Source organism: Homo sapiens, chromosome X (genome assembly GCF_000001405.40).
Source record: "Homo sapiens chromosome X, GRCh38.p14 Primary Assembly".
Lineage (NCBI taxonomy): Eukaryota > Metazoa > Chordata > Mammalia > Primates > Hominidae > Homo > Homo sapiens.
In genome coordinates, this window is record NC_000023.11 from 104,024,399 (window position 1) to 104,093,795 (window position 69,397).

A 69,397-nucleotide genomic window follows, 5' to 3' on the forward strand; every position below is an offset into this window, starting at 1 on the left:
AAGAGAAAAAGAAACTCACGACAAGAATGCAAACACAAATTTCCTCCTCCGTCTTCAAGGACGAACACCCAGAAAGACACTTTTTTTGGCTGGGTCCCTTAGCACACGGGGAACCAATGGCTGTGGCTCAGTGGCTGCGTCCCTCCAGTGATACAGTGTGGAGTGGGATTTCAGCTCCTCTCATTGGACGCTCCCATCTTCTCAGTGATGTACAGTTGAAGGTCACGAAGTTTTATTTTTATTTTTTAACAAAAGATTATAACTTGGAAAACAGTTGACCCAGATGAATCCAAATGAGTTGGAATAGTATCTTTAGCTGGGATATTTGAAAGGGGTGTATTTTATTTAAAAAAATTTTGATCTCGGTATTTCTACAATACGTTTGAATCCTCAGTCATGTATTTCAATGGGAATTCCTTCGTACGGGTCATGTTGATAAAACTTAATGAGGGTATCCTTGATGTGCTACTACTATTTTTCTTGGTATGATGCTTATAATTTGTTATTTATATGATGCACGCCAATTCCTTTAGTTCCTTCTTTCAGTAAAACACACCATTAGATCACCGATGCTCACTTATTGCCCTTTACCCGCTTTCAGCCACAGAGATGAATAATTAGATGTATTCATTTTCCATTCCAGTCTTCAATATCAAGACCCATTTCTCCTCTCCCTTGCCTATAATTTGTCTATGTCAGTCACCCTTACACTCCCAGTCAGCATTACACAGCCGGGTTATGGTGCATTTTTAACATTATTTCACTAACGCTCCTGTATACTTTCTGAATTTACAAATGCAACACACAACAAGAAAATCCTAATCATTCAATGTATACAAAAATGACTATTCACGACACTAAGTGCTTAGGAACAGTATGCAAGAATTAACATTCTTTGGTAGAACATTTTTATGTCCTATGGAAAACTTCTGGCAAGTTCATGCAGCACCAATGAGGCTGATAGAAATAAAGTGACTGAAGAGGAATACAGTGTTTTTCAAACAACTCCGCAGTTATTTTTTTATCCCCACAAAGGCAAACAGCTCTGAAAAGAGGCTTCAGCTTTCATAATCTTGTTAGGGATGTGTAAGACAGTCTCAAAGCACCACACAGGGATATTTATTGCAGTTAATTTTGTGATAGATTTTTTTCAGTCACTTTTGGAAGCAAACTTTTTTATTCTTTTTGAAATACTTTTACGAGATTTTCTTCAAATTCAAAAATAAGTACTAATCCTGATAAGGTGGGTCAATGGCCCAAAATCCTTAGTTTGTCTATTTGAAGGAGAGGTGTGGAGGTATTATGGCCCAGCACAGTTAGTCAGCATTGGGCCTAAGATGAAAAACAGATTTCTCCATGACCTCCTTGATCAGCCATCAGCCCCCTCTTTCCACGTGCACTATTCAGGGAAGCTCTCTGGAGCATCTTGCGTTGACCAAGATTGCCTTCTTTCTCTTGAGCACTTGCGTTTCTGCCACAGGTGAAATCCTCTGTGGTTGGTCTCTCCTGCGAGGGTTTTATCGAGTTATTATGGGCTGCAGAAGGATTTTGTTTTTATAGATTATCCAGGGTTCGTTTTATCATTTGCTTGAATTGACATCCTAATCAGGTGTTGGCATCCTACTCCAAAGGGGAATTTACAACATATTTTGAAAGTACTAATAACAGCAATACAACAGAAAAATACGGGGCTTTAAAGCAACTCCACATACATCTCCAAGGATTGAAATCCCAGAATATGTTCTCTCTCCACAGAAGTGAGTGCTAGATATAAATAATACTTTTTAAAAAGTAACTGGAAAGTCACAACTGTTTTGAACCTCAGCAATATAGATATAGAAAAACAAACACACACCCATTGGGCCAAGAAGACAACACGATGTAAGTTATATTGCATTAACATTCACATTAATATTAACATTGACATCCCAGGAGGAGAAAGGAGGGATCATCTTAGTCCTGTTAGTGCCTCATCTTTTTCTTAGTTATATTGCAAGGAGCAAGAGACATGCCCCACTACCAGCTACAGATTTATATCTCCAAATCACCACATTTGAAAGCAAGTGAGCAAAAATTCCCAGAGCAAGCAAAAATCATTCTCTGCTCCTCTTCCATGTAATAGGGCAACACCAAGGAACGCACATAGTGTTTCAGTCCCAGTCATCTTCCACGCTTGTGCCAATGGCTGTGGCTCATGGGCTGCAGGTTCCTCTGTGGTGAAATGAGTGGAGACTGGGGCTTGGCATTCTCTTTGGACGCTCCCATCATCCAATGATGCACAATTGCAACTGATAAAAGTTTGTGTTTTTAAAAAACAGGAGCTTATGGACAAGAAAGGAATAGAATTGGATAAGTCTGAAGCAATCAGAACAGTAATTTCAGTGCTCAAGGACCTGGAATAGTGAGATGCTTCCTGAAAATTCTACTTGGCGATGTCTATTTCCTGTACTCTCTTTGGGTCCAAATTTTTTTTTCTTTTTTTTTTTATTATACTTTAAGTTTTAGGGTACATGTGCACATTGTGCAGGTTAGTTACATATGTATACATGTGCCATGCTGGTGCGCTGCACCCATTAACTCATCATCTAGCCTTAGGTATATCTCCCAATGCTATCCCTCCCCGCTCCCCCCACCCCACCACAGTCCCCAGAGTGTGATATTCCCCTTCATGTGTCCATGTGATCTCATTGTTCAATTCCCACCTATGAGTGAGAATATGCGGTGTTTGGTTTTTTGTTCTTGCGATAGTTTACTGAGAATGATGATTTCCAATTTCATCCATGTCCCTACAAAGGACATGAACTCATCATTTTTTATGGCTGCATAGTATTCCATGGTGTATATGTGCCACATTTTCTTAATCCAGTCTATCATTGTTGGACATTTGGGTTGATTCCAAGTCTTTGCTATTGTGAATAATGCCACAATAAACATACGTGTGCATGTGTCTTTATAGCAGCATGATTTATAGTCATTTGAGTATATACTCAGTAATGGGATGGCTGGGTCAAATGGTATTTCTAGTTCTAGATCCCTGAGGAATCGCCACACTGACTTCCACAATGGTTGAACTAGTTTACAGTCCCACCAACAGTGTAAAAGTGTTCCTATTTCTCCACATCCTCTCCAGCACCTGTTGTTTCCTGACTTTTTAATGATTGCCATTCTAACTGGTGTGAGATGATATCTCATAGTGGTTTTGATTTGCATTTCTCTGATGGCCAGTGACGATGAGCATTTTTTCATGTGTTTTTTGGCTGCATAAATGTCTTCTTTTGAGAAGTGTCTGTTCATGTCCTTCGCCCACTTTTTGATGGGGTTGTTTGTTTTTTTCTTGTAAATTTGTTTGAGTTCATTGTAGATTCTGGATATTAGCCCTTTGTCAGATGAGTAGGTTGCGAAAATTTTCTCCCATTTTGTAGGTTGCCTGTTCACTCTGATGGTAGTTTCTTTTGCTGTGCAGAAGCTCTTTAGTTTAATTAGATCCCATTTGTCAATTTTGGCTTATGTTGCCATTGCTTTTGGTGTTTTGGACATGAAGTCCTTGCCCATGCCTATGTCCTGAATGGTAATGCCTAGGTTTTCTTCTAGGGTTTTTATGGTTTTAGGTCTAACTTTTAAATCTTTAATCCATCTTGAATTGATTTTTGTATAAGGTGTAAGGAAGGGATCCAGTTTCAGCTTTCTACATATGGCTAGCCAGTTTTCCCAGCACCATTTATTAAATAGGGAATCCTTTCCCCATTGCTTGTTTTTCTCAGGTTTGTCAAAGATCAGATAGTTGTAGATATGCGGCGTTATTTCTGAGGGCTGTGTTCTGTTCCATTGATCTATATCTCTGTTTTGGTACCAGTACCATGCTGTTTTGGTTACTGTAGCTTTGTAGTATAGTTTGAAGTCAGGTAGTGTGATGCCTCCAGCTTTGTTCTTTTGGCTTAGGATTGACTTGGCAATGCAGGCTCTTTTTTGGTTCCATATGAACTTTAAAGTAGTTTTTTCCAGTTCTGTGAAGAAAGTCATTGGTAGCTTGATGGGGATGGCATTGAATCTGTAAATTACCTTGGGCAGTATGGCCATTTTCACGATATTGATTCTTCCTACCCATGAGCATGGAATGTTCTTCCATTTGTTTGTATCCTCTTTTATTTCCTTGAGCAGTGGTTTGTAGTTCTCCTTCAAGAGGTCCTTCACATCCCTTGTAAGTTGGATTCCTAGGTATTTTATTCTCTTTGAAGCAATTGTGAATGGGAGTTCACTCATGATTTGGCTCTCTGTTTGTCTGTTGTTGGTGTATAAGAATGCTTGTGATTTTTGTACATTGATTTTGTATCCTGAGACTTTGCTGAAGTTGCTTATCAGCTTAAGGAGATTTTGGGCTGAGATGATGGGGTTTTCTAGATAAACAATCATGTCGTCTGCAAACAGGGACAATTTGACTTCCTCTTTTCCTAATTGAATACCCTTTATTTCCTTCTCCTGCCTGATTGCCCTGGCCAGAACTTCCAACACTATGTTGAATAGGAGCGGTGAGAGAGGGCATCCCTGTCTTGTGCCAGTTTTCAAAGGGAATGCTTCCAGTTTTTGCCCATTCAGTATGATATTGGCTGTGGGTTTGTCATAGATAGCTCTTATTATTTTGAAATACGTCCCTTCAATACCTAATTTATTGAGAGTTTTTAGCATGAAGGGTTGTTGAATTTTGTCAAAGGCTTTTTCTGCATCTATTGAGATAATCATATGGTTTTTGTCTTTGGCTCTGTTTATATGCTGGATTACATTTATTGATTTGCGTATATTGAACCAGCCTTGCATCCCAGGGATGAAGCCCACTTGATCATGGTGGATAAGCTTTTTGATGTGCTGCTGGATTCGGTTTGCCAGTATTTTATTGAGGATTTTTGCATCAATGTTCATCAAGGATATTGGTCTAAAATTCTCTTTTTTGGTTGTGTCTCTGCCCAGCTTTGGTATCAGGATGATGCTGGCCTCATAAAATGAGTTAGGGAGGATTCTCTCTTTTTCTATTGATTGAAATAGTTTCAGAAGGAATGGTACCAGTTCCTCCTTGTACCTCTGGTAGAATTCGGCTGTGAATCCATCTGGTCCTGGACTCTTTTTGGTTGGTAAACTATTGATTATTGCCCCAATTTCAGCTCCTGTTATTGGTCTATTCAGAGATTCAACTTCTTCCTGGTTTAGTCTTGGGAGAGTGTATGTGTCGAGGAATGTATCCATTTCTTCTAGATTTTCTAGTTTATTTGCATAGAGGTGTTTGTAGTATTCTCTGATGGTAGTTTGTATTTCTGTGGGATCAGTGGTGATATCCCCTTTATCATTTTTTATTGTGTCTATTTGATTCTTCTCTCTTTTTTTCTTTATTAGTCTTGCTAGCGGTCTATCAATTTTGTTGATCCTTTCAAAAAACCAGCTCCTGGATTCATTGATTTTTTGAAGGGTTTTTTGTGTCTCTATTTCCTTCAGTTCTGCTCTGATTTTAGTTATTTCTTGCCTTCTGCTAGCTTTTGAATGTGTTTGCTCTTGCTTTTCTAGTTCTTTTAATTGTGATGTTAGGGTGTCAATTTTGGATCTTTCCTGCTTTCTCTTGTGGGCATTTAGTGCTATAAATTTCCCTCTACACACTGCTTTGAATGTGTCCCAGAGATTCTGGTATGTTGTGTCTTTGTTCTCGTTGGTTTCAAAGAACATCTTTATTTCTGCCTTCATTTCATTATGTACCCAGTAGTCATTCAGGAGCAGGTTGTTCAGTTTCCATGTAGTTGAGCGGCTTTGAGTGAGATTCTTAATCCTGAATTCTAGTTTGATTGCACTGTGGTCTGAGAGATAGTTTGTTATAATTTCTGTTCTTTTACATTTGCTGAGGAGAGCTTTACTTCCAACTATGTGGTCAATTTTGGAATAGGTGTGGTGTGGTGCTGAAAAAAATGTATATTCTGTTGATTTGGGGTGGAGAGTTCTGTAGATGTCTATTAGGTCCGCTTGGTACAGAGCTGAGTTCAATTCCTGGGTATCCTTGTTGACTTTCTGTCTCGTTGATCTGTCTAATGTTGACAGTGGGGTGTTAAAGTCTCCCATTATTAATGTGTGGGAGTCTAAGTCTCTTTGTAGGTCACTCAGGACTTGCTTTATGAATCTGGGTGCTCCTGTATTGGGTGCATATATATTTAGGATGGTTAGCTCCTCTTGTTGAATTGATCCCTTTACCATTATGTAATGGCCTTCTTTGTCTCTTTTGATCTTTGTTGGTTTAAAGTCTGTTTTATCAGAGACTAGGATTGCAACCCCTGCCTTTTTTTGTTTTCCATTTGCTTGGTAGATCTTCCTCCATCCTTTTATTTTGAGCCTATGTGTGTCTCTGCACGTGAGATGGGTTTCCTGAATACAGCACACTGATGGGTCTTAACTCTTTATCCAACTTGCCAGTCTGTGTCTTTTAATTGGAGCATTTAGTCCATTTACATTTAAAGTTAATATTGTTATGTGTGAATTTGATCCTGTCATTATGATGTTAGCTGGTGATTTTGCTTGTTAGTTGATGCAGTTTCTTCCTAGTCTCGATGGTCTTTACATTTTGGCGTGATTTTGCAGCGGCTGGTACCGGTTGTTCCTTTCCATGTTTAGCGCTTCCTTCAGGACCTCTTTTAGGGCAGGCCTGGTGGTGACAAAATCTCTCAGCATTTGCTTGTCTGTAAAGTATTTTATTTCTCCTTCACTTATGAAGCTTAGTTTGTCTGGATATGAAATTCTGGGTTGAAAATTCTTTTCTTTAAGAATGTTGAATATTGGCCCCCACTCTCTTCTGGCTTGTAGGGTTTCTGCCGAGAGATCCGCTGTTAGTCTGATGGGCTTCCCTTTGAGGGTAACCCGACCTTTCTCTCTGGCTACCCTTAACATTTTTTCCTTCATTTCCACTTTGGTGAATCTGACAATTATGTGTCTTGGAGTTCCTCTTCTCGAGGAGTATCTTTGTGGCGTTCTCTGTATTTCCTGAATCTGAACGTTGGCCTGCCTTGCTAGATTGGGGAAGTTCTCCTGGATAATATCCTGCAGAGTGTTTTCCAACTTGGTTCCATTCTCCGCATCACTTTCAGGTACACCAATCAGACGTAGATTTGGTCTTTTCACATAGTCCCATATTTCTTGGAGGCTTTGCTTATTTCTTTTTATTCTTTTTTCTCTAACCTTCCCTTCTCGCTTCATTTCATTCATTTCATCTTCCATTGCTGATACCCTTTCTTCCAGTTGATCGCATCGGCTCCTGAGGCTTCTGCATTCTTCACGTAGTTCTCGAGCCTTGGTTTTCAGCTCCATCAGCTCCTTTAAGCACTTCTCTGTATTGCTTATTCTAGTTATACATTCTTCTAAATTTTTTTCAAAGTTTTCAACTTCTTTGCCTTTGGTTTGAATGTCCTCCCGTAGCTCAGAGTAATTTGATTGTCTGAAGCCTTCTTCTCTCAGCTCGTCAAAGTCATTCTCCGTCCAGCTTTGTTCCGTTGCTGGTGAGGAACTGCGTTCCTTTGGAGGAGGAGAGGCGCTCTGCGTTTTAGAGTTTCCAGTTTTTCTGTTCTGTTTTTTCCCCATCTTTGTGGTTTTACCTACTTTTGGTCTTTGATGATGGTGATGTACAGATGGGTTTTCGGTGTGGATGTCCTTTCTGTTTGTTAGTTTTCCTTCTAACAGACAGGACCCTCAGCTGCAGGTCTGTTGGAATACCCTGCCGTGTGAGGTGTCAGTGTGCCCCTGCTGGGGGGTGCCTCCCAGTTAGGCTGCTCGGGGGTCAGGGGTCAGGGACCCACTTGAGGAGGCAGTCTGCCCGGTCTCAGATCTCCAGCTGCGTGCTGGGAGAACCACTGCTCTCTTCAAAGCTGTTAGACAGGGACATTTAAGTCTGCAGAGGTTACTGCTGTCTTTTTGTTTGTCTGTGCCCTGCCCCCAGAGGTGGAGCCTACAGAGGCAGGCAGGCCTCCTTGAGCTGTGGTGGGCTCCACCCAGTTCGAGCTTGCCGGCTGCTTTGTTTACCTAAGCAAGCCTGGGCAATGGCGGGCGCCCCTCCCCCAGCCTCGCTGCCGCCTTGCAGTTTGATCTCAGACTGCTGTGCTAGCAATCAGCGAGACTCCGTGGGCGTAGGACCCTCCGAGCCAGGTGTGGGATATAGTCTCGTGGTGCGCCGTTTTTTAAGCCGGTCTGAAAAGCGCAATATTCGGGTGGGAGTGACCCGATTTTCCAGGTGCGTCCGTCACCCCTTTCTTTGACTCGGAAAGGGAACTCCCTGACCCCTTGTGCTTCCCAGGTGAGGCAATGCCTCGCCCTGCTTCGGCTCGCGCATGGTGCGCGCACCCACTGACCTGCGCCCACTGTCTGGCACTCCCTAGTGAGATGAACCCCGTACCTCAGATGGAAATGCAGAAATCACCCGTCTTCTGCGTCGCTCACGCTGGGAGCTGTAGACCGGAGCTGTTCCTATTCGGCCATCTTGGCTCCTCCTCTCTTTGGGTCCAAATTTGTGTATTGAAAAGAATTCCGTATATGAGATGTGTTCGAAAAATGGGATTAAATAGGTAAGATGTTTATATCAAGAATTTCATTTTATATGTTGCCAAATCAAACATAACAGACGTGGACTATTCCACCAAATTCTCTAGGGAGAATAAGAGTGAAAATATTAAGGGACTTTGCTACAAAAATAACGTTGATCTGACAAATCCTTAAAAAGGGAGACCTGTGAATCGAACTGACAGATATGACCGTGTAACGAAGTGATTACCTGCAAAATTATCAAATGAAATCAATTATTTCCCGTGGAACAAACTGCACCACAGATACAGATTGAAGCAGAGTTGACAATGTTTAGTTCTTGGGGAAAGAATGTGTGAAAAATCGGTGGGATGCCACAGGTCACGTGCCCCTTACTTAAATCGCAAGGATGCCACCCTTGCGCACATGATGCATAATTATAATAGGTAGTTCTTTCTTGTTTCATTGATTGTTCAATGTCTTCGTAGTCTTCACCGCATCCGTTTCGTAAGTCATTGTTTTTCATTCACCCTTATTTGTCAGTGTATTGCATTACTATTCCCTGTTGGCACCTCCAATTGTGCTCTTTTGGTCAGTTTACATCTCTTTACATGACATTCTTCAGAAATTTCTTTAACAAGGTTTCTGTTGGTGTCAACACTAAGAGTTTTCAATTTCTCTCCCGTATCATTGTTTCTGGGTTAGGTTCTGCAGGAAGCTGACACCGTGATGGAGTTTAGTGTGCAGGACACTTATCCTGGATCGGCAGCTGAGGAAGGGGCAGGAAGGAGGCAGGAGTGGGCAGAGGAAGAAGTTCATGCTTACTTCAGGCCAAACAAAAGCCTCTTGTGATACCTAAAGAAGCTCTGAAGGTAAAACGGCCCATCATAGTTATTCAGCTTTGGGAATAGTTAGCTAGATCTTTATACCCCTTCCTGGATTTGTCCTTGCATGTGGTCCACCTCGGGAAGGGCATGAGCTAGAGCAAGGCAGCTCAGATAGTGTCCTCAGGGACAAGTGGCTGTTGACTGGCACCTGCCTGCACTCCCAGCCTCACAAACATCAAATCCGTCCTTGACAGGGATTCTGGGTGGTTCTCCTGCATGTCTATCACAGCCTCCTTATTATTTCATGATACTTTAGCTAGGAATGCAACTCTAGGTTGACAGTATTTTCTCTCAGACTTTGCTTTTGGCTTCCGTTCATTGACAGACAGAGGTCTGCTGACAAACTCTTCATTATTCCCCGGAAGGCAATGCGTTTTTTCTCAGCTATTATGATCTCTATGTTTTCACTTTTCTGTAGCTTTAGTATGGTGTGTACAAGTGTGTTTCCTGAATCGCAAATCATGTGTTTCCTTTATTCTGGAAAATTACCAGCCATTTCTCTCTGAATATTATTTTCGCAAAATTCACTCTTATTTCCATTTCTGTAATGCCCATATGATGTTCATCCTACCTTCTTTGACCACACCTTTAGTCTCCTTGCCTCTCTTTAATCTTTTCTTTCTTCGTTCCCTGTATGCAGTATCGTGTATAATTATTTTTATCTACCTTGTGATTCACTAAATCTCTATTCCACTATCTCTAAACTGGTGTTTAAAATGCTTTCATCTTTTCTTCCCGGGGTTACTATGTTTGTTTCTTTTCTTTTCTTTTTATTTTACTTTAAGATCTGGGATACACGTGCTGTACGTGCAGGTTTGTTACATAGGTACACATGTGCCATGGTGATTTGCTGCACCTCTCAACCCGTCATCTAGGTTTTAAGCCCCGCATGCATTAGGTATTTGTCCTGATGCTCTCCCTCCCCTTGTCCCCCAGCCCTGACAGGCCCCAGCATGTGATGTTGCCCTCCCTGTGTCCATGTGTTCTCATTGTTCGACTCCCACTTATGAGTGAGAACATACAGTGTTTGGTTTTCTCTTCCTGTGTTAGTTTGTGGAGAATGATGGCTTCCAGCTTCATCCATGTCCCTGCAGAGGACATGAACTCATTCTTTTTTTATGGCTGCATAGTATTCCATGGTGTATATGTGCCACTTTTCTTTGTCCAGTCTATCATTGATGGGCATTTGGGTTGGTTCCAAGTCTGTGCTATTGTACATAATGCTGCAATAAACATACGTGTGCTTGTGTCTTCATAATAGAATAATTTATACGCCTTTGTGTGTATACCCAGTAATGGGATTGCTGGACCAAATGGAATTTCCGGTTCTAGATCCTTGAGGACTCCCCACACTGTCTTCCACAATGGTTGCACTAATTTACACTCCCACCAAGAGTGTAAAAGTGTTCCTATTTCTCCACAGCCTCGCCAGCATATGTAGTTTCTTGACTTTTTACTGATCGCCATTCTAAGTGGCACGAGATGGTATCTCATTGTGGTTTTGATTTGCATTTCTCTAACGACCAGTGATGATGAGCTTTTTTTCATGTTTGTTGGCCACATGAATGTCTTCTTCTGAGAAGTATCTGCTCATATCCTTTGCCCACATTTGATGGGGTTGTTTGTTTTTTCTTGTAAATTTCTTTAAGTTTCTTTTAGATTCTGGGTATCAGACCTTTGTCAGATGGACAGATTGCAAAAATTTTCTCCCATTCCGTATGTTGCCTGTTCACTCTGATGATATCTTCTTTTTCTGAGCAGAAGCTTAAATGTGTAGAAATTTGTTTGATTATTCCCTCGGTAATATTCTACCTGTTTTATCTTGGGCAAGTGACACTCTTACGTGGTTCAGTTTCTTTATCCATAAGCATGGAGATAATAACACTACTTCACGGAGATCTTGTGAAAGGTAATTGAAGCAATTACCTGTAAAGCACTTAGAAAAATGCCTGGCACAGTCACCATTCAGTCAGTGGTGCCTCTTTTTATTACTATAGCAATGCCTGGCTTAATTGACACCAACCCATATGAGTATCAGCTATATGGGTGGTAATGAAAGGGAGTGCAATTAACTGGCAAGGTCAGAAGTAGGGTAAGTTCATTCACTCTTCTGGTTAGCACGTGCCACCTGGACTCTACCAATGTTCAAGGGATTGTTATTTTCAGTGATAATAATTTTAATTAAGTCATCAACTTTACCATTGAACTGAATACGTTGTTGTCCCCAGTCATATCAAATGATGAAGAAACATCTCTTAAGATCCAGGAAAAACTACTGACTTAACAGTGTAGTCACTAATCAAAGGCAAAGGTATTGATTAATGGAATCACGAAAACGTCTCATATTTAAGTGGATATTTTACATGTGGGAAAAACACACAGATCTCTGCAGCAATGTTTTGGTGCAGAAAGCTTGTATTAGGGGATTTCCAGACAAATAAAACCAATAGGATATTTATCCATCTATCTGTCGAGAGAGATTTATTGTAAGAAACTGATTCATGTGATTATGGAGGCTGGCAAGTCCTAAATCTGCAGGGTGGGCTGGCAGCCTAGAGTCCCAGGTACAAGCTGAGGTGACAGTTTAAGTCTAAAGACCATGAGGCTGAAGACCCATGGGAGAGCCGATGTTGCAGTTCAAGTGTGAAGGCTGTCTGTTGCAGAATTTACTCTTGCTTGGGGGAAGTCAGTCTTTTTGGTCTATTCAGGCCAATATGGAGGGCAGTCTGTTGTACTCAGATCCATTGATTTCAATGTTAATCTTACCGAAAAGGACATTCACACAAACATTGAGAATAAAATTTGACCACATATCTAGGTACTGTAACCCAACCAAGCCGAGTTACCTAGATCTCTATCTTTGCTTATTTGGGAAAAAAATCTCCCCCTGGTTGGAAAGACAAGACGAGACAAGACATGAAATTGGCCATCACAGAGCTAAATGTTGATCATCGGGTAATGACTGTATAACCCTAACCTGAAAATTTTCCCCACTCACTGCTTCCCACCCTGTCTCTCACCAATCTGCAACAGACTAAACACATGCTCCCCAACTTACAATGGAGTTAAGTCCAGTTAAACCTATCACAAAGGTAAATAATTTTAAGTTGAACCATGCTAAGTTGGAGTCCATCTGCATTGGACACAATTGTGCAACATGGAATGGCTATGCATTTGTTTCAGACAGCTATTGAAACACACAATTGAGCTCAGGCATGGTTGAATTTGCTAACTGCTGCTTGAAGAAACTCCCGTGGCTGCACGAGAAAATCAGGTTTCTTGTATACATTTGCAGGAAGGCTAACTTGATGCTTTTGCTTTTACACCTCTGAATTTATCACGTTGCCTTCAGGGAAAGATCAAACTACGTAAAGACTTGTTGTGAAGGGGAGGCTCACCTCAGACTGTCTACCTACGTATTCATGCGTTGAAGGTGCCATCACCGCAGTATGAGAGAGGATGGCAGGAGACAACGTTCAAGTGCTTGGGTTCTGGACTCAGACTGACGTGGATTTGAATTTCTGCTCTTCCATTTATCAGCTGTGTGATCACTGGACACGTTTGTTAGTTACTGTGTTTCTTGTCTGCCAAAAAGTTGAGGCTAAAATATCTACACCATAAAGAGTTATTGGGAGGAGTCAATGTGATATGCAGATCATGGAGGAAACAAAATCTGACATTCTCATGGGTTTAACACGGGGACTCAGACAGCTTTGTAGAGAAATAATTCCTTTTAAGTGCAGAACAGGAAAGGGGACTGTACCCAAGAGGTCCCGATGGGTCGTGTGGACTAGCCACAGAATTCAGCAATGGTCTCATAGGTTGTCATGGGCCAGTCTCTTATCTAACATAGGTTCATTTATTTATCTGTTCATTCAACAAAGATCTGAGATCTACTACACTCACAACTTCCTGCATGTTCTAGTTACATTGGGAAGTACAGATTTGTAAATTTGGACATGTTTCAGAGTGAAAGGGGATGCTGTTAAGAATTACTAAGGGACAACAGGTGAAATCAGGACACATGGTCACTATACTAGGGAAAATGTCTGGGATAAGGAAAAAGAGGAAATAGCCACCCTTTACAGCTTCTTCTGTGCCCCCACTCACTTCCACACTCCTTCCCCCTTATTGCAGAGTGACAGTCTAATGAAAGGGGAAGACTATTATATTGCATCAAGAATCAGGGCCAATCATATTTTGGAGAAAGCTTTGTACTGAAGTAAGTGTTTTTATTGTCTCAAATTACCATAGTGGGTTAATTTTGTCAGACACATGTGCCTGAAAGTGAAAAAGCCCCACAACAATCAAATTGAAAAAAAAAGGAGAGTCGTCCTAGTTTTTTTAATTGGTCACTATCATTTTATTAAACTTGTGGACAAATGTAAACCTAAAAGAGCCAGTCTTTCCAGATGGATCCCAGTGACTGAGCCTAAATCTAAACTAGAGCCAAGCAAGCTGCCACGTGCAGACTAGAGCTCACACATGTACTAGGAATTCCCCAAAAGCCCATACCTCTATCTAACTCTGCAACTTTCAGAGGTCACCTGAACCAACCAGCCAGAGCTCACCTGCCCCTGCCAATCAGGGCTCAGTCGTGTTGACCAATCAGAGATCAACTGAGTCAACCAATCAGAACTAATTTTGAATCCTTTATTTGCATGAATGGACTGTACTGAGAACCTCGATGGGAACTTTCTCTATAAAAGCCATATCCTCTTTTAGTTCTCTGGAACTTCGCCTTTGTTTTACACTGAAGTCTGCCCCTCCCTGGTGTGCAAGCTGTTCACAGGAATAGTCTCTTTCCTCCAAATTCCTTTTCAGAGAACTTGCCTTCATAATATGATGCCAGAGGTAGGAGACATGCTTACTCACAGCTTTGGATTCAAATCTTTAATTCACCACAATTACAATAAAACGAAAAATCAAACAAAGAAATAAAAAGTGGACAAAAACCTCAAACTAATTTTCTCCTCAATTTACAAGGCTGAACAGCTAGGAGGGCATTTATTGGTTCAGGACTGGTCACCTGCTCACATTCTGAGCCAGTGGCTCAGGCCCAGGGCTGAAGACACTTCATTAGTTGAGCCAGTGGAGAGTGGGGTTTGGGTGCTCTCATTGGATACTTCCATCGTAAGTGATGCATACTCACAGGACATTAAGCTTTGCATTAAAAAAGATTGTAGACTGGGAAACAATAGAATTAGACAAATGTGAATGAGTTAGAGTCCTTACTTTATTTTCTCGGAAGCTTGAAAGGGGTGCTGTTCATTGAATTTTTGATTTAGCTATTTCTGCACTGTGGGTTTTTGTTATGTATTTAAATGAATTGTATAATAGAGGTAATGTTGAAAAAAGATTATATGAGGTCTGCTTGTTCCATTAGTAATGTTTGCCCCGTTTGATGCTTCTAAATTGTTATTTACAGCAGTAAACTGTTTCCCTTTGTGTGTGTGTGTGTGTGTGTGTGTGTGTGTGTAATGTGATTTAATTTATAATATTTCAGGTATGAGTTTTGTAACCAAGTTTATAAATGTTCTCAGATTTTTGTAGTGTGCATCCTTCAATGGGTATCAACATCATGTTTTATTTTCTTGAAATAAGTTTTCTCTGCCAGGCACAATAGCTCATGCCTGTAATCCCAGCAGCTTGGGAGGCCAAGGCAGGAGAATCACTGGAGTCCAGGAGTTGGGACCAGCCTGAGGAAACATAAAGAAACCATGTTTCTCACACACACACACATACACACACACAAAATACAAAACTTAGCCAGGTGTGGTGGTACGCGCCTCTACTCCCAGCTACTTGGGAGGCTGAAGAGGGAGCATCACTTGAAACCAGGAGGCAGGGGTTGCAGTGAGCTGAGACCGCACCACTGCACTGCAGGTGTGCCACAGAGCAAGACTCTGTGTACCTTTGTCTGAGGTAGGCAACCCGGCCACTTAGGCGGGCAGACGCCCTCTGTGATTGGCTGACATGATTCCAAGCAACAGGATCATCCGATCACCTTCAATGGAGGGAAGATTGCTGAGAGGCGCCCTTGGTGACACTTCATCCAATCAGATGTCGAGTTGGAATGTGACGTAGAGCCATGCGACCATACCAAAGTGCCCCCCACTTCCCTGGTCCCCAACCGTCACTCTCTGTTCTTGCTATCTAATGGCCGCTGCTTCCGCCATGGCTGAGGCTTCCTCTGAGACAACCTCGGAGGAAGGCCAGAGCATCCAGGAGCCCAAAGAGGCCAACTCCACGAAGGCCCAGAAGCAGAAGAGGCGAGGGTGCCGAGGCTCCCGCAGGCGCCACGCCAACCGCCGTGGGGACAGCTTCGGGGACAGCTTCACCCCCTATTTCCCCCGGGTGCTGAAGCAGGTTCACCAGGGCCTCAGCCTTTCCCAGGAGGCCGTGAGTGTCATGGATTCTATGATCCATGACATATTGGACCGCATCGCCACCGAGGCTGGTCAGCTGGCCCATTACACCAAGCGCGTGACCATCACCTCCCGGGACATCCAGATGGCCGTGCGACTGCTGCTGCCGGGGAAGATGGGCAAGCTCGCCGAGGCCCAGGGCACGAATGCCGCCCTCAGGTACACCAAAAGCAAGTGAGCTGTCTCAGGAGCGCCTGAGCACCTGGGAAACCCAAAGGCTCTATTCAGAACCACCGCCCGTGGCCCTATAGGCCAGTGGCCCGCCAAGGGGGGGACCCCACCGGAGGTTGGTGTGGGTGGCACCGTTCCAGCTTGGGGGGCATGTGCCGTGTGGCCTCCTGCGGTTTTTCAAGCATTTTTCCCACAGTGCAAAACACTGTCAACTCCAATATATCTGTAGTGCAATATGCTCCAAGGAAAAGTAGGGGGTGTTTCCGTAATCGTGTTTCGTGTCCTCAGTTTCCCAAATGGCCGTTTTTCTTAGTTATCTTTCTAGGTTATCTTTATGATGATGTTATCAATGTACTGATGTTTACCTTTTTCACTCTCATTCTCCTACGACTGGATGGTGGGATTTTCCAGAACTTCATTATGTGCGATATGGCAACAGAGAAAGTGAATATGCTGATACAAGAAGCAAGGTAACCCTCCTAAATGTGTTCAGCATCTCTCTCATCATGAATCCATGTAAATAAGCAAACGAGGCCCAGTTACAGTATATATATGGCTAAATAAAATTTTCAAGAATCCATTCGTTTTCCAGCTTCCCCGACTCTGAGACCACTATTGTAATTCATTCTCTTTTTGTACTGACAGTAATTTTTTCATTTCTTTTTGAACAGAAACCTTCCTTACTTCCAGGTGTGTGTCAGTAGGATTACGGAGTGTCCACGGAAACAGCTCATGCCCTAGTGTACAGTGGTACAGCCAATGAGTGACCTGCAGTCTATGAGCAACAGTCATTGACCCAATGTGGGGGGAGTGACCCAAGCTGAACCCACAGCAGCCTTCCTGTTATATTCAACCTGGTGTTTAAAGGAACGGCAGTGTGATTCTTTACCTGATGTTTTTGTTTGCATTGCTTGTAATCATGATCTTTTAGGGATATGAATCCAAAGCTAAGATTAGAATATGTACCTTGTCCCTAACATCAAGTTATACAGAACATTGGCAACCATTAGTAGAAGTCAGATAAGGCTTATTTCCTCAAAAGATTAGCATATTTATATTCATGTTAATATTAATATAGGCTACCTTTCATTGTGCTCTCTTCTGGGTCCCAAGTCTTGGCATTTTAAGCATTTTTTTCTATAAGTGTATTGCTGAATTTCAGAGCAGGTGCTCACTTTCCCATTGCTTTCCTTTTCCATTGATTTCCAGTCGCCCGAGTATGTGGACAAGAGAACATACTCTGGGACTGCAACCCACAGGAATTTATTATGTTGTGCCTTGAAGCTCAACATGTGGCCATTTTTGTTAAATGTTTCCCGTAAATTTTGAAACATCTCATAAACAACCCTTCTCCTTCATATGTAGAAACCAGTAAAGGATGGCACTCTCAGTCAAACCATGAAACAAAAGCTGGATAAATGACAAAAATCAAAATTTTCTTGAGCCCATCAGAAGTGGGAAAGAACCACCCCAGAGGGCCCAACACATAGCCACATAGATTATTCCACCATTTAAAGAGGACCCCTTGGTCAAGAGGGAAACAGGGTCAGGGCAAGATGGTAGCCAGAGCTTCCCTGAGTAGTGCAGATGGGAAGAGGGGAAGGTCACCTCCAGAGCTCCACTTGGGATCCATAGAGAAATGATATAGAACCAAGAAGTCCACTCATTGGGATCTGTTACTTTCTGTTTTTCCAGATTATTAGAAAAATATTACAGAAATAGCTGAAGAGAAATGTTATGAAAATAGTTGAAGTTGTGCTTATTGCACGAGGAGACCAAGAAAAACCCCACAAAATCAGCTGCAAGTAAATCCTTCTGGATGGTGCCACCAAATGTTCCTACAAGTCCGGAACAACCCTTGCCAAACCAAAGACCCTTGCCAGAACCCTGCTTCTTCCCAGAGACAGAGCTGTGTACCTGACAAAACACCACATCTCACTCAGTGACTTATTTCTCATTATGCTAATTGTTTTGCTGTAAAATGCCAATGTTTCTGTGAATTAAGACATACGAATAAATTTCTGAAGTTACCCTTGCATATGTGTGTAATTAGACAAGTCCTTTTGAGAAACCAAATCCACTGAGATATTTTACCTTGGAATATGTGTTTTCCCTTTGTAAATTCAGAAATCAAAGAGGGCCATTAGTAAAACAGGGTTAACAATGAAATCTGATTTGGTTGTGGGGAGTGAAGAGTGAGGGGGCAAGGGGACTGATGCCGGTGAATTACAGGAAGAAAGAGGAAAGGGGTGGATTGATGTGAAGATCGGAGGAGGAAGCTCACACATTTGATATGGTATTTCTTTGGGTCATTGAGCAGAAGCGGAACCTATTAGGCAATCATGATGTCATGCTGTGACTTAAAGAAACGCAAACTACGGGAAAGACCTTTACTGCTTAAACAACAAATAAGAAGTATCAATGTAGGGAAAACAGCATGAATGGGATAAAGAGAGTCCAGTCAAACATTTGATCAGCCTTCCCTGTAACCTGGAGTTCATTTGAAAATATAAGCAAGGACACAAACACGGCAGAGAAAACTACATCAAAAAGTCTAAGGAACAATACCTATTCTAGGCTCCTTCGTAATGAAATCTCACTTGTTTAGATTTACCTGATTCTGCTCTTCTTCAGGCTAGAATCTTTTGTTTAAGAAAACCTTCATGACTGGCCTCAGTGCATCATGGGGATGATGGAATGCCGTCCAATGGAGCAGCACAAGCTCCACTCAGATCCGTGTCAGCCAGTGAGGCAACTGCAGCCAAGGGGCCATGGCCCAATGTGTGATCAGGTTTCCCGGTCTGAAATAGGTAGAGTTAGTTGTCCAGGGATGTTCAATGGGAGTTGAAGGGGAAACCTGTGATTACATGGGTGTGCTTCTTTGGCTCTTCGATGGGTTGTATGCTTTCAATGCTTCTGATGGAGGTGTATTCTATCAGTTTTCTAGGGCCGCTGAAAAATATTCCAGAGACTGGCTGACTTAAACACTATGTATTTTTTATCTCACAGTTCTGGATTACAATTGTCACCATTTTGTAAGGAGACCAATCCTGTTGGATAAGGTCAACCCTCATAACTTCACTTTAACCAGATGACCTGACTAAAGACTCTCTCCAAATAAGGTCACATTCTAAAACACTGGGGGCCAGGACTTCTACCTCTGAATTGTAGGGAGACACAACTCCATACATACTAGTACACCTTCTGCACCACTCCGTGACACAAATTAACAACCTCACATAGAAAATACATTCATTTCATCACAACATCCCTGAAGACTTAACTCACTCCAACGTCAATTCTCTAATATCTCACCTGATAATCTTCTATATCTGGAATGGGTGAGCCTCCAGGTATGATTCATGCTGAGGCGGGAATTCTCTCCACCACTGCATCTGTGAAGCTAGACAAGTTATCTCCTTCTGAAAGACAGTTGTGAGACTGATACCAGATAGGGCTTATCATACCAAAAGCAGGAAATCCGAAAAACTACTGGAGTACGTGGGCCCTAAGCACTTTTGAAACCTAATGGGGGCAAATTCCGTTACATTCTAAAGATGGAAAAGATTCTGCTTGGGCTCAGTGCTCTGTCCTTCAGGCCCAATGGGGTAACAGCTTCACACCCTAAGCCCTGGGCAGCCGGGTGGGGGCTCTCCCCCCAGCCTGGGCTGCTGCAGCCCATCCCTCTGAAACCGAGGAGGTGGGACAAATGCCTGGAACTCAGGAGGTGACCTCCATTTCTGGGACCAAGAGAGAGATGGCCCAGTCCCCTAGTACCGTGCCCCTGGTTCTTGGGGGCAGTGACGGCCATGCCAACCTCTGACCCAACTTTGGAGTCCTTCCTCCCTGTCTCGAAAATGAAGAAATGGTCACAGCTGGGTGCCTCAGTCAGTCCCTTTCTTGCCGGTACAGTCCAGGAACTCTAACAGCCTCCTTGAATTTCGTCCCATCTTTGTCCCGTTCAGTCCAGTCTGGCAATGTTTTTCTGCTGTAAAATTCTCAAAAAATTCTTGGCTTCCCACGGAATTCACATGCGTCCAGGCCATCAGACAAGAAGTTGTCTAAAGATCTTTCGTGAATACCAATATCTTCCATATTTCAATTCCTAACTTCTGCAGAGACAGTTGATTGGATCTGTGAGACACATACCTCCCCTCTTTAGCTAACGGTCTTCCAGGCACACCCTTGCACCTATTTCCAGAGCAAGGTATCTGCATCTTTTGAGTACCTTCTGAGTCATCCAATGCTGACTTCCTTTTACTCAGTTCTTCCTTTGCTAATTTCTCTCTCTTCTCTCCCATTCACTATACAGATCTAGGAGAAACCAGATTAAATCCTAAATACTTTTCTCAGTTTGTCAGTGTAGTGGCCAAGATTCCCCCCTTGTCCTCTTAAGTTTCACTGAAAACTCAAGTCACAAAAGGCAGATCCATAGGACATAAGGCATACCAACTTATACAATGTGTCTCCCTGGGAGTCTTTAGTGTTAATAGCCAAAGATACATGGGAAATTATTATCCATTTTTATGCCTTGGCTTAAAGGAATATGGACATCTGTGTAGAAATATGATGGGACAAAAAGACTATGATCTAATGCGAATAGGCTGAGTGGGGGAAACCTGGCAAGGCCTGTGTGTCTAGACTCTGCTTGGCCTATCTGAGCACACAGTCCTTCCTCCCGGATACGGGGCAGGACCCTCTCTGGAATGGGGGTCTTCTGACTTCCATTCAAAGAAGATAGGTTAGATCATTTCTTCATGGACAGTTTTTACATGAAAATGTGGAAGATATTACAATATCATTTCTTGGTTTTGTGACTATAAAAAAGAGCTTCTGGTTTCTAGAACCCACCTTCGGGAAGAAGGATTCTGGTTCCTGGGTTTAGCCCCTGAGGTTGAATGGGACTGAGAGACAGGAGGACCAAGAATGTCAGAGAAAATCTTTTTTATCTGAAAATACTTCTGAAGCCCCCATTTTTTGGTATTGTGCCCTGAACTCCAAAACTAGAAATCAGCTACATGTGCAAGTTCATCACTTACAAATTCTGCTTTCCTCAAAGACACTAAGAACACAATACAGCCCAAATCTTTGCCACTGTAAAACTAGGATGGCCTTTCCTCATGCTTCCAATAACCTCTTCGTAGTCTCCGTCTGCAAACACGCCACAAGCACCTTTAACACACATAGTTCTAGCAACATTTCGGTGATCATGATACATGTATTCTCTAAGTCAGAGATCCTTTCTCTACAGCAAATAATTCTTCTTAGCCCTCGTTTCAATTGCATTTGGTGTTCATATTTCCCTCCGCTGTTTCCTAAAGTCACTCTAGGCTTCTTGTGTCATGCATGTCAAAACACTTCCAGCCTGTATGCATTACCTAGTTCCGAGGCCTCGTCCAATCTTTGGAGGTTCCTTATTGCATCATCCCACTGCTTGGCAACAGAGTCTCTAGTAGTTTGCTAGGGCTATTCTGAAAAAGTACCACAGATCTGATGGCATAAACAGCAGAAATTTATTGTTCACGGTTCAGCAGGTTGGAAGTCCAAATCAAAGTGCCAGCTGTGTTGGTTCCTTCTGAGTAGTAAGAGGGAAGGATCTCTTCCAGGGATCTTTCCTTGGCTTGTAAGTGGCCCATTTATCCCCATGCCACTTCACGTTTTCTTCCCTGGACGCATGTCTCTGTGTCTGAATTTCCCCTTATGGTATGCAGAATGCATTCTAGTCATTTTGGTTAGAGCACACCTTAATGAATGTAATTTAACTTGAGTACCCCAGTTAAGGACCTACTTCAAGTAGGAGAGAGATGAGGGGTCAGGAGTCTAATATATATATTGGGGACTGAGGGATCTTAGGCTGCAGACTCCTTATGGAAATCTAATGACTGATGATCTGTCACTGTCCCCCATCACCCCCATATCGGACCGTCTAGTGGCAGGAAAACAAGCTCAGGGTTACCACTGATTCTACAATATGGTGAGTCGTAAAATTATTTCATTACACATTAAAATATAATAATAATAGAAATAAAGTGTACAATAAGTGTAATGCACTTGAGTCATCCCAAAACCATCACCCCCAATGCCATTCCATGGAAAAAATTGTCTTCCCTGAAACTAGTCACTGGTGTCAAAAAGGTTGGGGACCGCTGGTCTACCCAGCGTGTGCTGGCAAACTGCTATCCCCCGAGTCATTTGTTATCTTAGCCTATGTCTGGGAACAAGAGGAAACTCTGGGATTGCTTCTTCTCTGAAGAGGATATGGCATCCAGTCGCTATTGAACTTCAGTACAATATTGAGAATTCTAATTGTCAATAACCAATAGATTGATCCTCTAAATTAACCCGCTAAATTATATTAAAAGGATTTTAGAGATTTCTCATTCTAACCAGTTGATAAAAAGGTTAAACATATAAAAAGACACATCATGGTGTGACAGTTAGCCTTAAAATTTGGCTTGACAAAAGTGACGAGCAAAAAATCTGACCAAAACAAAGATAACCTCCTGTGTCTGCTCAAACTGCCCCATGTGGGAATAACAACAAAGGCCACTCCACCTTGTGAAATCTATTTTCCTCCTCTTTGGAGACACCTCATGCATCCTTGGTTGTGTCATAATCTTGGTGAAACTTACCTGAAAAGGTACCTTTACTTTAACGAAAACAAAACAAACAAGAAAAGGTGAAAACCCAGAAATATCAGCTGCTTGTCTTCTGCTGCTTGTGGGCCATAGTGGCCTCGGCTGCTGTGGGATCTTTCATGTTCAGGCATTCATTGGAGGTTGTCTCAGAGGAAGGCTCAGCCATCTTGGAGGCAACTGCCAGTGGATGTGAGGAACGGACAATGATGGCTGACCACCAGCGGGATGGCCTTTTGTAGTCACCCCATGGCTTATGTCACGGGCCAGCAACTCCACATCTGACTGAATGAAGTGCCACGCAGGGAGCCTATCAGCAAGCCTCCTGGCCTTGGAGGCGATTCGATGGTCTCGTTGCTTGGCAATCACTGTGGGTGTCGGTCGACCTGCTCCCCAACACTCACCTGCCGCAGAGCAAGTGCTCAACCCTGCCAACTCTCAACTAGAGCGAGGTCTGCGTTCCACGCATTCTTCCACCCTTGTTCTCTGACTACTCCAGTTCCAGACAAGTTGGGTTGTACTAGGATCCTCTCTAAATCATATTCCTCATCTGTTTATTCCTTATTTCTTCCTCCAGGAGCCCACTCTCTCTTGGAAGAGCTGAGGATCCTCGCTCAACATGGTGTGTCAGGGTTGCCAAAGACCTGATGTGTGAGGCTTCTTTGCCTTTTCATAGGTAGGGTGAGCAAGCAATTTCCTGTTGAATATATGTGAGGGCAGCATTTGGAGGGAATGGGGAACTACGAATAATTGGGCTGGCACAATAGGCAAAATCAGGATGTGTGGCCACCCTTCTGGGGAAAGATCTGGCAATAGAATAAGAACGTCCCTTGTGTTTTGGGACAAAAAGATTCGTGGGCAATGAGACTGATTTACTTTTAATAGCATCTTTTTCATGATTTCTTCTCTTTGACATTCTGGTGCTTTTGTTTTCTGGAGGCAACTGGTGTGGCTAGGCTGCATTAACATGGGAAAGCGACACAACACCTTGAGAACGTCTGTTTGGGTCATAGGACTCATGTAAGCTAGTGGGACCGGACTCGACAGAAAGAGTGATTGAGGGCATCGATTTGGGAGTCAGAGGAGACCTGGGCTGAGACCCCAGCTGTATCTCTTACTAGCTGTACTGCGATTGGCAAGTGGCTTGACCTCTCTGAGCCTCAGTTTCCTCCTCTGTGGAACAGGGGTCTAGAAGGTGGTTGTGAAGATCCAGGGTGATGATGCAGACACGGTGCCAGATACATAGTCAGCAACCAATGAATGCCGGCTGTACCTGGTCCCAATTCCGAGATTTGTGCCCTCAGGCAATGGCAGGTGGTGGGGGTGGGATCCAGTGCCAGACAGCTGAATGAACACGCTCTCCTGGCTACCTGGGCCCCATCTGTTTGCTTCGAGCTGACAGTGAGATAAGGGACAATGACTTTCCCGTCCTGAGCCACATGTTAGTGAAGCGGTAGAGATAATGCTGCTCTGAGTCCTGACGGGAAGTTGCTGGGGAGCAACTTTACAGTGCTCCCGGCTTGGGGCACTACCCACTCGGGGCTTTGTGACAAGTTATTTCCACTCACTGCCACAGAACCTGGCTTCCCATACCACCTCCTTGCCCCCACCCACCGTCTCCCTAACTGAATTTTATTCACTTTTCAGGTCTTGGCTCAAATCCTGACTCCCCTGTGAAGATGTCCTGACCCTCCCAGCCTAGAGCCACTGCTCGTTTCATGAGTCTCCAGATCTCCAACTGTGACATGGGCATACTTGTTTGCCACATCCCCACAGACGGATTGTGATGAGGAAGGAAAGAGAGAGTCGATATAGCATGCTAAGTGCAGTGTCTGGTGCGGGCCTGTGGTGAGTTCCCCGCCTACACTTCTTCCTCCCCTCCGAACCCCCAGCATGCAGGCATGGCGGCCTTGATCACATGCTGCCTTCTCTTGATAATCATTGGGGATCATTCCTGTGCTAGTTGCCCCTCAGTTGCAATGTCACAGACCATGGGGGCCACATCTCATCCTTTCTCACCTTCCAGCATCCAGCACTACAATAAAAGCCATCATAACCATTTTTCATTGGGCACCTTAGGGTAACATGTGGCAGGCACTCGGCTATGTGTGTAATGCACATGAGTGTAGTCCTCACTCTTTCCCCTCCTAGCCCTCTTCCAGGATGTGCAGGCATTGATTCTCCTTTGAATTATATTAGACAAATTGTGTCAACCGCTACCAAGGTCGCTTCATGAGTAAGTGGCCTCGACAGACATAAAGTCCTATGCTAGATTAAGTTTCTAGTGAGTGCCTGAGAATGGGTGGTTGGCAGGAAGGACAGACGTAGAGCCCAGAATACAAGTGCCTTCCCCATGACTTTTACCCGGCAGAGGCAGGGATTCGAGTTCTTCCTGGTTTAGACTTGGGAGGGTATATGTGTCCAGGAATTTATCCATTTCTTCTAGATTTTCTAGTTTACCTGCATAGAAGTGTTTATAGTATTCTCTGACGGTAGTTTGTATTTCTGTGAAATCAGTGGTGATATCTCCTAATGAATGTAATTTAACTTGAGTATCCCAGTAAAGAAACCATCTTTAAGTAGAATAGAGATGAGAGGTTAGGAGTCAAACTCACGTATTTGGTGTGGCAGAGGCAGCGGGGAGCACAACTGAACAAACAGAACATAGGAATCCTGAGTTGTAGATGTGGATATCTCCAGCCTCTTCCAGTATGTTAAGAGAACACTGGTGACTGATGAAGGGAAATAAGGTGATCCCTACCCATGTTTTTTAAAGTCTACTTGAAAGTTGAGTAATTGTATTGTATATATAATATATATGCATATACATATACATATATATATATATATGTATATATATATATATATATTTGTCCTTTTCCAGCTCAAAAGGGAGAGAAGATACTCTGTGATTTCAATCCTCAGAAATGTATGACTATTTGCTTTAAAGTCCTAGATTTGGCTAATTTTGTTAAGTGTTCCATTTGCACTTTTATGATAACTTGTAAACTCCACCATTCAGTAGTAGGTACAAACCTATAAGGGTCATCACTTTCAGCGAAACCATGTGACCAATGTTGGATAGTGTCCAAAAATGAACGCTTTTCTGTAGCCCATCAGAAGGAGCTTACAACCCTCCAGGAGAGATAAAACACAAAGTTTCTTTAACTTCGGTAGACCCCTGTGACCTCAAGTAAATGAATGGGGGTAAGGGAGGATACTAGGGGAAGCATCCTTGAGTAGCCCAGGCAAGAAGGGCACAATGCTAGATTGAGGAGTGGGAATAAATGTCTGTGTTTTCAAGGCCTAAATCACAAGAATTCTGGTGGGAAATGATATCTTCAAGACTCTTCTTTGGATCATGAGGGTGAAAATTTAGGACAAAGAGCCACCTCAGAAAATTCATTACTTATTTTTATTCTGGAGAAGTAAATGAACATCATGAAAAGACTTGGAAAAACATTTTTTTCCTAAGCAGACTAGGAGAAACTACTACAATTCAACTGCAAGCCAATCCCTCTGGGTGGTGCCTTGAGTTTGTCTTAAACTATTGGAAAACAAAGGATCTCTGCGGGCATGTGCACACTTTCCAAAACAGAACTCTATGCATCAGAGGAAAAAAATATATAATTTCTCTACACATCACTTAATTTCCGTCATGCTCATTGCTACTGCTTCAAAATGCCAGTGTTTGTCCATACGACATTCAAAAATGCATCAGAAGCGGGCTGCAGACTTGAAGCCCAGAAGCTCAAAGTTGACTGACACTAATGAAATTTAGGAAGGAGTTGAGGGAAATGGGGTTTGATGTGGAAGATCCAAGGGGAGGTGAGGACATCTGATTGTTGACTTCAGCGGGTGCAGGAGGAAAAAGGACGCCTAGGGAGGCTTCGTGATCTGATGGTGAGGTTTACGGAAAGGACAATCTAAAAGGAAATGGTTTTACTGCTTCTGTGACAAAGTATAACTGTCAACCTAGAAAACAGATGTATTAATACGACAGACGTAACCAACCAGGTTGTTTCTTACAACAGGACCCATATTATGGACATCATTTAAATATCTAGGGCCCGGCACAGTGCCTGTAATCCTACCACTTCAGGAGTCCAAGGCGGGTGAATCAACTGAGTTCAGGAATTCGAGATCAGCCAGGGCAACATGGGGAAACCCATCTCTACCAAAAATACAAAAATACACACACACACACACACACACACACACAAATTAGCCAGGCGCAGTGACACATGCCTGCAGTCTCAGCTTCTTATGGGGCTGAGGTAGGAGAATCGCTTGAACCCAGATTGTCCAGTCTACACTGAGCCGAGATGGCGTCATTGCTCTGCAGCCCGGGTGACAAAGTGAGACCCAGTCATAAGAAAAAACTAAAAAAGATATATAATGTAAAATACATATATGTAACATATATATATATATATATAAACTATATAAAAAGAATAAATAAATATCTTAGTATCACCCATCCACAAAATGTATGTGTTTTTGATGACATAAGTACATCATAAAGTTCAAGAATCAATACCTCTCCAAGCTCCCTAGAAACTGAAGTTATTACTCCAACTACTTCTAATGTATCTGATTCTGTCTGTTCTTTTCCAGGTTATATTGTTTTATTTCTGGAAATACCCACCTTCATGACTTGGAACTAACGCATCGTTGGGATGATGGAAACGTCCAATCAGAGGGGTCCAAGCCCCACTTTCCACTGGCTCAGTCCATGGCCATTGGCCCACAGTGCTTGTTCAAACAGTGTGGGATAAGGTCGCTCCTGTAGTCACTCCCTAAATTCCTCCGGTGGCCTGAAACCTGTCCTCTCTAGAACGCTGAGGTGTGTGCTGTCGTAGGCTCCATAGAGAGGGATGGATTGTCATTGGAGTGCCACATTTTAGGGGAGCCCTGAAAGAGGAGGTTGATGAGGGAATTTGGAACACTCGGGGGCCCCTAATCTGGAGGCTCAGATATTGAGACCAGGTTCTAGTCAAGCTACTATTAACAAGTACTGATTTCCCATATTCTCCTTAATGTTGTTCTGTGTGTCTGTTTATGTATGGCCAGGGCCCCAGAAGGGAGAAAGAGCATCTATAATGCTTAGAAACTCCATGCCACTTAAGGGCAATCACTGCGGCATGGAGAAGGAGGATCCACTAAATGGGAGAGGTCACCCTATAGTGATAGGTCCAACCTAAAACCATTAGAGAGCCTACCGCTTTGACCCAGAGAGTAAAGCACCTCTTCTTTTATGCACATGCTCCATGTGTACCACCCAGCAGCATCTCAAGAATTGTATGCTGAATAGGCCGCATCTCAGAAAGACTGCTCATTCCTGAATGCTCTTCCCGTTGGCCCATTGGTCGCATCTGTTTGCCCCTCCCTCTGGGCTCCCGACAAGCCTGTGATGGCTTTGACACATGGAGAATGGTGGACGTTAGCCTGTCCCAGAGGTAACCTTTCAGAGGACTAGAATGGCCTCTGCCTGGCTGTCTGAGAGCTCTGAGCTGCCACGAAAGAAGCCCACCTCTCCTGCTGGAGACACCACAGTGATATGCTCTGAGGGGCCTTGGAGAGGTGCAGAGGCCCAGCTGAGCTCAGCCCTCCAGCCAGCCCCTCCAAGGCATCAAGTATGCCAGTACAAGGTGTCTGGGACCTTCCCCAATGACCTTAGGCATAGGGTGAATAAATAGCACTGAGTGCGGCTCCTCTGGCTTCTATTTGCAAGGGACACTTAAGCACAGTGGAGCCTGTCTCCTCATTGCATCATAGGTCACATGGGTGATCTTGTGGCCTGGTTCTCACTCACGGATCTGTAGGAGTGAAATGCCCATCGTGGGCTCCCAAGGGATTCAACATCTTCTAGGCTAACAAATGTCTTCCAAGGAGGCTCGCTTGACCCGGGCTTGTTCTACAGTTCATCTCGAGGATGGCCTGTGGGTAGGTCATCAGCTACTATTTTGGGGGATACTGGAGCCACTGTGGAATTCCCTGGGACAGTTGCCTTGAGGTTTAGCGTGACTCATCCCCTCTCCATTTCTCCCCCTGTCCTGGAGCGACTATATCCCCTTTCCTAAGCTCGAGGACCCGCTGAATCCTATGTCTTTATTGCGTACAGCTTTCTCTCAAGCAGGCCTGCCTCTGCCGGGTAAAAGCACGGGGCAGGCAGTCGTACTCTGGGCTCTACATCTGTCCCTCCTGCCAACCACCCTTTCGCAGGCATTCATTAGAAACTTAATCTAGCATAGTACTTGATGCCTGTCAGGGCTACTTACTCATGATGCGACCTTGGTAGCGGTTGACACAATCTGTCTGATATAACTCAAAGGAGAATCAATGCCTGCACATCCTGGAAGAGAGCTAGGAGGGGAATGAGTGAGGACTACACTTGTGTGCATTACCTACACAGCCGAGTGCCTGCCACATGGTACCCTAAGATGCCCAATGAAAAATGGTTACGATGGTGTTTATTGTAGTGCTGGATGCTGGAAGGTGAGGAAGGATGAGATGTGGCCCCATGGTCTGTGACATTGCAACTGAGGGGACAACTAGCACAGGAATGATCCCCAAGGATTATCTAGAGAAGGCAGCAGGTGATCAAGGCCGCCATGCCTGCATGCTGGGGGTCAGAGGGGAGGAAGAGGAAGAGGCAGGGAACTCACCACAGGCCTGCACCAGACACCGCATCTAGCATGCTACATGGACTCTCTCTTTCCTTCCTCATCACAATCCGTCTGTGGGGATGTGGCAAATAGTATGGCCATGTCACAGTTGGAGATCCTGAGATTCAAGGAGGGAGTAGTGGCTCTAGGCTGGGAGGGTCAGGACATCTTCACAGGGGAGTCAGGATTTGAGCCAAGACCTGAAAAGTGAATAGGATTCAGATAGGGAGACGGTGGGTGGAGGAAAGGAGGTGGTATGGGAAGCCAGGTTCCTTGGCCGTGAGGGGGAATAGCTTGCCACAAAGCCCCGAGTGGGTAGTGCCCCAAGCCAGGAGCACTGTAAAGTTGCTCCCCAGCAACTTCCCGTCAGGACTCAGAGCAGAATTATCTCCACCGCTTCACTAACATGTGGCTCAGGAGGGAAAAGTCATTGTCCCTTATCTCACTGTCAGCCCGAAGCAAACAGATGGGGCCCAGGTAGCCAGGAGAGCGTGTTCATACAGCTGTCTGGCACTGGATCCCACCCCCACCACCTGTGATTGCCCGAGGACACGAATCTCGGTATTGGAACCACGTACAGCCGACATTCATTGGTTGCAGACTATGTATCTGGCACCCCATCTGCATCATCACCCTGGATCTTGACAACCACCTTCTAGATCTGTATTCCACAGAGGAGGAAACTGAGATTCAGAGAAGTCAAGCCACTTGCGCAAGGCAATACAGCCAGTAAGAGGCACAGCTGAGGTCTGAACCCAGATCTCCTCTGACTCCCAAACCCGTGCCCTCAATCACTCTTGCAGTCGAGTCTGGTCCCACTAGCTCACATGAGTCCTAAGACCCAAACAGACGTTCTCACGATGTTGTGTCATTTTCCCATGTTAATGCAGCCTAGCCACACTAGTTGCCTCCAGGAAATAAAGTCACCAGAACTTCAAAGAGAAGACAAAAAAAAAGCTATTAAAAGTAAATTGGTCTCATTACCCAAGAACTTTAGTGTTTCAAACCCCAAAGGATGCCCTTATTCTATCCCCAGATCTTTCCCCTAGAAGGGTGGCCACGCGTCCTGATTTTGCCTGTTGTCCCAGCCCGATGATTCATAGTGCTGCATTTACTCTGAAAGCTGCCCCCATATGTATTCAACAAGAAATTATGTGCTCACCTTACCTATGAAAAGGCAAAGAAGCCTCACACATCAGGTCTTTGGGAACCCTGGTGCACCATGCTGAACGAGGATCTGCAGCTTTCTCAAGAGAAAGTGGGCTCCTGGAGGAAGAAATAAGGAATAAACAGATGAGGAGTATGATTTAGAGAGGATTCGTAGTACCACCGAGCTTTTTTGGAACTGGAGTGGTCGCAGAACAGGAGTGGAAGAATGCGTGGAATGCAGAGCTCGCCCTAGTTGAGAGTGGGCGGGGTTGAGCACCTGCTCCGTGGCAGGTGAGAGGCGGGGAGCATGTCGACAGACACCCACTGTGATTGCCAAGCAACAGGACCATCGAGTTGCCTCTGAGGCCGGGAGGATTGCTGGTAGGCTCCCTGCTTGGCACTTCATTCAGTCAGATGTGGAGTTGGTGGCCTGTGACGTAACCATGTGGTGACTATAAAAGGCCCTCCCGCCTGTGGTCAACCATCATTGTCTGTTCCTCACATCCACTGGCAGTTGCCTCTGAGATGGTTAAGCCTTCCTCTGAGACGACCTCTGACAAAGGCCTGAGCACGAAGGAGCGGAAAGCGGCCGATGCCACTATGGCCCACAAGCAGCAGCAGAAGACAAGCAGCTGATATTTCTGGGTTTTGACCTTTTCTTGTTTGTTTTGTTTTCTGTAAAGTAAAGGTATCGTTCCAGTAAGTTTCACCAAGATTATGACACAACCAAGGATGCCTGAGGTGTCTTCAAAGGGGCGGAAAGTAGATTTCACAAGGTCCAGAATTGCCCCAAACCCCAGACGGCTCAAAGAGAAAAGAAAGTTTTGCTAGCCTTTCACAGGATACAACCCACATATTTGTCCTACCAAATTTTCTAGGATCTTAGATTCTCAGCTATCTCCACAAGAAGGCCAAAGGGCCTCATGTGCCCGCATCGCAGGTGAAGGAAGACAGGAAATCAAAAGCAATCCAAGGAAGGGAAAAGGGTCAATAAGAAATAGATACTCCCCAAAAGTCACACCAATATCCAACCAAGAAGGGCGGGTTTCCTGACTAGCAATGCAACCCACGGCGTTGAGGCGAAAGTGCAGAATTTGGACTCGAAGGTCACAAGGTGGAGTGGCCTTTGTTGTTATTCCCACATGGGGCAGTTTGAGCAGACACAGGAGGTTATCTTTGTTTTGGTCTGATTTTTGCTCTTCACTTTTGTCAAGCCAAGTTTTAAGGCTAGCTGCCACACCATGATGTATCTTTTTATATATTTAACATTTTTATCAATCGGTTAGAATGACAAATCTCTAAAATCCTTTTAACATAATTTAGTGGGTTAATTTAGAGGATCAATCTATTGGCCATTGACAATTAGACTTCTCAATAGTGTACTGAAGTTCAATAGCGACTGGATGCCATACCCTCTTCAGAGAAGAAGTAATTCCAAAGATTGCCCCTATTCCCAGACATAGGCTAAGATAAGAAATGATTCGTGGGATTGCAGTTTGCCAACATGAGATAGCTAGACCAGCGGTCCCCAACCTTTCTGGCACCAATAACCGGTTTCAGGGAAGACAATTTTTCCACAGAACGTCATTGAGGGGATGGTTTTGGGATGACTCAAGTGCATTACACTTATTGTGCACTTTATCTCTATTATTATTATTATATTGTAATGTGTAATGAAATAATATTACGACTCACCATAATGTAGAATCAGTGGGAGCCCTGAACTTGTTTTCCTGCAACTAGATGTTCCCATATGGGGGTGATGGGGACAGTGACAGATCGTCGTTCATTAGGTTCCCATAAGGAGTGTGCAAGCTAAGATCCCTCTATCTCCAATGTAACTATTAGACTCCTGACCCCTCATCTCTCTCCTACTTGCAGGTAGGACCTTTACTGGGGTACTCAAGTTAAATTACATTCATTAGGGTGCGCTCTATCCAAAATGACTAGTATGCATTTTGCATACCAAAAGGGGAAATTCAGACACAGAGACATGTGTTCAGGGAAGAAAATGTGAAGTGGCATGGCGAGAACTGGGCCACCTACAAGCCAAGGAAAGATCCCTGGAAGAGATCCTTCCCTCTTACTACTCAGAAGTAACCAACCCAGCTGACGCTTTGATTTGGACTTCCAGCCTGCCGAACCACGACAATAAATTTCTGCTGTTTATCCCACCAGGTTTGTGGTACTTTGTCAGAATGACCCTAGCAAACTACTAGAGGTTCTGTTGCCAAGCAGTGGGATGATGTGATAAGGAACATCCGAAAGACTGGAAGAGGCCTTGGAAGTAAGTAATGCATACAGGCCAGAAGTGTTTTGATATGCACGACACAAGAAGCCTAGAGTGCCTTTAGGAAATGGCGGGGGAAAATATGAACACCAAATGACATTGAAACGAGGGTTAAGAAAGAGTTCTTTGCTGTAGAGAAAGGATCTCTGACTTAGAGAATACATATATCATGACCACCGAAATGTTGCTAGAACTATGTGTATTAAAGGTGCTTCTGGTGTGTTTTCAGATGGAGACTAGGAAGAGGTTATTGGAAGCATGAGGAAAGGCCATCCTAGTTTTACAGTGGCAAAGGCTTGGGCTGTATTGTGTTCCTAGTGTCTTTGAGGAAAGTAGAAATTGTAAGTGATGAACATGCACATGTAGCTGATTTCTATTGTTGGAGCTCAGGGCACAATACCCCAAAATGAGGGCTTCAGAAGTAGTCTCAGATGAAAAAGATTTTCTCTGACATTCTTGGTCCTCCTGTCTGTCAGTCCCATTCTACCCCAGGGGCTAAACATAAAGACCAGAATCCCTCTTCCCGAAGGTGGGTCCAAGAAATCAGAAGCTCTTTTTTCTAAAGGTAGTCACAAAACCTAGAAATGTATTGTAACATTTTCCACATTTTCATGTAAAAACTGTCTGTGAAAAAATCATCTAACCTATCTCGTTTGAAAGGAAGTCACAAGATCGCCATTCCAGAGAGGGTCCTGCCCCGTATCCGGGAGGAAGTACTGTGTGCTCAGACAGGCCAAGCGGAGTCTAGACACACAGGCCTTGTCGGGTTTCCCCCACTCTGTCTATTGGCATTAGATCATAGCCTTTTTGTCCCATCATATTTCTACACGGCTGTCTGTATTCCTTTGAGCCAAGGCATAAAAACAGATAATTTCCCATGTGTCTTTGGCTATTAACACTAAAGGCTCCCGGGGATACACGTTGTATAAGTTGGTATGCCTTATGTCCTATGGATCTGCCTTTTGTGACTTCAGTTTTCAGCGAAACTTAAGAGGAGCAGGGGGAACCTTGGTCACTACACTGGCAAACTGAGAAAAGTTTTTAGGATTTAATCTGGTTTCTCCTAGATCTGTATATTAAATGGGAGAGAAGAGAGAGAAATTAGCCAAGGAAGCACTAAGGAAAAGGAAGCCAGCATTGGATGGTTCAGAAGGTACTCAAAGTATGCAGACACCTTGCTCTGGAAATAGGTGCAAGGGTGTGCCCGGAAAACCATTAGCCTAAGAGGAGAGACATGTGGCTCAGATCCAATCAACCATCTCTGCAGAAGTTAGGAATTGAGATAAGGGAGATATGGGTATTCAAGAAAGATCTTTAGACAACTTCTTGCCTGATGGCCTGGACTCATGTGAATTCCATGGGAAGCCAAAAAATTTTTGAGAATTTTATACCAAAAAAATGTTGCCGGAATGGACTGAACCAGAAAAAGATGGGATGAAATGCAAGGAGGCTGTTAGAGTTCCTGGACTGTACCGGCAAGAAAGGGACTGACTGAGGTACCCAGCTGTGACCGTTTCTTCATTTTTGAGACAGTGAAGAAGGACTAGAAAGTTGGGTCAGAGGTTGGCATGGCCGTCACTGCCTCCAAGAACCAGGGGCACATTACTAGGGGACTGGGCCATCTCTCTCTTCGTCCCAGAAACAGAGGTCACCTCCCAAGTTCCAGGCATTTGTCCCACTTCCTCGGTTTCAGAGGGATGGGCTGCAGCAGCCCAGGCTGGGGGGAGATCCCCCACCCCGCTGCCCAGGGCTTAGGGTGTAAAGCTGTTACCCCACTGGGCCTGAAGGACAGAGCATTGAGGCCAAGTAGAATCTTTTCCATCCTTAGAATCTAATGGAATTTGCCCCCACTAGGTTTCAAAGGTGCTTAAGGTCCACGAACTCCAGTAGTTTTTCAGATTTCCTACTTTTGGTATGATAAGCCCTATCTGGTACCAGTCCCACACTGTCTTTCAGAAACAGATAACTCGTCTAGCTTCGCAGGTGCAGTGGTGGAGAGAATTCCCACCTCAGCATGAGTCACACCTGGAGACTCACCCATTCCAGACATAGAAGATTATCAGGTGAGATACTGGAGAACTGATTTTGGAGTGAGTTAAGACTTTGGGGATGTTGTGATGAAATGAATATATTTTCTATGTGTGGACGTTAATTTGTGCCGCGGAATGGATGCAGAATATGTACTAGTATGTATGGAGTTCTGTCTCCCTAAAAGTCACAGGTAGAAGTCCTGGCCCCTAGTGTTTTAGAATGTGACCTTATTCGGAGAGAGTCTCTACACAGGCCATCTGGTTAAGGTGAAGTTGTGAGGTTTGACCCTACCCAACAGGATTGGTCTCCTTACCAAAAGGTGAAAATTGGTATCCAGAACTGTGAGATTAAAAATAAATAGTGTTTAAGTTAGCCAGTCCCTGGAATGTTTTTGAAGCGGCCCTCGAAAACTAATAGAATACACCTCCATCAACAGCATTAAAATCATACAACCCATCGAGGAATCAAAGAAGTACACCCCTCTAATCACAGGTTTCCCCTTCAACTCCCATTGAACATCCCTGGACAACTAACTCTTCCTAGTTCAGACCGGGAGACCTGATCACACTTTGGGCTGTGGCCCCTCGGCTGCAGTTGCCTCACTGGCTGACATGGATCCGAGTGGAGCTTGTGCTGCGCCATCGGACAGCATTCCATGATCCCCATGACACGTAGAGGCCAGTCATGAAGATTTTCAAAAACAAAAGATTCTATCCTGAAGAAGAGCAGAATCAGATAAATCTAAACAAGTGAGATTTCATTACGAGGGAGCCTAGAATAGGTATTGTTCCTTAAACTTTTTGATGTAGTTTTCTCTGTGCTGCGTTCGGGTCCTTGCTTATGTTTTCAAATGGACTCCAGCTTACAGGGAAAGCTGATAAAATGTTTGACTGGACTATGTTTATCCCACTCATGCTATTTTCCCTACATTGATACTTCTTATTTGTTGTTTAGGTAGCAAAGCTCTTTCCCTTAGTTTGTGTTTCCTATAAGTCGCAACATGACATCATGATTGCTCGCTACGTTTCCCTTCTGCTCAATCACTCACTGAAATGCTATATCAAATGTGCGAGCTTCCTCTTCCGATCTTCGCATCAATCCACCCCCTTCCTCTTTCTTCCTATAATTCACCAACATCAGTCCCCTTGCCACCTCATTCTTCACTCCCCACAAACAAATCAGATTTCATTGTTAACCCTGTTTTACTAATCCTCCTCTTTGATTTCTGAATTTACAAAGGGAAAACACATATTCCAGGGTAAAATATCCCAATGGATCTGGTTTCTCAAAAGGACTTGTCTAATTACACACATATGCAAGGGTAACTTCAGAAATTTATTCGTATGTCTTAATTCACAGAAACATTGGCACTTTACAGCAAAACAATTAGCATAATGAGAAATAAGTCACTGAGTGAGATGTGGTGTTTTGGAACAGGTATACAGCTCTGTCTCTAGAAAGGAACAGGGTTCTGCCAAGTGTCTTTGGTTTGGCAAGGGTTGTTCTGGACTTGTAGGAACATGTGGCGGCACCATCCAGAGGGATTTACTTGCAGCTGATTTTGTGGGAGTTTTTCTTGGTCTCCTTGTGCAGTAAGTACAGCTTCAACTATTTTCATAACATTTCTCTTCAACTATTTTCATAATATTTTTCTAATATTCTGGAAAAACAGAAAGTAACAAATCCCAGTGAGTGGACTTCTTGGTTCTATATCATTTCTCTATGGATCCCAAGTGGAGCTCTGGAGGTGACCTTCCCCTCTTCCCATCTGCACTACTCAGGGAAGCTCTGGCTACTATCCTGCCCCGAACCCTTTTCCCTCTTGACCAAGGGGTCCTCTTTAAATGGTGAAATAATCTATGTGGCTATGTGTTGGGTCCCTCTGGGGTGGTTCTTTCCCACTTCTGACGGGCTCAAGAAAATTTTGATTTTTGTCATTTATCCAGCTTTTGCTTCGTGGTTTGACTGAGAGTGCCATCCTTTACTGGTTTCTACATATGAAGGAGAAGGGTTGTTTATGAGATGTTTCAAAATTTACGGGAAACATTTAACAAAAATGGCCACATATTGAGCTTCAAGGCACAACATAATAAATTCCTGTGGGTTGCAATCCCAGAGTATGTTCTCTTGTCCACATACTCGGGCGACTGGAAATCAATGGAAAAGGAAAGCAATGGGTAAGTCAGCACCTGCTCTGAAATTCAGCAATACACTTATAGAAAAAAAAAAATTCTAAAAATACCAAGACTTGGGACCCAGAAGAGAGCACAATGAAAGGTAGCCTGTATTAATATTAACGTGAATATTAATATGCCAATCTTTTGAGGAAATAAGCGTTATCTGACTTCTTCTAATGGCTGACAATGCTCTGTATAACTTGATGTTAGGGTCAAGGAACGTATATTAATCTTAGCTTTGGATTCATATCCCTAAAAGACCATGATTACAAACACTGCAAACAAAAACATCAGGTAAAGAATCACATCGCCATGCCTTTAACCACCACGTGGAATATCACAGGAAGGCTGTTGTGGGTTCAGCTTCGGTCACTCGTCCCACATTGGGACAATGAGTGTTGCTCATAGACTTCAGGTCACTCATTGGCTGCACCACTGTACACTAGGGCATGAGCTGTTTCCGTGGACACTCTGTAATTCTACTGACACACATCTGGAAGGAAGGAAGGTTTCTGTTCAAAAAGAAACGAAATGATTATTGTCAGTGCAAAAAGAGAATGAATTGCAATAGTGATCTCAGAGTCAGGGAAGCTGGAAAACGAATGGATTCTTGAAAATTTATTTAGCTATATGTACACTGTAACTGTGCCTCGTTTGCTTATTTACATGGATTCATGGGGAGAAAGATGCTGAACACTTTTAGCAGGGTTACCTTGCTTCTTATATCAGCGTATTCACTTTCTCTCTTGCCATATCGCACATAATGAAGTTCTGGAAAATTCCACCATCCAGTTGTAGGAGAATGAGAGTGAAAAGGGTAAACATCAGTACATTGATAATATCACCACAAAGATAACCTAGAAAGATAACTGATAAAAACGGCCATTTAGGAAACTGAGGACATGAAACACGATTACGGAAACACCCCCTACTTTTCCTTGGAGCATATTGCACTACAGATGTATTGGAGTTGACAGTGTTTTGCACTGTGGGAAAAATGCTTGAAAAACCGCAGAAGGCCACACGCCACATGCTCCCCAAGCCAGAACGGTGCCACCCACCCCAATCTCCAGTGGGGTCCCCTCCTTGGCAGGCCACTGGTCTTTAGGGCCACGTGTGGTGGTTCTGAACAGAGCATTTGGCTTTCCCGGGTGCTCGGGCGCTCCTGAGATAGCTCACTTGCTTTTGGTGTACCTGAGGGTGGCATTCGTGCCCTGAGACTCAGCGAGCTTGCCCATCTTCCCCGGCAGCAGCAGGCACACGGCCATCCGAATGTCCCGGGAGGTGATGGTCACGCACTTGGAGTAGTGGGCCAGGTGACCAGCCTCGGTGGCGATGCGGTCCAGTATGTCACGAACCATAGAATCCATGACACTCACGGCCTCCTGGGAAAGGCTGAGGGCCTGGTGAACCTGCTTCAGCACCCGGGGGAAATAGGCGGCAAAGCTGTCCCCGAAGATATCTCCGCCGCTGTTGGCATGGCGCCTACGGGAGCCTCGAAGCCCTCACTTCTTCTGCTTCTGGGCCGTCATGGAGTTGGCCTCTTTGGGCTCCTGGATGCTCTGGTCTTCCTCAGAGGTTGTCTTAGAGAAAGCCTCAGCCATGGTGGAGGCAGTGGCCACTGGATGGCAAGAACAGACAATGACGGTTGTGGACAGGGGAAGGGTGGGGGGGAATTTAGTGTGGCCACATGGCTCTATGTCACAGTCCAACTCGACATCTGATTGCATGAAGTGTCACCCAGGGAGCCTGTCAGCCATCCTCCCTGCATTGAAGGTGACTGGATGATCCTGTTGCTTGGTATCATGTCAACCAATCACAGTGGGCACCTGCCGGCCTAAGTGGCCCCAGTTGCCTCCCTCAGACAAAAGTACACAGATAGATACCCCACAGGGCAAAACCACATCAACCCTCCCCAGCTGATCCATGCCACACCGTGAGCACTTTGAAGGGTGTCACGGAAAACTCCCAAAGTTTAGCAATTTCAGCTCATGCTCCTTGAAGAGGGCTTGACCTCCTGAGCCCAAGTCCATTATGCCAGAGGAATGACAGTGGCCACGTGTGGACCACTTCTCACCCATCTCAGAATCTTCTGTTATCAAGGGCTAAGCCACCCCGGCTTGAGCAGGAACACCCTGACATGGCTGCCGAAGGGTCCTGGGCATTAAAGGGACCTGGCTGTTCGGCTCCTGTCCTCAGTTATGATCGACACCTTCAGTGAATGTGGATAAGGAACGATGGCCAAACCACAGTCTCCAAGCACACAACACAAACAGAAATTGAGATGCTTGTAAAAATATTACAAATCCTTAAACATGTGCGAAATTTAAAATTGTTTTCTTAACAGTATTTTGATCCCCAAAATACTCTGAATGTTAGTGTTGGTGAATAAGTGATGTTGGGTGAAAAAATGTTACCCCAATTCTCTAAGAAACCTCCTTATGGAGAAAAATTGAATCCATGAAATTGGAAATATTTTGAAGTTAAAAAATACCCTTCAAGAATCTATGATAATACATTCAGAAACATTTATTAAATATATGAATGTAAAACATAAATCCCAGAAACTGAACCAAACAAGGATTTAGCGATTAAGAAGAATTAAAGAAATAGCAATCACCAAGAAGGTACCATCCCAAATTCCAATGCTGTTTCCTGTCAGACTTTTAAGATCAGGTCATTTATTGCTAGTAAGATGGTTCCAGGTTTAAAGAGAGAAAACTTTTTCTTTTTTTGAGACAGAGTCTCGCTCTGTCGCCCAGGCTGGAGTGCAGTGGTGCGATCTCAGCTCACTGCAACCTCTGCCTCCTGGGTTCAAGTGATTTCCCTGCCTCAGCTTCCCGAGTAGCTGGGACTAGAAGCGCGCACCACCACGCCCGGCTAGTTTTCATATTTTTTTTTTGTAGAGATGTGGTTTCATCATGTTTCCCCAGACTGGTGTAGAACTCCTGGACTCAAGCGATCCTCCTGCCTCGGCCTCCCAAGGAGCTGGGATTACAGGCATGAGCTACTGCGCCCAGCCGACAAAACTTATTTCAAGAAAATATAATATGATGTTGATACCCATTGAAGGAAGCATACTAAATATATATATATATATATATATACATATATATATATGTATATGTATATATATGAGCAGCTCATTTATAAATGTGGTTACAAAACTCATACCTGAAATACTAGTAATTAAATTACATTACACACACCCACCCACACACACACACACACACGCACACACAGGGAAACAGTTTACTGCTATAAATAAAAATTCAGAAGGATCGAACTGGGACAAACATTACTAATGGAACAAGCAGACCTCATACAATCTTTTTTCAACATTACCTCTGTTATAGAATTCATTTAAACACATAACAAAAACCCACAGTGCAGAAATAGCTGAGTCAAATAAATCAATGAACCCTTTTTAAGCTTCCTAGAAACTGAAATAACTGCTCTAAGTCATTCACATTTGTCTAATTATATTATTTCCCAGTCTACAATCTTTTTTAATGCAAAGCTTAACCCCTATGAGTATGCATCACTTATGATAGAAGTATCCAATGAGAGCATCCAAACCCCACTCTCCACTGGCTAAACTAATGAAGTATCTCCAGTCCTGGGCCTCAGCCATTGGCTCAAAATGTGAGCAGGTGAACTGTCCTGAATCAATAAGTCTCCTCCTAGCTGTTCAGCCTTGTAAATTGAAGAGAAAATTAGTTTGAGGTTTTTGTCTACTTTTTATTTCTTTGTTTGATTTTTCGTTTTATTGTAATCGTGGTGATTTCAGGATATGAATCCACAGCTGTAAGCATGTCTTCTACCTCTCGCATCATATTGTGAAGAAAAATTCTTTGTAAAGGAATTTGGAGGAAAGAGGCTATTCCTGTGTACAGTTTGCAAACCAGGGAGGTGCAGACTTCAGTGTAAAACAAAAGTGCAGTTCCAGAGAACAAAGAGAGGATATGGCTTTTATAGAGAAAGTTCCTATCGAGGTTCCCAGTACAGTCAATTTATGCAAATAAACAATTCAAACTTAGTTCTGATTGGTTGACTCAGTTGAGCTCTGGTTGGTCAATACAGCTGAGCCCTTATTGGCAGCGACAGGTGAGCTCTGGTTGGTTGCTTCAGGTGAGCTCTGAAAGTTCCAAAGTTAGATAGAGGTGTGGGTTTTCGGGGAATTTGTAGTACACGTGTTAGCTCTAGTCAACACGTGGCAGCTTGGCTCTATTTTAAATTTAAGCTCAGTTAGCCACTGGGATCCATCTTGAAAGATTGGCTCTTTTAGGTTCTCATTTGTTCACAAGTTTAAGAAAATGACAGTGACCAATTAAGAAAACTAGGTGCCGGGCGTGGTGGCTCACGCCTGTAATCCCAGCACTTTGGGAGGCCGAGGTGGGCGGATCAGGAGGTCAAGAGATCGAGACCATCCTGGCCAACATGGCGAAACCCCATCTTTACTAAAAATACCAAATTTAGCCTGGCTTGGTGATGTGCCTGAGGTCCCAGCTACTCGGGAGGCTGAGGCAGGAGAACTGCTTGAACTCGGGAAGCGAAGTTTGCAGTGAGCCGAAATCGTGTCGCTGCACTCCAGCCTGGCGACAGAGCGAGACTCCTTCTAAAAAAAAAAAAAAGAAAGAAAAAGTAGGATGACTCTTCCTTTTTTTTTTTTTTCAATTTGATTGTTGTGGGGCTTTTTCACTTTCAACCACATGTGTCTGACAAAATTAACCCACTATGGTAATATGAGACAATAAAAACATTTACTTCAGTACAATGCCTTCTCCAAAATGTGATTGGTCCTAATTCTTGACGGAATATAATACTCTTCTTATTTCATCATAGACTGACACTCTGGAATAGGGGGGAATGAGTGTGGACATGAGTGGGGGCACAGAAAAAGCTTTAAAGGGTGACTATTTACTTTTTTTCCTTATCCCAGACATTTTCCCTAGCATAGTGACCATATGTCCTGATTTCGCCTGTTGTCCCTTAGTAATTCTTAATAGCATCCCTTTCACTCTGAAATATGTCCAAATTTACGACTCTGTACTTCCCAGGGTAACTAGATCATGCAGGAAGTTGTGAGTGTAGTAGCTCTCAGATCTTTGTTAAATGAACAGATAAATGAATGAACCTACATTAGATAAGAGACTGGCCCCTGACAACGTATGAGACCATTGCTGAATTCTGTGGCTAGTCCACACGACCCTTCTGGACCTCTTGGACACAGACCCCTTTCCTGTACTGCACTTTAAAAAAAATTCTTTCTCTACAAAGCTGTCTGAGTCCCAGTGTTAAACCCATGTGAATGTCAGATTGTGTTTCCTCCATGGTTTGCTTATCAGCTTTACTCCTCCTAATAGCCCTTTGTGGTGTACATATTTTAGCCTCAATTTTTTGCAGACAAAACACAGAGTAACTAAGTAATGTGTCCAATGATCACACAGCTGATAAATGGAAGAGCAGGGATTCAAATCCACGTCAGTCTGAGTCCAGAACCCAAGCACTTGAACGTTGTCCTCTGCCATCCTATCTCATATTGTAGTGATGGCACCTTCAAGGCATGGATACCTTAGGTAGACAGGATGAGGTGAGCCTCACCTTTAGAGCAAGTCTTTTCATAGCTTGATTTTTCCTTGAGGGCAATGTGATCAGTTCAGAGGTATAAAAGCAAAAGCATCAAGTTAGGTTTCATGCAAAGGTATACAAGGAACCTGATTTTCTCCTGAAACCACGGGAGTTTTTTCAAGCAGCAGTTAGGAAATTTAACCATTCCCGTGCTCAATTCTGTGTTTCAATACATGTCTAAACCACATGCGTAGCCATTCCACGTTGCATAATTGTGTCCAATACAGACGGACTCCAACTTAGGATGGTTCGACTTAAAATTATTTGACTTTACGATAGGTTTAACCGGACTGAACTCCATTGTAAGTTGAGGAGCATATGTTTATTCTGCTGCAAATTGGTGAGAGAAAGGGTGGGAATCAGGGAGTGAGAAATGTTTTCAGGTTAGGATTATACAGTCATTACTTGATAACCCACATTTAGCCCTGTGATGGCCAATTTTATGCCTTGTCTTGTCTTTCCAACCAGGGGGAGATTTTTTTCCCAAATAAACAAGGATAGAGATTTAGGTAACCCGACTTGGTTGGGTTACAGTATCTAGATATGTGGTCAAATTTTATTCTGAATGTTTCTGTGAAGGTGTGTTTGGGATTAACATTTAAATCAATGGACCTGAGTACAACAGACTGCCCTCCATAATGGCCTGAATAGAACAAAAAGACTGACTTCCCCCAAGCAAGAGTAAATTCTGCAGCAAACAGCCTTCACACTTGAACTGCAATATCGGCTCTCCCGTGGGTCTTCAGCCTCATGGTCTTTAGACTTAAACTGTAATCTCAGCTTTTACCTGGGACTCCAGGCTGCCAGCCCATCCTGCAGATTTTGGACTTGCCAGCCTCCATAATCACATGAATCAATTTCTTAAAATAAATCTATCTGTCTATCTATCTAGATAGATAGATAGATGATAGATAGATAGATAGATAGATAGATAGATAGATAGATAGATAGATATCCTATTGGTTTTATAACTCTGGAAATCCCTAATACAAGCTTTCTGCACCAAAACTTTGCTGCAGAGATCTCAGTGTTGTTTCCACACATAAAGTATCCAGTTATATATCAGACATTTTCATTATTCCATTAATCAATATCTTTGCCTTTAATTAGTGACCACACAGTTATGTCAGTAGTTTTTCCTGGCTCTTTAGAGATGTTTCTTCACCATTTGATATGACTGGGGACAACAACATATTCAGTTCAATGGTAAAGTTGAGGACTTAATTGCAATTATTATTACTGAAAATAACAATCCCTAGAACATAGGTAGATTCCACATGGCACCTATTAACCAGAAGATTGAATTAACTTACCCTACTTCTGACCTTGCCAGTTAATTGCACTCCCTTTCATTACCACCCATATAACCGACACTCATTTTGGTTGGTGTCAATTAAACTAGGCATTGCTATAGTAATAAAAAGAGTCACCACGGACTGAGTGGCGACTATTCCAGGCATTGTTCTAAGTGCTTTACAGGGAACACTTTAATTGCCTTTCACAAGATCTCTGTGAAGTAGTGTTATTTCCTCCGTTTTGTGGATGAAGAAACTGAACCACAAAAGATTGTCACTTGCCCAAGATCAAACAGGTAGAAGATTACCAAGGCAAGAATCAAACATATTTCTACACATTTAAGCTTCTGCCCAGAAAAGAAAATATCATCAGAGTGAACAGGCAACCTACAGAATGGGAGAAAATTTTTGCAATCTTTCCATCTGACAAAGGGCTAATATCCAGAATCTACAAGAAACTTAAACAAATTTACAAGAAAAAAATACAAAATCAAAAAGTGGGCAAAGGATATGAACAGACACTTCTCAAAAGAAGACATTTATGTGGCCAACAAACATATGAAAATAAAAGCTCATCATGACTGCTCATTAGAGAAATGCAAATCAAAACCACAATGTGATACCATCTCACGCCTGTTAGAATGGTGATCACTAAAAGTCTGGAAACAACAGATGCTGGAGAGGATGCAGAGAAATAGGAACACATTTACACTGTTGGTTGGAGTGTAAATTAATTCGACCATTGTGGAAGACAGTGTGGCCATTCCTCAACGATATAGAACCAGAAATACCATTTGACCCAGCAATCCCATTACTGGATATATACCTAAAGGATTATAAATCATTCTACTGTAAAGACACATGCATACGTATGTTTATTGCAGCATTATTTACAATAGCAAAGACTTGGATCCAATGCAAATGCCCATCAATGATAGACTGGATAAAGATAATGTGCCACATATACACCATGGAATACTATGCAGCCATATAAAAAGAATGAGTTCATGTCCTTTGCAGGGACATGGATGAAGCTGAAAACCATTATCTTCAGCAAACTAACACAGGAACAAAAAACCGAATGCCACATGTTCTCATTCATAAGTGGGAACTGAACAATGAGAACACGTGGACACAGGGAGGGGAACATCACCCACCTGGGCCTGTCAGGGGTTAGGGGCAAAGGGGAGGGAGAGCATTACAATAAATACTGAATGCATGCAGAGCTTAAAACCTAGATGATGGGTTGATATGTGCAGCAAACCACCATAGCACATGAATACCTGTATAACACACCTGCATGTTCAGCACATGTATCCCAGAACTTAATGTAAATTTAAAAAAAAAATTTAAAAAGACTCCAAAGGCAAGGCATTCTCATTAGGTATGAACATGCATTGGTTAAATTCTAGGAGTGTTTATAAAACTCACTGGCCTGCAGAGTTTCATGGGAATTGTAAGTCGTAATACTAAATGAGACTTTTTTTATTCTTTGCAGAGATGAATTAGGCATGAAATTTTATTTGGCTGATTTTTCTCTTTTAACTTTCAGTATATTTTTTCTTTCTGATATTTCATTTTCTGTTCTTAGTAATTAAAGTCATCTCTGCCTATGTACACTGACAGAATAAAAGTGTAAAGCCACTGACCAGTGATTTTCAAGGGATGTTAATGCATAAAAGAAGACAATCATTTAACTCCAGCCTTTTCCTTTCCCTATAAATACAACTGCTATAACAAAGCCCTGGTACTGCCAGTTTTGCAGATAATAGATGGATTCAGGGACATAAATCTCAATCCTTGCTTATTTGGAAAAAAAAAATATATACCCCTGATTCAAAAAACAAGTAAAGCTAGTGACTAAAAGAGTAGCCCAACATTAAATACTTGAGAAACGTGGGGCAAAACTACTGCAGATGAGCAACTGCAGTTTTTCCCATCTCATTCCTGTATGAGTATTCACTTAGTAATTACATGTCTTTCACCTCCCGCCATGCACTTCTAATCTGCTCCCACTCAGTTTAACACTTACACTACCCAGGGTACAAATCAAGACTTTAATGAAAAGGATGGCTACCAGATGCAACTAACTAGGAGTTATTGTTCAATCCTAGGTCACCTGACAACATTCATGCTTTCCTTTGAGCTGCATTAATGTACAAATGAAGAGGTTGCTGAATCTATCATAGATGAATAGCATCTTTATCAAATTTGCAAATGACAACACAGAAAGGGGAGCAACTGTGTTGGATGATTGAACCAGGATTCACAGACCCGGTAATGAGCAAATCTGAGCATATCTGCAACCAGGATGGTTTCCCATCTGTGTAACTTGGGTCTGAAGGATCTGAGAAGTGTCAGTTGCAGAAGACTTGGAGGTAGAGGGACAGGACACAACAGCTGACTTCAAATTCTGGAGGATGGATTAACTACTGTCTCTAGGCCTCCAGCACATAATCCCAGGACTATTGAATAGAAGCTACAGGGAGGCACGTTTGGGCACAATGTAAGAAGCATATCACTGCAAGGAGCTGAGTGACTTTACTGGACAATTGCCTCAGGCAGGAGATAAGGTACTGGTGACTAACATGGTTACTTCCAAGGCTCAAATCCTCTGGCTACACACTAAGCCCCGTGACTGTGTCACCTCATTGGCACTTGATTGAAGTTGACCTACCTACTGTTTTGCTTTTGAAACTTTAAGCTGCAGCAGAGAAAACAGCTTTCACTTCATGTAATCCCACTGATTATTTAAGAATGTGAGCCCTTAGAAAGGGTGAGGTAAGGCAGGGCATGGTGGCTCACGCCTATAATCCCAGCACTTCGGGAGGCTGAGGAGGGCAGATCACGAGCTCAGGAGTTCGAGACCAGCCCGGCCAGCATAGTGAAACTCCATCTCTACTAAAAATACAAAAATTAGCCAGGCATGGTGGCACACACCTGTAGTCCCAGCTACTCGGGAGGCTGAGGCAAGAGAATAGCTTGAACCCGGGAAGCAGAGGTTATGGTAAGCCGAGATTGCAGCACTGCACTCCAGCCTGGGCAACAGAATGAGACTCCATCTCAAGAAAGAAAAGAAAGAAAAGAAAGAAAGAAAGAGAAAGAAAGAAAGAAAGAAAGAAAGAAAGAAAGAAAGAAAGAAAGAAAGAGAAAGGAGGAGGTAAGTTAATACTTGAGGTTGAAAATAGGTATGAATGGTATAATCCGTCTTTGTAGGAAGATATGTACATTAATAGATCACAAGTCTGGATGGCTAATACTTCTAATTGGTGGGATTATAGGTTATTTGTTTTTATACACATGATTAAAGTAGGCTTAGCATGGTAGCTCATGCCTGTAATCCCAGCACTTTGGGAGGCTGAGGCAGACAGATTGCTTGAGCCCAAGAGTTCAAGACCAGCCTGGACAACATAGCGAGACCTGATCTCTACTAATAATCAAAAATATTAGCTGGCTGTGGTGGCACGTGCCTGTAGTCCCAGGTGCTAGGGAGGCTGAGGTGGGAGGATTGCTTGAGCACAGGAGGTCAAGGCTGCAGTGAGCCATGATTGTACCACTGCACTCCAGCGTGGGCAACAGAGCAAGACCCTGTCTCATAAAAATAAAATAATAATTTTTAAAAAGAGATAAAAGTATTGTTTAAAGGCAGGAATTAAAATGCATGCAATTATACATATTCCTTACTGTATTAGCTCAGGCTGCTGTAACAAAATACTGTAGACTGAATGACTTAAACAACATAAATTTACTTGCTCACAGTTCTAGATTCAAGAAATCTCAAGTCGACGTCCAGCAGGGTCAGATTCTGGTGGGGGCTCTCTTCCTGGCTTGTAGACAGGCACCTTCTTGCTGTGTCCTCGCATGTTAGAGACTGGTCTCTCTCTCCTTATAAGGCCACAGTCCTATTAGATTAGGCCCTGACTGTTATCACTTCATAACGTAAATTACTTCTGAAACAACCTATCTCCAGATACAATCATGCTAGGGATTAGGGCTTCAGCATATTAATCAGGAGGTCACAGGTGACAAAATTCAGACCATAACATTTATGCTCACCATGAACACCAGAAATGTTTAGTTCATAAAACAGCAAATTCTGTTCAGTAGAAAAACCGTACCAGAAGTTCAGTGCTACAGGTCATTAGAAGATGTGATGTGCTTAATATGGTGTTTGGTAGCAAGTGCCTCCTGCCCCTTTCTCCATCCAACTTCAGTCTTGGATGTTAACTCCCACTAAGCTGAAAAAGACTTTCAGAAGGCAAGAGAACCCAGCTTGAATTCCAACCCTTATTCAAATTGAGCAGATTACTTCAGACCCTGTGTTTTCATTTCCTCATTCTGAGATAAGGAGGTTAGTCCACATGACCTTCTCTCCCAAGGTTCTCTAACTCTGTGATTCCAACTATAAAGAAAAAGCACCTACCATCCCCAAGTCAGGAACCACTGGACTTGGACAGAATTTAGTATTTTCCCCCAGGACTAATCTGCTAAAAGTTTTCCTTCAACCATTTTGTTTGAGTGTAAAAGGTACCTTTGTGTACTTTTCATTCCTTAGAATACCACCAGAATGAACCACAGAGTCAGACAACAACGATTATATTTATTATTTTATTGCTACATTGGAAGTGAAAATAAACTGTAAGAAGCTGCCAAAGGATGCAACTTCATGAAGATTATGAAACTATTGAGGCACCCATTGTAGAAAGTTAAAATTGGCTTATCCTGCATGAGGTGCAAGGACTACCTACACAAAGGTCATCCATGGCAAGGTTATTGACAGCATCTGCCATTTGGAATTTACATACCAATGGGAAGTTTAAAAAGGAACTTAAGGAAACATTCACTACCCCTGACCTCTTAACCAGGGAATATAGGTGAGAAGAAATCAGAAGATGTCTGAAATCTCTACAAACACACAGGTTTACAAAAAAACAAGCCTAAAACCAAGACTGTCAGGCAATGCTGAAATCTGCTCTTTGGAGGAGATCCCCATTTTATGATGTTTGAACACACTCTTTCTCCTGCTGGATAGCTGGGGAAAAAGAAACCAAAAATTACAAAAGTATTTTCCTAAGACTAAGTTCAGCTTCTTCCAAAAGAGCTCTTTGTAAGTCATTGAAGGCTGCCATACATGCTTTAAATTTAGAATGCCAAGGCATTAAACACAAAACTCAGAGTGGGGTGTGTGCCTGCATGTGTGCACACATTAAGTACCTGAACTACCAATTAGAAACTACATCAACTGTAGGGTTTGTTTTTCCAAATGCTGTTGTCATTTTTTCAGATTATTCAAGACTGAGGAGTAAGTGAAGTACTTTCTTCAGATTTGTCTATCACTATACAGTTAGAAAATTATACACTTTCAGATAATTTTAACTAATATTGCAACTCTCAAATAAAACTGACATAACAAAAGGTGCCCCTTGGCTTTTGTGAATATGCTTAGAGTTTCTCCAGCAGGCTATAACTCCAGAGGGCAGAACCAATCAATCCCTTGAATCTGAGAGCTTTAAGCATACTAAGATCTAAATTTGTTCTCACTTTATCTTTTCATCAGATATAGAAGGTCAAAACTGCAGAGTCTACAGGGTTCGTTAGGGATAATATTATGGACTCAAATTTTTAAATGTAGAAAAATGCCAAATACCCAAAAGTAGACAAAAACTAAGTGTTTTTTAGTGCTACATCCAATATTCCAAGATTGGTTTTAATGTGGTTTTTAATAATTTTCCAACAAAAAACTAGTTTTTTATTCCCCCATCACTACTGGGCCCATCATGTGAGAACCAGAAGAAAACTATTTGATAGTTTTAACTGTTGCATTAAATACCATGGTACTCTAATTATTGCTTACTTTGTGTAAAAAAAATTACTAGAAGATAGGTTTATTTACTGAACCTATTAACTTCCTCTATTGTTTGTTTCCAGTAGAACCCCACATGACTTACTTTCCTTTGAGGGAAGAGTATTTTTTTCTTCAGTATTAGTTTTCTTCAGTTTTGACCTGTCAAACTTCTCCACTTCCGACAAGTCTGGTTTATCACTCATCTTGACTAGAAGAAAGCCTGAAAAGAAAAAACTTTTTTCTTTTTTTGAAACAGCGTCTTGCTCTGTCGCCCAGGCTGGAGTGCAGTGGCGCAATCCCGGCTCACTGCAACCTCCGCCTCCTGGGTTCAAGCAATTCCTCTGCCTCAGCATCTCAAGAAACTGGGATTACAGGCACACGCCACTATGCCCGGCTAATTTTTGTATTTTCAGTAGAGACGGGGGTCTTACCATGTTGGCCAGGCTGGTCTGGAACTCCTGGCCTCAAGTGATCTGCCCGCCTCGGCCTCCCAAAGTGCTGGGATTGCAGGCGTGAGCCACCGCGCCAGGACAGAAAAAAACATTTTTAAGAAAACTTACCTGGCAGAACTATCTTCGGACTAAGGGATCACAAGCAAAAATTTTCACATTTCCTATCAATGTATATTCTACCTGCTCATTTTCAACAGAAAAACAGCAACAGATATTAGAAAAGTTATATTTTTGTTAGAATAATTTCAACTCCACATCATTTGCCGTTTCTGATAGGCAGTAAATGTCATTGGATCATAACGCACCAGAAACCAAGATGCTCTAGAAACACAGAGCCATTTGTCTGACTCTTAAAATCACAGCAAGGATAAAATGGAGGTGATAGAAGCACAAGACCAGACAGGGATAGAAGAAAAAATAAAGACTGGTTTTAACCAGGTAATTATTTTGAAACAGAACATAGCACCATTTGAGCATCTTCACTTTCTATTTACTTTTGGTTTTGCCATTTTTCTTGGGAGATGGGGAGCAGCACACAAAAAAAGAATGAGATAAGTTGTATTAATTTCTATCTATTTTAAATCCCCAAAGACGACAGTACATTAAGGCACTACAATACACGTCTCATAATAGCTCCTTGTGGCACTGGTTTGTAAACGCTGTAAGAAGGGACAGCTAACTAGGATCAGACCCAGGACTTCAGCAGAACGGAATAAACCAAATAGAAGTGGGTCTTCTTTCACGTTTTCACTGCAGAGAGGGAGGAGATGAGGCTCAGACGTGCGTAGCTGTGGACCTGACGAAATGCCTGGTGCCCTGTGAAAGTCTCGAGTTTGTTCAGAAGAGACAATAGGATATACCAGGTAGAGCTTTCATGAGCAAGCCCGGCCCCACCCTGGTGGAGTAAGACACTTCGTCTAGTCCCTGGCGTAGAATGCAGAGGCCCCCAAGCAGTCAGAAGTGTCGAACATGCCTCCATTCTGTCGAGGTTACCCTAAGACCCTCCTCTGCCAAGCGATCAGACGCCAAGCTCGGAGCTGGGAAATTGGAACTAACCAATAAATAATAGCAGGGCCGGGCGCATAGGCCAGTCTGTCAGGAGCAGTTTGCATACTTTTTCAAATAACTATTAGCGTTGTTAGACGCCCAGTCTAACGGCCACGGGAGGGAAAGGAACCAGGGCCCAGCCCCACAAGGCCCATTCCGGGCGGCCCCCAAACTCTTCATCCTCGAAGCCTCTGACCTGCAGCTACCGCGGACTGGCCGCTTTAAGGGTCCCCTACCCCTCCAACCACCGCCTCCCACCCCGACTCCCCGGGGCCTTCTTTCCAGGGACCGGCCCCCGGGAGGGCTCGGCATCGCTCGCAGAAGGCGGCGCCCCAGAAAGACAAAGGCTCGGACTCGCCGGGCCTGGCGGCGGCGCAGACACCAAGCACCAGCCCCAACCCCAGCCCCTCTGGCTCCCGAAGGCGCGGCATCCCCCGCCTCGCGACCCCCACGCCTTCCCGTCCCCATGGTCCTCTGGCTCCTGCGAGGCCGCAGGTACTCACCTGAAGGCTTGAAGACTCGTGAAAGGCCGTACGCGGGGCTGAGACCCAGGCTGGCTCCGCACCAGGTTAGCCTTCCCGCCCAGAGCCCTGCAGTGCTAAGCCTTCTAGCAGGCGCCGCCCCAGCCCTCTCTGATTGGCCGAGGGTTTCCGGACTCGCCTCCTTCCCCTCCTCCGCTTGAGCCTCCAGAGCCTGCGCCCACCATCTCTTCTAAGATCAGGAGCTTGGTGACTTCAGAGCAGACCTCGCCCTCCCCAGGCCCCACCTCCCAGGCCTCTCCCACTGCTTTAGTCCTGAGGGTCCACATTCCCTTCATCCGAAGTACACTCACTCTTGCTCTTTCCGGGCTACCTTGTAGCAATTTGAGGCTCCGTCATCAGTTTCTGCTACGTTTCAAAGATCCAGGAGAAGCTTAGTGTTGTGTCAAGACGCCGATGGACCCATCACAGAAGTTTAATCCAACCTACATCCCAGAGTCTCCACAAATGCTCACCGAAGAAAATTCCCGGGACGATTCAGGGGCCTCTCAAATCTGCTCCGAGACGTTGATAAAGAACCTTAGTAACTTGACTATCAACACTAGTAGCGAATCTGTTTCCCCTCTATCGGAAGCTTTACTCCGTCGAGAGTCTGTAGGAGCAGAAGTCCTCAGGGAAATCGAAGATGAGTGGCTTTACAGCAGGAGAGGAGTAAGAACATTGCTGTCTGTGCAGAGAGAAAAGATGGCAAGATCGAGATACATGTTACTCGGCAGAGTTCGTATGCATGAAAGAAGACCAACAAACGAGGAGCCTAAGGGAGTTAAGAAGGAATCAAGACCATTCAAATGTCCCTGCAGTTTCTGCGTGTCTAACGGATGGGATCCTTCTGAGAATGCTAGAATAGAGAATCAAGACACCAAGCCACTTCAGCCATAAATCTTATTCTTGCACCTTTTTTTCTTGCTGGTAATTTTATATAGCAGGTTGAGAAAGCTAATCTATGCTAGAACAGACTATACACCAATAATTTTGATAATGAGTTCTAGGATGTATTTTTCTTCTTGTATCTTTTTCTTCCTACTATGATACTAGTAATTCATAAGGGATCTGTGTAATCTGAATGTATTTGAATAACTTTAGCTCTACTGTTTGATTTGACCCAAAGAATCCAAGACGATATAAGTATTCCCATGTGTCTTAGAAGCCCAAAGTCAGTGAGATGAAACCCAACATCAAGAAATTGAAGCAAAGTTACTTGTGGATAAAGAAAGCATTAGGTAGTTTGGCTATAGCATAATTAGATTTTCTGGCTTTCAAAAATTTGAACTGCAATCACAGCAAACTTTGTTATTTTTACAGTTTTCAGTACAAAAAGGTGTTTATATAGAAACAATAAAGTTGACATTTGAGTACCTTTAAAAAAAAAAAACAAAGTACACTCACTCTTTCACAATAACAGAAGCCTCTGCAATAAGCAGACACATTTTGCCCAGTGAGCTTAGAACATCTGTAACACAGAGGTCCAAGCTGAATGACCGGTATATAGGCTCTCTAGGCTTTTTATAGCCATTGGGGCCTAAGGACAACCTAACAGTAGGTTGGAAGTGGGGCTCGGTGTTGTCTGCTCTAATCCTTGGCCACGTCGTGGAGTACGAGTGCTCATGGTGAGGGTGGGTAGTTCAGGGCCATTCACCCCTACAACTGGACATTTCTGTGACAGTAGTGCTCTCCTGTGAAATGTAAAAGTCACATTTGCAGCTTTCTCGGCCACAGAACACGATAGCAGTCAGTTTATAATCACAGAACAACTGAGGCTATTGCTATTCACCTTTATATCCCCAATCCCTAGCACTTTGGCCCACAAGACACATTGGTTGTGGAGATGTATGTGGATTGAAGTAATAAATCCGTGATAGGGAGGAATTTTTGGACACTAGCACCACCCAGTGTCTGTTGGAAGAGAAAATTGAGGATCCGGTAGTTACTTAAAAGGACTAAACGTTCAAGATCATTTTCTGGATACTCACCCAGAACCTTAGCGCTTTAAGGTAAGATGGAGGTAGAACTATGTCTTTTACTTGCACCCCATGTATGGTGGTATAGATCTATATAGATCAGAAATCATTCTTTCCACAAGGATTTCTCAAGCCTTCCCCACCTCACTTCATTCCCTTTTCTTTGCTCTTGTAGCACTTTCTGTTAATTTGAGAATTGTGTATGTTTGTTGGAGAAACTTTCAAAACAGAAAAGCATACTCATTCAACAAATAATATTAATTGAGTACCTACAATGTCCCTGGCATTAAATATAATAAACACCAGTGTTTCCACTACTCAGATTTCAATGTTGTTAACATTAGGTATATTTACTTTGTCTTTCTTTTAAGGAATGAAAACTTTACCGAAAAAATAATTGAGGTTTCCTTGACCTTCCCTCCACTTCCATTCACCTTCCCACTTCCCTAGGGGTAGTCCTATCCTGAATGTGATGTGTAGCTTCCAGCGTATTTTTTTTTAAGTTCGGGGGTACATGTGCAGGTTTGTTACATAGGTAAACTGTGTCATGGGTATTTTCTACAGATTATTTCATCACCCAGATATTGAGCCTAACACCCATTAGATATTTTTCCTGATCCTCTCCATCCACCCACCCTCCACCCCCTGAGAGGTCCCAATGTGTGTTGTTCCTCTCTGTATCCATGTGTTCTCATCATTTAGCCCCCACTTACAAGTGAGAACATGCAGTATTTGGTTTTCTGTCCCTGCATTAGTTTGCTAAGGATAATGGCCTCCAGCTCCATCCATGTCCCTGCAAAGGACATGACCTTTTTCTTTTTTATGGCTGCATATTATTCCATGCTGCATATATATACCATATTTTCTTTTATCCAGTCTATAATTGATGGGCATTTAGGTTGATTCCATGTCTTTACTATTGTGAATAGTGTTGCAATGAACATACCTGTGCATGTGTCTTTATAATTGAACAATTTCTATTCCTTCGGGTATATACCCAGTAATGGGATTGCTGAGTCAAATGGTATTTCTGTCTTTAGGGCTTTGAGGAATCGCCACACTGTCTTCCACAATGGCTGAACTAATTTATACTTCCACCAACAGTGTACAAGCATACTTTTTCTCCACACCCTTGACAGCATCTGTTATTTTTTGACATTTTAATAATAGCCATTCTGTCTGACGTGAGATGGTATCTCCTTATCATTTTGATTTGCATTTCTCTAATGATCAGTGATGTTGAGCTTTTTTTATATGATTATTGGCTACATGTATGTCTTCTATTGAAAAGTGTCTGTTAACATCCTTTGTCCACTTTTTAATGGGGTTTGTTTTTCTTTTATACATTTATTTAAGTTCCTTATAGATGCTGGATACTAGACTTTTCTCAGATGCATGGTTTGCAAAACTTTTCTCCTATTCCGTAGGTTGTCTGTCTACTCTACCAAGTTTCTTTTGTTGTGCAGAAGCTTTTGTTGCAATTGCTTTTGGCATCTTTTTCATGAAATATTTGCTCGTACCTGAATGGTATTGCCTAGGTTGTCTTCCAAGGTTTTATAGTTTTGGGTTTTACATTTAAGTCTTCAATCTATCTTGAGTTAATTTTTCTATATGATGTAAGGAAAGAGTCAAGATTTAACCTTCTGCATATGGCTAGCCAGTTATGCCAGCATAATTTGTTGAACAGGGATCCTTTCCTCCATTGCTTGTTTTTGTCACGTTTGTCAAAGATCATATAATTGTAGATATATGTTCTTATTTCTGGCTTCTCTAGTCTGCTCTATTGGTCTATGTCCCTGTTTTTGTATCAGTACCATGAGGTTTTGGTTACTGTAGCCCTGTAGCATGGTTTGCCTCCAACTTTGTTCATTCTGCTTAGGATTGCCTTGGCTATTTTTTGGTTCCATGTGAATTCTAAAATATTTTTTCTAGTTCTGTGAGGAATGTCAGTGTTAGTTTAATAGGCATAGCATTGAATCTATTAATATAATTTGCTTTGGGCAGTATGATCATTTTAATGATATTGATGCTTCCTAGCCATGAGCGTGGAACGGTTGTGTTATCTCTGATTTATTTGAGCAGTTCTCCTTTTTTATTTGTAGTTCTTTTTTTTTTCTTTCACTTCCCTAGTTAGCTGTATTCCTAGATACTTTATTCTTTGTGTGCAATTGTGAATGGGAGTTCATTCCTGATTTGGCTCTTGGCTTGACTGTTGTTGGTGTATAGGAATGCTAGTGATTTTTGCACATTGATTTTGTATCCCGAGACTTTGCAAAAGTTGCTTATCAGCTTAAGAAGCTTTTGGGCTGAGACGATGGCCTTTTCTAGATATGGGAGCATGTTATCTGCAAATAGGAATAGGTTGACTTCCTCTCTTCCTATTTGGATGCCCTTTATTTCTTTCTCTTGCCTGATTGCCCTGGCTAGAACTTACAATACTATACTGAATAGGAGTAGTGAGAGAGGTCATCCTTGTCTTGTTGCCTGTTTTCAAGGGGAGTGCTTCCAGCTTTTGCCCATTCAGTATGATCCTGGCTGTGGGTTTGTCATATATGGGTCTTATTATTTTGAGGTATGTTCCTTCAACACCTAGTTTATTGAGAATTTTTAACATGAATGGATGTCGAATTTTATTGAAAGCCTTTTCTGCATCTATTGAGATAATCATGTGGTTTTGTCTTGAGTTCTGTTTATGTGATTAATCAAATTTATTGATCTGCATATGTTGAACCAACCTTGCATCCCAGGTATAAAGCCTACTTTATTGTCTTGCATAAGCCTTTTGATGTGCTGTTGGACTCAGTTTGCCAGTATTTTGTTGAGGATTTTTGCATCGATGTTCATCAAGGATATTGGCCTGAAGATTTTGTTGTTGTTGTTGTTGTTGTTGTATCTCTGCCAGATTTTGGTGTCAGGATGATGCTGGCCTCATAGAATGAGTTAGGGCAGAGTACCTCCTCCTCAATTTTTGGAATAGTTTCAGTAAGAATGGTACCAACTCTTCTTTGTACATCTGATAGAATTCAGCTGTGAATCCCCTGGTCCTGGGCTTTTTTCGGTTGCTAGGCTATTACTGCCTGCATTTCAGAGCTCACTATTGGTCCGTTCAGGAATTCAATTTCTTCCTGGTTCAGTCCTAGGAGTGTGTATGTGTCAGGAATGTATCCATTTCTTCTAGGGTTTCTAGTTTATGTGCATACAGTTGTTCATAATATTCTCTGATAGTTTTTTGTATTTCCGTGGGGGGTCAGTGGTAATATCCCCCTTGCCGTTTCTGGTTGTATTTATTTGAATCTTCTCTCTTTTCTTCTTCATTAGTCTGGCTGGTGGTCTATTGATTTTATTAATTTTTTTCAAAAAATCAGCTCCTGGATTCAGTGATCTTTTGAATGGTTTTTCGTGTCTCTATCTCCTTCAGTTCAGCTCTGATTTTGGTTATTTCTTGTCTTCTTCTAGCTTTGGGATTTGTTTGCTCTTGATTCTCTAGTTCTTTTGGTTGTGATGTTAGGTTGTTAACTCAAGATCTTTCTAATTTTTTGATGTGGGCATTTAGTGCTATAAATTTCTCCCTTAACGCTACTTTAGCTGTGTCTCAGAAATTCTGGTATGTTATATCTTTGTTTTAATTAGTTTCAAAGAACTTCTTGATTTCTGCCTCAATTTCATTATTTAACCTAAAATCTTTCAGGAGAGTCTTTCATGGAACTGTAATACAATTACCATTTCCATGTAATTGTATCGTTTTGAGTGAATTTCTTAGTCTTGATTTCTAAGTTGATTGCACTGTGGTCCAAGAGACTGTTTATTATTTCAGTTGTTCTGCATTTGCTGAGGAGTGTTTTACTTCCAATTGTGTGATCAATTTTAGAGTATGTGCCATGTGATGATGAGAAGAATGTATATTCTTTTGTTTGCAGTAGAGAGTTCTGTAGATGTCTATCAGGTCCATTTGATCCAATGCAGAGTTCAGGTCCTAAATATCTTTGTTAATTTTCTGCTTCGATGATCTGTCTAATACTGTCAGTAAGTCTCCTACTATTATTGTGTGGAAGTCTACGTGTCTTTGAAGGCCTCTAAGAGCTTGCTTTGTGAATCTGGGTGCTCCTGTGTTGGGTGCATATACGTTTAGGATAGTTAGATCTTCTTGTTGAATTGAACCCTTTACCATTAAGTAATGTCCTTCTTTGTCTTTTATTATCTCTGTTGGTTTAAAGTCTGTTTTGTCAGAAACTAGGATTGCATCACCTGCTTTTTTCTGTCTTCCATTTGCTTGGTAGATTTTTCTCCATCCCCTTATGTTGAGTCTATGTCTGTCATTGCATGTGTGATGGGTGTCTTGAAGATAGCATACCAATGGGTCTTGGTTCTTTATCTGGCTTGCCACTCTGTGTCTTTTAATTGGGGCACTTAGCCCATTTACATTTAAGGTTAGTATTGATTTGTGTGGATTTGATCCTGTCATCATGATGTTAGCTGGTTATTTTGTAGGCTTGGTTATGTGATTGCTTTATAGTGTCACTGGTCTGTGTACTTTAATGTGCTGTTGTAGTGGCTAGTAACAGTCTTTCATTTCCATATTTAGGGCTTCCTTCAGGAGCTCTTGTAAGGCAGATCTGGTGGTAACAAATTCCCTCAGCATTTGCTTGTCTGAAAGGGATCTTATTTTTCCTTTGCTTATGAAGCTTAGTTTGGCTGGATGTGAAATTCTGTGTTGGAATTTCTTTTCTTTAAGAATGTTGAATATTGGCCCCTAATCTCTTCTGGCTTCTAGGGTTTCCGTGGAGAGGTCTGCTGTTAGTCTGATGGGCTTCCCTTTGTAGGTGACCTGGCCTTTCTCTCCAGCTGCCTTAAACATTTTTTTCTTCCATTTCGACCTTGGAGAAGCTGATGATTATGTGTTAGGGATGATCTTCTCATGCAGCATCTTACTGGGGTTGTCTGCATTTCCTGAATTTGAATGTTGACCCCTTTAGTTAGGTTAGGGAAGTTCTCATGGAGGATATCCTGAAATATGTTTTCCAAGTTGATTCCATTCTTCCCATCTCTTTCAGGTACAACAAGCAGTCGTAGATTCAGTCTCTTTACATAATCGCATATTTCTTCATGGTTTTTTCATTCATTTTCATTCTTTTTTATATACTCTTATCTGCTTGTCTTACTTCAGAAAGTCAGCCCTCAGGTTCTGAGATTCTTTCCTCCTCTTGGTCTATTCTGCAGTTAATACTTGTGATTGCATTATGAAATTCTTGTAGTGTGTTTTGCAGCTCTATCAGGTCAGTTACATTCTCTATACTGGCTATTTTTTCTGTCAGCTCCTACCATGTTTTATCATGATTTCTAACTTCCTTGCATTGGGTTACAATGTACTCCTGTATCTCAGTGAACTTCTCTCCTATACTTCTGTCATTTCAGCCATCTTAGCCTCAGCCTGGTTCCAAACCCTTGCTGGACAGGTGATGAAGTCATTTGGAGGAAAGTAGGTACTCTGGCTTTTTGAGTTTTCAGCATTCTTGCACTGATTCTTTCTCATCTTTGTGGGCTTATCTACCTTCAACCTTTGAGGTTGCTGACCTTTGGATGGGTTTTTTTTTCTTTTATCCTGTTTGATGACCTTGAGGATTTGATTGTGGTATAAGGTGGATTCATCCATCTGGCTTCGTTTCTGGAAGATTTTAGGGGGCCAATGTTCAGCTCCCAACCCCTGGACTGCATGCTGTATCTCTGGGGGACTTGTATTGGGCCCCACCTTGCTCTCTGGCTCCTTGACATTTGGAGTCTACTGTACTGGGGGGATCAAGGTGCAGCAGCTGCAGCCAAGTGCTAGTGGATGCAGAGGTGCCTGCCTCCCTGTGGGCATTCACCACTGCAGCAGAGGCAAAGCAGCTGTGGGGAGCAGGGAGCAGGGAGCAGGGGGCCACTGCTGGAGACTGTGTAGGCTGTTACTTCGGAGGTAATGTTGGCTTGGGGCAGAGTGCTGGCTGGCTCAGGTCTGGGTGCCTTTTCTGTTCCCCACAAGCAGGAGTGATTGCTCAGGGTATGGGCAGATCCCCTGTTCGCTGTTCGCTGGTGAGGCAAGACTTGCTGGCTCTGTGCCCACCAAGGCTCCATCTCCAACAGTAATCGGCAGGGGTTGGGGGCCTACTGCACTCCCACTTGCTGGCAGAGCAAGTAAAGGAAAACCCACCTGTGCAGACAGGTGCCCACAGAGTGATGTAGGGAGTTGCTGTGGGCTTGGGGGTAGCTGCACAATGGGGAGTTAACATGCAGGCTGGTGCAAGGCCATAGGAGCTGCCACACTGGAGCTCTCTGCCAGTCAGGCATGATCCACCAGCACAGAAGCCATGGTGTGGGCCCCCAGGGCACGCAAGACTGCCCTGTAAGCAGGTGTGGCCAGGCTGGGGCCCTGGGAGAGGACAGAAGACCAAGGAGTGCTCAGGTCTGACCAGCCCTGTCTGATGTGCAAGACTGCCCAGCACAGATCAGGTCAGACAGTTACCATAGTGCTAAAGTCTCTTATGGGAGCATGTTGAGCTTGAAGGGGTGGCCATGCTTGGCCATGCTCTGCTACAGATGTTCCTGTGCCAAAACCTCTGGGCTCCACATCAGCTGGCTTGCTGCTTCACCACTTTGCTTGTCTCCTGGGGGCTCCACCCCAGAGAAATGTGAGTCAGCAGTAGCTCAGTGCAGTTAGCCCAGGATAGAGTTTCTGTGCTGTAAGCCCAAGCCAGGGGTTCCCTGTCTGGTGACAAGCAGTGGACGGTTTGTGGGACCCATGAGAGACAAACTGGCCTCCTCTCCTTGGGTTGAGTGTAGCTTGTTGGAGGTGTGGATAAACTTAGGGTCTCTGCTTCTTTGTTAGTCCGAAGTTGGCAAGGACGGTTCCACTGCCAAAGCAGAGGCAGAGAGGATTTCACTTGCCCCTGGGGACTCTGTCCAGGAAGTTGCTGAGTTGCTACTGGCGCAATAGCTCTGGCAGGGGTTAGTTAGAGTCCCAGGCCTGGAAGACCTGCCTAGTAAGGAGGGTATGGGAATGGGCACCCATGTAACAGTCTAGCCACTTTTCTACAGGGATGCTGTGGTATGCTGGGGGTCCACTCCAGTCCCTAGTCGCCTCAGATAGTCTAGTACCTGAAGGTATCACCAGTGAAGGCTGTGAAACAGCAAAGATCGCAGCCTGCCCCTCCCTCTGGGAGCTCCATCCCAAGGAGGTATGGGCCTGTTGCCAACCCGAATACAACTGTTGGAGGTGGCTGAAGACCTCCGTAGGGAGGTCTCACCCAGTCAGGGGGAATGTGATCGGGGACCTGCTTTAAAAAGTAGTCTGGCCACGTTCTCATAGAGCAGCTGTGCTGTGCCAGGGATCTGCTTCAGCCCCTGGTCACCTTGGACATTCCAAAGCCTTAAGGCTGGAACTGCTAAGTCACCCAAACAGCAAAGATGGTAGCCCGCCCCTCTTCCTGGGAGCTCCATCCCATGGACGCCTGAAACTTCAGAGACACACCAATGGGTATGGCCAGAGACCCTGGTTGGGAGGCCCCACCCAGTGATGAGGAAGGGGATCGGGCGCCCACTTAAAAAAGCAGTCTGGCCACGTTTTCATAAGGCAGCTGTACTGTGCTGGGGTACCGCTTCTGGCCCTGGTCAGTTTGGGCTCTCCAAAGCCTGAAGGCTAAAATGGCTAAGTCATCCGAACAACAAAGATGGTGGCCTGCCCTTTCTCTGGGAGATCTGTCCCAGGGAGTTTTCAAATCTCTGTCACCCACAGAACACCAGCAGGGGTGGCTGGAGTCTCCGGTTGGGAGGTCCCTCCCAGTGAGGAGGAAGGGCTAAGCCACCCAAGTAGCAAACATGGCGGCCTGCCCCTCCCCCTTGGAGCTCTGTCCCAGGTAGGTGCAGCACTGCTACCGGTGGCTAGTTGGAATTCCAGGCCAGTAGGTCTTATCCTGTGAAGTGTTGTGGAAGTGGGGCCCGCAGTCCATGGCTGCTTGGCCCCCTGGATTCGGCCTCTTTCCTAGGGGTATGTACAGGGGTCTAACCTCCTGCTTTGCTGGAGTTGCAGCTACTTTTGCTGGGATGCCCAGATAGCCAGAGTATCTAAAGTTCCTGGATCTCCACATATGCCTGCTGTACTGCCGGGACTCCATATAGCTCTGTGTGTGAGACTGAAGGCCCCGATGGAGTGGGCTCATGAGGGGATCCCCTGACCTGTGGGTTGAAAAAGTCCATGGCAGAAGCATGGGTTCCCAGGACCACATATTCACTTTCCACTTCTCTTGCCGGGGAGCTTCCCTTGGCTTTGTGTTGCTCCTGGGTGTGCCGTCGTCCTGTCTTGCTTTTCTCCGTTCTCCGTGGGTCAAGTTATTTCCTCGATTAATCCCAATGAGAGAACCTGGATGTTTCAGTTGAAGGCACTATATTTACTCTCCCCTTCCATTCCACTCCGTGAGAGCCGCGCACACTAGCTGCTTCCAGTCAGCCATCTTGGCCCTCTGGCCTGTTTTTCTGTCATTACAGATTAATTTGATTTCTGAGCACAATGAAGGAGCAAAATGAAGCCTTGTTTGAACCAGTGATCCAAGCCTAAGACCACACCCCCCACATCCCTTGGGGTTGACAGGAAGCTCCAGATACCCACCTCTCCATAGCCCAGACCTCAAAATCCTCCCACCCTGATCTCCCTTGAATCTATTAGAACTCAACTAATGATAACATTTATCTCCATTTGTGCCAGTCACCACAAGTATTGCAAGACACCTCTCAACTGCTACATTCTAACCTTCATAAGGTTGTGTCCACATCCCCTCTTTAGGTCACTCTCTCACTGCCCCCCTGCTAATAAAACACAATGCACCCTCAATAATTCCTCCATAGTCTAAGCCTCTTCTCTGAATGCCCCCTTCCCTGAGGACTCTGGATCCCCTGAAGCCCACTCACAAGGAGCAGATGATTTTTCTCTCCTACCACCACTGTACCACAGATCCTAAAAGTTGTGTAAGGACTTTACTGCTTCTCATTGCTGCCTTTAGATAGCAATCCCTCTCCCACCTCCCTAAAAACTTCCAGCTTTTGACAGCTAGTGTCACCAACTAGCTCTTATTGCTGTTGTCAGAAATAGTCTCCCCTCATTTCTCAGACATTTTGTCTCTAAGAACATGGTCATTCTCAATGGCAGTTGTCCTGTCTTAATTCTTAGTGAGTTCAATATCAGTCATTCTAAAGCTAGACATGGTGATGCTCACTGTAGTCCTACCTACTCAGAAGACTAAGTTGGTAAGTTTGCCCAGGAGTTTGAGCCAGCCTGAGCAACCTAGCAAAACCCCCATCTCAAAACAAAATCATTCTGATAATCTGACAAGCTAGACTCTTCTGTTCCTTGAACATTTCTCCTCCATGACATTTTCCTCAACTCCACCTCAGTTACTCACTCATGTACTCACTCATGTAGCCATACCCTAGCCCTTCTCACTATAATTTTGGGAACCCCTCTGTAATCTCAATTTCAAACATCCCTCTTTCTGACCATACACTCCTCCCTTTTTAGCCCACTCACTTTGGACCCTATATTCTTTCAACCTCACCAGAATCTTCAGTCCATTGACCTTATCAGATTTTTACTATCTCTTCTTCCCTTTATTGTCTTCTCTCTTCTCCCTTTCTAGCTCAGATGCCATGCTCAGTTTAAAACCACTCCTCTACATAATACCCTCCAGTATCCTGCCCCTCTCTCACTTTGTGTTGCTTGGCAAAATCACAACCCCTGGCTAAATCCAGCTATGTCCCCATGAGCCCGCACCCACACAGCTAAAGCTGGCTAGGGGAAAATTCACAATCACATGACAACTGTCAGTTTAACTTAATGACCATGAACTCCAACCAGACTTTAATGCTGCTAGGCAATCATGCTGTCCCTTAACTTTCTGACTTTTCCAAGTTATTATTTTGCAACTCCCTTCTCCTCAAATTCCCAACACTATCTCCATATCCTAACTAACTCTTCCACTGCTTCCTATTTCACTGGAAAATTCAAGCCATCAGAAGAGAACTTCTAGAGACTCCTACCACCACATCACTTCACCTACCTGCACCCACATCCATATACATGGTCTTCCTGTTGATATCATACACGATTATTATGGGCTGAATTGTGTCCCTGAAAATTCATATGTTGGAGTCCTAACCCCCAGTACCTCATAATGTGACATAATTACCTCTTAAGTCAAAGCGAGGTCATTAAGGTGGGTCCTAACCCAATACTACTGGTGTCTTCTTATAAGAAGAGATAAGGACACAGATAACACAGACTGAGGGCTGACCATGTGAAGACACAGGGAGAAGATGGTCATCTGCAACTAAAGGAGAGAAGCCTCAGAAGAAACCAACCCTGTGAGACAATAAATGTCTGTTGTTTAAGCCATCCAATGTGTGGAATTTGTTATAGCAATCTTAGCAAATTAATATAATGATATTTCCAGACTGCCCTCTGAAGCCAGCCCCTTTCTTTTCCCACTAGATATCTTCTTCTCACATCAACTAAATGATATCACTACCTTCTTTACCTTCTTTCTCTCCCTTATCTCCAGCATTATCAATGTTGTGCTGTCTATTGGGTCATTTTGATCAGTCAATCAGGATTCATTTATACTGTTATTTCTCATCTTTATTATATATCACACTCAAATATTTATCATTGTATATATATATATTTATATTTATATTCTCTTGGCTCCACTTTCCCACCTGCCATTACACAATTCCCTTGCTCCCCTTTGATGCAAATCTCTTTTACAGATACATATGAAATATGTTTCTATACACAATATAAGACATCATTTGAACCGGTGTTCCTGTCTAAGACTATACTTCCCTAGGCCTTCTACCTACATCAGTTTGGGGCCAAGAGGGAGCCCCAGATGACCATACTTTTCTATCTCCCACTAGCTCTGCCTGTTCTGTTCCTCACTCACTCTGCCCCAGCTGTAGCCTCCCTGCTGTTCCTCAAACAAGCCATACTCACTATTGTCTTAGAGCATTTGCAATGTCTGTTTCATCTATCAGGAAAGTTCTTCCCCTAGGTAACTAGTTTGACTACTCTCTCATCCCCTTGTAATAGTGGTCTCTATTTGATGTTCCCAATTTTTCTCCTCCCATTCTCTCTTGGACACATTCTAATCAGGGATCCACCTCCACAAATCTGTTGAAATTGTTCCTGTCATGGTCATGGTCATGGCCATGAATGACTTCACGTTGTTCAATCCAGTGATCAATTCTTAGTCCTCACTTTACTTAACCTATCAGCAGCATTGGGCACTGCTAACGTGTCACTCCTCTTTGGTTCACTTTCTTCCCGTGGCTCCCAGGTCAACACATTCTCTGATCTCACTGGGTGCTCCTTCTCAGTTTCGTTTACTGGCTCCTCCTCTTCTTCCAAACCTCTTAAAATGAGAATGCCCCAGGGCTCCTTCCCTGTTCTTTGCATTTCTATGTGCACTCCCTTGGTGATGTCTTCCAGTCCAATAGCTAATACAAAATATTTCTAGGTTAACTTCCAAATTCATGTTTGCAGGCCAGATCTTCATCTTAAACTCCTGTCTGATACATACAACTGCCTACTCAGCACCTCCACTCAATGTCTAATGGACATTTCAAACTCAAAATGTCATAGGCAGAACTAATCTGTTCTATAAAACCTATTGTTCCTCCTGCCTTCCTCACTTCAATTGATGGCAATTCCATCTGTCCATCTGCTTGAGCCAAAAACCTTGACATCACCTTCAATTTCTTTCTTTCTCTCCCACTACACATCCAATCCATCAGGAAATCATTTTCACTCTACTTCAAAATGCATCCAAAATCCAACCACTTCTCACTATCTCCATTGGTACACGTAAGGTTGAATCCACCATCATATCTCTTCTGGATAACTGCAACAGCTTTCTAACATGCCTCTCTGCTTCCACTCTCATTCCCCTATGGTGGTACATTCTCAACACAAAAATTAAAGAGATCATTTTAAAATATAAATCAAATCATGGCATTTCTCTGCTCAAAATCCTGCAAAGACACCGTATTCCACTTGCAGTCAGAGTCAAAGTCCCTGCAGAAGTCTGACATTTTCTGGTTCTCCATTATATCTCTGACCTCTCATCTGCTCTCCTCATTCTGCCACAGCTGTGGCCTTCTTGCTATCCTTCAAACAGCCTGGGCTCACTCTTGCCATAGGACCACGGCAATGTCTGTTCCTCCAGGAAGGAGTGCTGTTTTCCAATAGAGCCTCTCGTTTAAATTCTCTCACATATTTCAAGGCTCAAATCTCACTATATCAATGAGACCTACCTGAACCATCCTACTTAATGCTGCAAACTGCCCACCTTGTTTTCTCTATCCCCCTTACCATCCTCTGTTTTTGCTTCATCACCATCTAACACACTGTATAATTTATTTACTTATTATGCTAATTATCTTATTTCAGTCTTCACCCATTGAAATGTAAGGTCTACAAGGGAAGAGACCTCTGCTTTCTTCACTGATCCCAAGTACCTAGAATTGTGCCTACAATAAATATTTGTTAAATGAATCATTTTCTGGTGATTTTTGCATTATGACAAGTTAGATCATATCTGTGTGTAATCTTCTACAACTTGTTTTTTTTCACCCAACATTATGAATTTTCACCTAATATTATGGATTTCTAAACATTTTACCTATGTTTATACAGTAACCAATAGAGGTGCATTTAAATGATATATAATATTCCATTATATGAATATTCCATAGTTAACTAATGCATTTCCATCCTTATAGACATTTAAGTTGCTTCCATCTTTTCTATTACAAGCAATGCGGCAGTTCATGTTCTTGCAATAGCCTCCTCTTAGTCTATAAACATGTCTCCTAGAATTGAAATTGCTAGATAACATAGTACATGCGTCTTCAACCTGACTGTACACTGCCAAATAAGTTTCCACAGTAATTGCATCAATTTACATTCATACCAGCAGTGTATGAGTCCCATTTTCCCCATATTCTTGCCAATATTTAGTATTTTCAGACTTCGTTAGCCCATCAAATGGGTGAAAGTGAGTATCTCCCTAGTGTTTGAACCTGTATGTCCCAGATTATTTCATGAGGATGAGCATCTTTTTTTAATTATACTTTAAGTTCTGGGATACATGTGCAGAATGTGCAGATTTGTTACACAGGTATACACGTGCCATGGTGGTTTGCTGCACCCATCAACCCGTCATCTACATTAGCTACTTCTCCTAATACTATCCCTCCCCTAGTCCCCCACCCACCGACAGGACCCGGTGTGTGATGTTCCCCTCCCTGTGTCAATGTGTTCTCATTGTTCAGCTCCCACTTATGAGTGAGAACATGCAGTGTTTGGTTTCTGTTCCTGTGTTAGTTTGCTGAGAATGATGGTTTCCAGCTTCATCCATGTCCCTGAAAAGAACACGAATGAGGAAGAGCATCTTTTTATAGGTTTCCTGGTTATATACCTTTCCTCTTCTGTGAAGTACGTTTTCAGGTCATTTACCTATTTTTCCTATAAGTTGTTTGTTTTTTAAGTATTGCTTCTTAGGGGTTCTTCACATATTCTGTATCTAATTATTGGTCAGCAATATATTTTGCAAAAAGTTTCTCTAAATCTGTTGCTGGTTTTCTTTTTTGAATCCGTATTATGTTCATTTACAACAAATGTAACTGGAATAAACCTGTTTGAGGAAAAAACATGACTTTCGGTATGCGTGCAACTCTACTGGTGAGAGCCATATATAAGAAAGTATCCTGTAAGGCAGATTTTCAAAATGTTTTATTTAAGCACAATATACATACATACATATCTTAGGTGTATATCTTGATAAATGTTCACAAAGTAAAGACACCCATATAACCAGCTCTCAGATCAAGACACAGTACATTACCAACCTCCCCCTGCCCCACCACAAGCTTCTTTTGTGCCCCTTTCCAATCACTATGCCCAAGGATGATAACCACTCTCCTGATGATTAGTTGTGCCTCTTTTCTGCTTTGAATAAATGGGATCTTTCAGTATATACTCCTCTGTGTCTGGCTTCTTTTGCTCAACATTAGGTTTGTGAGATTCACCCATGTTGTCATGAATTTGTAGTTGTAGTTAGTTTATTCTCCTTTATTGCTACGTTTTAATGTATACCACAATTTATTTATTCATTCTACTGTTGGTGGACACTTGTTTTTTTCAGTTTGGGGCTATTACAAATAATGTGATTATGAGCATATTCATAATGTCTTTAGTGAATATACATATGCTTTTTTCTTGGGTATATACCAAGAAATGGAGTTTCTGGTCATAGGGAATGCATAGGTTCAGCTTCAGTAGATAGAGCAAACTGGTTTTCCAAAAAGCTTGTACCAATGATTGCTCATCTTTTAACACTAATGTTATTTCTCATGTCTTTTATTATACAATGTTTGTGGAATCAAATATATCAATATTTTCCTTTAAAACTTATGTTTTGGGATTTTGTTTAGGAAACTCTCTACTCTGAGGACATGATTTTTTATTGGTTTTAAGATTTTGGTTGTGTACTTTGGTCTTTTATACATCTAGATTTTATTTTATATAAGGCATGGATCTAGATTTTTCTTCGAGAAGGGAAACAACTCTCCCAATCACATTTATTAAATTATTCATCCTTTTTTCACTCCTTTGCAAAATCACTTCTTTCATATAACAATTTACTATATGTGCCTTTTCTAATTTTGTAATCAATGTTTCAAATTCCACAAAAATTGGCCTGTTAATATTTTGATTGGAATAATATTGGATTTATGGATTAATTTGAGAAGAATTACCAATTTGCTCACTTAAAGTCTCCCCACATACAAATGGAGTATTGTTGGGAAAGACAACCCATCATGGTCCCTAAGCATTCACACATGTTCTTTCTGAGTATGCCAAAAATGTAAGGCACTGAAGACTCTTCACCTTGGCCATTCTCAGGGCCATGTTTGCAGTGAGAAACCCTGAAGGATGAGGAAACATCACAAAGAGCCGGCTTATTTCCATTTTCTATAAAAGCAGTGGATCCTCCAAATGTATTGTTTCTTTCCTGTAATGCAACCCACTGTGCAGCTATCCATCATTGGTCCTTTGCATTGCCCTTGTGGGATCTGGGGGGCATTGGGAACGAACACAAGCCAACAGGAAGTTCTAGCTACTGCTTTTTCTGAGTAATAAAGTCCTTTGCCTCTCACCCAAGATTCTCATGTCTTCTGACAGAATACCTGAAACTGTGTGTGTCAGGCTAATTTGTAAGTTTGTAAATAGGGTCAAATTCCAGACTTTTTGTAGTTCCTGACAAGTATATTCCTCCACTTTCCGATTTTTATTAAATTTCCTTTAGTACAGTCTCATACTTTTCTGCATAATGGTTTATACATCTTTGTTAGCTATCTTCCTAGCTGCCTTACAGATTTTGGGAATATCATGAATGGGTAATTTTTCCTATTGCATTTTCGAATTGATTGCTGAATTCCACACACCTATGCATGTCATTAGTATAGCTTCTCACATGGAATAATGTACTGTTTCCCTTGATAGAATGTTGGCTTCTCTTGAGAGCAGAAACCATGCCTTATTCATGTCTATATTCTCCTAATGAAACATTTAATTCAAC

At 43.0% G+C, this 69,397-nt stretch overlaps 2 protein-coding genes, 1 long non-coding RNA gene and 2 pseudogenes across 7 annotated transcripts; 2 read left to right on the forward strand and 3 right to left on the reverse strand.

Moving 5' to 3' along the window:
* The first annotated feature begins 15,557 nt into the window (after positions 1-15,557).
* H2BW2 (H2B.W histone 2) lies at positions 15,558-18,056 on the forward strand. 3 transcript variants are annotated; one of them, NM_001388464.1, is made up of 4 exons: positions 15,558-16,006; positions 16,430-16,488; positions 16,690-16,708; positions 17,714-18,056. In NM_001388464.1, the coding sequence occupies exons 1-2, from the start codon at positions 15,597-15,599 to the stop codon at positions 16,464-16,466; spliced, it is 447 nt and encodes a 148-aa protein (NP_001375393.1). In that variant the 5' UTR covers positions 15,558-15,596; the 3' UTR covers positions 16,467-16,488; positions 16,690-16,708; positions 17,714-18,056. The 3 variants fall into 3 exon arrangements, with proteins under 3 accessions (NP_001375393.1, NP_001157888.2, XP_011529224.1); NM_001164416.4 differs by having other exon boundaries at positions 16,690-18,056; XM_011530922.3 differs by lacking the exon at positions 16,690-16,708.
* A 9,013-nt stretch (positions 18,057-27,069) lies between these two features.
* LOC107985662 (uncharacterized) lies at positions 27,070-30,712 on the reverse strand. 2 transcript variants are annotated; one of them, XR_001755992.2, is made up of 3 exons: positions 30,484-30,712; positions 29,322-29,521; positions 27,070-27,567 (listed from the first exon to the last, which is right to left on the reverse strand). It is a non-coding gene; the product is annotated as an uncharacterized LOC107985662 (long non-coding RNA). The 2 variants fall into 2 exon arrangements; XR_001755991.2 differs by having other exon boundaries at positions 30,489-30,707.
* A 5,393-nt stretch (positions 30,713-36,105) lies between these two features.
* Positions 36,106-38,540, reverse strand: H2BW3P (H2B.W histone 3, pseudogene; annotated as a pseudogene). Its single transcript, NR_130172.1, has 4 exons — positions 38,163-38,540; positions 37,681-37,739; positions 37,285-37,480; positions 36,106-36,451 (listed from the first exon to the last, which is right to left on the reverse strand). The product of NR_130172.1 is annotated as a H2B.W histone 3, pseudogene (transcript).
* A 9,948-nt stretch (positions 38,541-48,488) lies between these two features.
* TMSB15C (thymosin beta 15C) lies at positions 48,489-51,838 on the reverse strand. The gene is made up of 3 exons (NM_001395930.1): positions 51,742-51,838; positions 49,843-49,959; positions 48,489-48,926 (listed from the first exon to the last, which is right to left on the reverse strand). The coding sequence occupies exons 2-3, from the start codon at positions 49,940-49,942 to the stop codon at positions 48,889-48,891; spliced, it is 138 nt and encodes a 45-aa protein (NP_001382859.1). The 5' UTR covers positions 49,943-49,959; positions 51,742-51,838; the 3' UTR covers positions 48,489-48,888.
* Positions 52,076-53,137, forward strand: DPPA3P4 (DPPA3 pseudogene 4; annotated as a pseudogene).

Coding starts and splice junctions, on each gene's coding strand:
- H2BW2 (XM_011530922.3), top strand. CDS start 15,579: ATGGCCGCTGCTTCCGCCATGGCTGAGGCTTCCTCTGAGACAACCTCG. Junction 16,007..16,429: donor GGCACGAATGCCGCCCTCAG/GTACACCAAAAG, acceptor GGGATTTTCCAG/AACTTCATTATGTGCGATAT.
- TMSB15C (NM_001395930.1), bottom strand. CDS start 49,942: ATGAGTGATAAACCAGACTTGTCGGAAGTGGAGAAGTTTGACAGGTCA. Junction 48,927..49,842: donor TACTCTTCCCTCAAAGGAAA/GTAAGTCATGTG, acceptor CTTTTTCCCCAG/CTATCCAGCAGGAGAAAGAG.